Here is a 72089-nt window from a genome sequence, read left to right as displayed (position 1 = left end):
TCCTTGTGATTTCTGAAATTCCTCACATTCTTGAGATTTTTTTGAGTCAACTCATGGTGCTAGATGATGAAAATAGCATTTTCCAAATATGACCACATCTATCTATATTTAATCCCACAGATTCTTCTTCCATTATGATGCTGACACACCTCTACTAAAAGAGGATTCCACTTCCTACTCAAAACTGGACAGAGCAGAACACCTTACTCAGTAGAATATGACAGATGTAATCCTGTATGACTTTTGAAGCCAAAATGTTGTAAAAGGTAAAATCACTTCTGCCCATCTCTCTTCCTCTCTACATACACTTGATTCAGACCCAGCCATCATGTTGAAGGAAGCATAAATCACACGGAGGGTCCATGTTTATATACTCTAATAGATCTGGCTAGTCACTCAACAAACACTTGCCTTAGCTACCAAAAATCTAAGTGGTAAACTTTCAGATAAATCTAGTACCTAGCTTTCCAATCTCCTAAATGAGATATTAGGCATTTTGGATCAGAGAAAAAGCAATGTTCACTGTGTCTACCTAAAATCCCCATCTAGAAATTGTTAGATGATTGCTGTTAAATTATTGGTTAGGGTTAATGTGTTATACAGTGATAAGTAATTAACATACATTACTTATTGCTACACAACTAAGAGAGTAGTTATTCCACACAAAAGAAACAAACAAACAAAACAAAACAAAAATAACTGAAATTTGGGCTGGTGACTTTGAGACCAAGTGGTAGTTGAAAGTTAAAATGACCGCCCTGGCCGGTTTGGCTCAGCGGTTAGAGCGTCGGCCTGCGGTCCAGAGAGACCCGGGTTCAGTTCCCGCTAAGGGCACGTACCTCGGTTGCAGTTTGTCCCTGGCCCTGGTCGGTTGTGCGGGTGGCAGCCACTCGATGTGTTCACATCGATGTTTCTCTCTCTCTCTGTTCCTCTCTCTCCCTCCCACTCTACCTGAACAAAAAATGGAAAAATGTTCTCGGGTAAGGAAAGAAGAAAGAAAGAAAAAGAAAGAAAGAAAGAGAGAGAGAGAGAGAGAGAGAGAGAGAGAGAGAGAGAGAGAGAGAAAGAAAGAAAGAGAGTAGTAGAAAAAGTTAGCAGAAGGGTGATGGCCCTTGGATGATTCTAAAAGTGTTATTATATAGTGGTACAAGATCATTAAAAAAGACAAACAAGCACAACAAGAATAAATAACTCACCTTTTTAGGAAAAAAAAAAAGTATCTAATGAGATGGTAAATGTTAAAGTTAACAATATTTCTGTTGACTATACTAGTTTGCTTTTTCTAAATAATTTTAGTACAATGTGAATACAGAGAGATAAGCTTAAAAATGCAAGAATAAAGAAAGTATGGCTTTCACGCTTTAAAAATGAATTTTCTCATTTTTAGCCTCGTAGATGATCAATGATGCTAAAATTATTAAATGGTTTCTGAGCTACTCTTACATCACAGGCATTATTGATAAAGAATCTAAAGATAAAGCTGACATTTTGATTGTAAAAGTTTTGTTTAGATCTCAGAACATTTTAAGTCAGTGCCTTAAACAGAAAATGTGTTCCACCAAGAATCTAAATAGTATCATCCTATGGCAGCTTTATAGGTAATACAATGCAGAGAGGAGTATATTTCACTCATATTTTTATGTGTGGCTTTTTTAATGAAAAAAATCCTCATAAGTCCCACAGAAGACCCACAAATATTTTAAAAGAATTATATTGACAGATGTATAACCAGATTAGAATCGAAGGTAAAGGTAATACAAAATACAAACATGCCTGTGGAATCCAAACTCCAAACAGATGAGAAAAATATGCAGCTGCAATTATTGGTCACATCTTATGGAGATGGAATAATGGCTATACGGTAGCCAAGAACACAAAGTATATCAAACAGCCATGGAAAATTATTCCCAGGAAATAGGACCTAATCAAGTAATCAGCAAGCATCATGTGCTCAGCTAAATTTCAAATTTCTCTGGACCAGTGACATTTGTATGACTTCAGTTTTCTCTCTTACTGAACAGGGCTGTCTGTGCGAATTAGGTCATGTCTGCATCACAACTGCATATTGGATGTGAGGAGCACATTCATGTTTCTTTTTATTTCAAGGGTCTTTAGAAAGTAAGGGACTGTACTCAAAGAGTTGTATTCCAGGAAGTGCAAGAAAGGAGATTTTGAACATTAATTATATGTTAAGATCCTGGACTATGAACTGGTATCATAACAGGATAAAACATAGTGGTTTTGTGGGGGGTGGGGGTTTGAGTTGGAATTATTTATGTTTGTGTTGCTCAAAAAACAAGCCATGGTGAACTATCCCATCCTTGATAATCTTATATTATAATGTTGACAGTCCTCTGTGAAAAAGCAAGGGTCTTTGTTCCTTCAAACATATTCTGGACAAATCTGTGCAACTGTCTAAGGAATCAAATGTGGTGTAAGTGATGCTGCCTGACTTCTACACCTTGAACAGAAAAGGAAATGTTGTTTCTACCCTGCTCTCTCTCTCTCTCACCTGAGACACTTATCCTTGGAACTTCACTTGTCATGAGGCTCAGCCTACGTAGAGAGAGCATATCTCTTTATTCCTGACCAAATGTCCAGCTAAGCACCATCGTAGACCCTAAACTGATCACCAGATGTGTGAGTGAATAAACCTTCAGATGCAGCCACCACCATAGTTATTCTTCCTGAGGCTTCACACAGTGAGAACGCCTGTGCTCCTTTCTGCTTGAAATGTTGACCCACAAATAGCATGAGTGATTGCAAATTGATATTTTTGTTTAAGGCCAATAATTTTAGGGGTGATTTGTTCAACAGCAATATATAATTAATATAATGCAGCATATAGGATCACCAAGAACATGTATTAAGTAAATTACATAGAATTTCTAAGCATCAAATGATATTCTTTTATGCATTTGTAGATATTGCTAAATCCAAAATGTCTAGACAATATTTCAAGATAATAATTAAAATTATTTAACAAGGTATAGTTTTCTAATAAAATATACAGTTGAAATATATAAAGTTGTCTTTTTCACATAAAAGTTTTAAATTTTCTAAAAGAGTATTGCTTTAGGTGTTCATTAAGATAATTTTTACTTGAAGTTTGCAATTTTTTTAGAAGTATACATTAAAATTCAGTTTAGTAAAATAAATTGACTGAGAAAACATATAATGTTATATAGATTGAAGAGAAGGAACTTTGAAAAAATAAAATAGAGAGGGAGGAGAAAAAAAAGAAAGAAAATAAACTCAGAACTGTTCGGCCAAAATATTTCCAGTTGACATGATATATAGGTTATCAAAAATTTGCATTTTATAGTATGATACATGGTTATATCAATGCCCCATTACAGTAAAACCAACTAAAATAAAATGATTTACTCATTGTCTATCCAAAAGTATCGTCAACTATTTTCCAGTAAAACATTGGCATCTATAGAAATTTTTTTAAAAAAGAAAGAAAATACACTAATTTATCAAAAGTTGTTCCTTATTTTTTTAGATAACCAACATGTCATATTTTTTGTACATTACAACTGTTACTCCAAGAAACAACATTAATAATTAAAACAAAATATATTTCTTTTTAGCAGCTACTTATTGTGACTTTTGGAAGTTTTAATGGATAAAATTTGAAAACAGAAACTTGAAACTGTGGTAGTTACCAGAGGAAAGGGGTGGGGTGCTAGTGAAGGGGAAATGAGGCCAAATTCATGGTGACAGAAGATGATTTGACTGGGTGATGGGCACACAATGCAATATACTGATATGTATTGTAGAAATGTACACTTAATACCTATGTGATCTTATCAACCAATGTCACCCCAATAAATTTAATTAAAATAACTTAAAAATGGAAACTAAAGAATATTACATATTTTATATATAAATGTAAATTTATGCAATCCATTTATATATTTGATTATTTAGTTTGATTAATCTGAAAGCTGTGTTAAACCACAAATTAACAAATAATTATGCAGTAACTAAATAGGACAATAAAAAAACTGCATTAAACATTTGTGTGTATGTACACCAAAGTATGTATATATATGCAAGTATATATATGGATGGGTATACAAGAAGATACATACATATCAATCTGCCTCTTGAGTGTTTCACATCCCTCCTAAGTTTACTTTACTCCATAAATTTCATTAATATAATATATAATATTATATATTCTCATTAACATTTAATATTTTACTCTTTGTGGATGCTGTTTAAATTGTGATTGTAATGTTGAGATAATTTAAAAAGTCAGCATTTCTCCTACTAAGGCTAATCAATTTCTACAGTTTCTACCCTGGCACCACCAAACTTCAATATATTCGTCTCATTTATCACAATGCATACTTTTCTCATGGATTGGTTTAATTATAAAACAATGAGAAGTGTGGTTTTAGACTGGAGAGACAATGGACTTTCAAATATGAAAACCCCAGGTTTCAAACACCTGCTTTCTATTTATTATCAGTAAGACTTTAGAATAATTATGTAATATTTTAAGCTTCAGTTTCTTCATCTTCATAAGAACATAGTACCCGATTTGTAATCTTTTGAGAATTGAATGAATGCATGTAAAAAGCATGTCTCATTTATGGCTGTTACTTATCAACAGGAACTACTTGGGGAGAGTAATGCTGAGTGAGGGTAGAGAAGCCTTACATTCTGTAGTTGCTGACTTGTCAATATCAATTCTAAGATTTTTAAACTTCCAAGACCTAGGAAAGAGAAATTACATCAAACATCTTTAATTAAACAGGTAAGCAGTAGAGCCACTAACTAATTGGATAATCACTAACTTTTATTAGCTGAGAATGAAATTTATAATGATTAAGAGTTTTCTAAGAAAGAAGCTGCATCTTGCAGAAAAAATAAGATAAGTTCAATCCATTTAATTGATTAGGATAATAATTAGACCTGCCTCACTGGGTTACTTTTAGGCTATTCTTTATTTATCTACCCCTTCCCTCCCAGCAACTTCTTCTGCTAGGTTTATTTAAGAAACACTGTCACCAAATCCCAGAGGGCTTACAATGCATGTTCTTTTCGCTACTTTTATTCAAGCAAATCATTGCTTAAGTTATAGTTGAAAGAACACCCAGTCTTGTCCTCATGATTAAAGACAGTGCTGTCATGAGGATGATTTGTATTTTCAAATTCACAGTTCTGTTTTTGCAAGGCATTTCGGAGTTTCAGACTCATGCAGAAGAAAGGTAAAATCAGTACAATTCCTCACCAGGGATTGCTAAACAGATAACTGGATTGTTCTGACCTTGGGCAAGTAAAGGTACCATAAGCAATTGGGACATTTTACTTCTACTTATCATTTTGGGGTCACCAGCTGCTATTGTAAGGGTGATGTGCTCTGGGAATTCAAGCCACAAAATTTAAAGGGACTATTGGCAGTCTGGGGATGAGTGTGAGCTCTTGCCTCAGAGGAATCATTCTTGTGTGTAACTTTTGCCAGAGGCTGAGATCTGTAATAGGAGTTGAATAAGAGAGATAATTGGAATGGGAAAAGGGGAAGGAGGAATCCGGTAAAATAAATTACACAACGTATTCTACTCTGAAAGTCAAAGTTATAGCCTTTGTGTGGTCCCTTTCTTCCTACCTTGCAATGCTCACTTTCCTTATCACAAATGGTACCCGACCCAGTCTCTCAAACAGATCTATGCCCTAGGCCTCAGGGACATGCTGGATCCCACTGTTACTAGACTCAAAATCATAGAAATATGTCTAAAAGAAAAAGAGTTGTCATTTTACCATAGTCTGAACTTATGTAATATGAACATTTAGGAAAGACATTTGAAATGGTTTACTATAGTCAGAGTATGGTTACTGTGATTTTATTGTATTTTATATTTTTACATAACTATGATTACATAGTTTTATAAACAATGGAAAGATAGCAAGTTTAGTTTTAAAAATAAATTTTTGGTAAAGTTTTATATATATGTATGTATTTGTGTGTGTGTGTGTGTGTGTGTGTGTGTGTGTATATAGTATTTGACAATACGTTATTAGAATAAGCCTTAAAATATTCAAACTTTGAACATTGTAGCACTTTTTTATTTTACCTGAATTATTGATTCACATGTGTAGTTGTCCATAAAATATTATCATTTTAATTTTAATATGGTATAATCTTAAGATTCTATAGGCACATGGTAGTCACTAAAAAATGATTGTTAAATAAATAACATAAACTAGCAGTTATTTTACCCATTCCTAAAAGGAAATTCACACTTACAAATGTTTTAAAATGTAACAGAGGATAATTGTTAATACCTAAATTGCAATTTCCTAAATTTCTATTTCTCACACACACCACACCCACTCACATGCAAACACCCGACAACATTCTTCGTGTGAATTTTAACCTCACACATTGTAAATATAACATTTATAATGCTATTTTATTAAAACAAAGCTACCCTAGGTACTAAAATAAAAGTTAACTTTATTTTAATTTCCTAATTTCTATATTTATTAGAATTTCTTATATTTCTTATAATTCTAATTAAATATTATAATTTTTACTATGTGATTCTACATAAGTATATTCTAGTTACCTTTCAATAATGTTGTAGGGTGTGAATGCATTTTTTTTTTTTTTTTTTTACTTAGTATATTGAGTCTATTTGGTACTCTCTCTCTCTCTTTGTTTTTTTTTTTGTTTTCTTTCCCTTTTCTCACTCTTTTACAAAATACTGTGAAGGTCACTGGTTCATTCAAAGTTGACATTGATATTATCTCAAACATCCACTAGTAATACGATACGAAGATGATTTCACAGCCATTGCTAGTGTCAGCTTTTGTAGCTGGATGCACTTTTTTTTAGTTTTGTTTTTTGTCTATTTCTGTTCAATAATAAGCAAAAAACAAACAAACACAGGATTTGAATTTTTAATGGAAAATATCAGTCTAAATTTATGACCAACAATATAGATGCCATTTAGAAATATAATATTCATAATTTTAGCAATGCTAATTTTATGAAGTAATTTACCCTGCTTTTATTAACTATACAGCTATTCTAAATAAGACATATTTAGACTATATTATATATCTCAGTACAACTAAATGATTCTACTAAGGTAATTAAAAATTCATGGGAATAATTTTTTCTTGTTATATTTATTATCAATAGTTACTACTAATAATAATACCAAAAGTTGATTGCTTCCCAGGTAACAATTTGATCTAAGAATTTTATATTTTTTATTATTTAAATTTTCACAATGAACATTACTACATTAGAGGTAAAGAAACTTAGAGAGAGCAAATAATCTGACACAATGGGATTAAGTAACTAAATCAGGATTCAAATGTAGGTTTAAATTGAGTGTGAAAATTTAAAATTTGTTACTTAAAAAAAAGAGAGAAAGAAAAAAACAAAATAGAAGAGCCATTAGTCAGTCCAATTAGGAAGAATTACAGAAAACCAAAAGAATATTAAAAATGACAAGAGTAAATACATTTTAAAATTATTTCTAGAGATTTTTGCACAACTCAATTTAAATACATTGAAAACCTTAAATGAATAAACTCTGTAATAAAAGACAACTTTTGGACAATGATTAGTCTATGGATCTAAAATGATCAATAAACAGGAGATATAAAACAATATAAAACAATAACTGAGGAGATCGTTCACAAACCCTAAGTCAAGGTATTTTCAAAGGGTCTTTTTTGACAGCTTTAGCAATTACGTAATTATATGCTGCTCTCACTTCTTTGGAACATAGATACAAAATTTCAAGTTCTGAAATTCTTTTAAATAAGTAATTATGGCATTAATCCTGAAACATAAAAATATTGCACTAAAAATAGGGCCTATTTCATTAAAATTTTTAAAATAAAATCCTAAATAAAATATTAACAAAAATAATCCAATGACCTATTTAAAAGTAATGCTTAGTGACTATGTAAGAAGGATTGTCTAGTATTAAGAAACGCAGTAATATATTTTATTAAATTAACATATCTAAGGAAAAAAACCTCATGTAATTATACCTATAGAGACAGAAAAGGCAGTTGAACAAATCTAATACTGTTATATTTATACACTCAATAACCACAAAAATGTATAGCTATTTTCTTATCATGGATTGGCACCCACACACACATACAGTAAATATACATGACATATATGATACATATATCATGGGTATATATGTATATTTTTATGCATATGTATATATATTTTTGTGTGTATATATATACATGTATATATGTATATATATTCATGTAAACATACACACATAACAATGTTGGCTCTTGGGGCATGATGTATACTTAACATTGTAACCGTATCTCTATTTTACATATCAGCATAAATTATTTTTTTAAATAACTTTATAAAATTTAAAATCCAAGTGAGAGAAATTACCTTAACTCTATATCCAATGGATAGACAAACTAATAGAAAAAGTATTTCAAATGACTTCACTCTTAGTTACCCAAAAGATAACATAATAAACAAACAAATAGAAGCAAAAAGAAAATATCTGATATAAAGTTGGAAGTAGTGTTGTTATTGTTGTTTGAAGACTGTTGTAAGTTTGAAGGTATAATATAGTTCTAGCCTTGGCCAGTTTGGCTCAGGGGATAGAGTGTTGGCCTGTGGGCAGAAGGGTCCTGGGTTTGATTCCCAGTCAAGGGCACGTACTTGAGTTGCAGGTTTGATCCCTGGCCCTGGTCAGGAGGCAACCAATTGATGTGTCTTTCTCACATCAATGTTTCTTTCTCTCTCTACCTCCCTCCCTTCCATTCTGTCTAAAAATTGATGGAAACTATCCTCAGGTTTGAATTAACAAATAAAAATTAAAATATAACGTAGTTCTATTTATATTGTATGATAAAGCAAATAAGTAAGTATGTAAGTGGTGTGGAGGGCCATGTTTTCAGGATTGGATCAATGAGAAAATTTTTGTTATTCTGAATATGAATTGGAAGTTTCAGTATGAATTCATGATGACTTTACCTTACAAGAAATACTAATTTATTTATTTTCTCTTTCTAGTGAAAAGAAGTAGAGACCAAGGCCAGTCTTGCAGTATGAACATCACTAGTGCACAGATTGTCATCTCTGAGAAGCATTTCCCAAAGAAGGGCAGCAGAGATGCTTGAATAAAGTGCTGGTTGAGATCCTAGGCAGGGACATATACAAGATTTGTCATGCTAGAAACTAAGAAAGTTTCAAAAAATAACAATGGCTGTTCCAAAAGGATTCAGGAGCCAACTTGAAGAGGCTGCCACTGACCAAAGAAAAAACTATTTGAGCCTCCTAAGAATAAATATGTAAAGTATTAAAACATATTAAATAGTTAACATCATAGGTTCATGATGATAATAAAACAATAATGACAATAATACATTGGGTAAAGTTGAAGAACATTAGATAAATAACATGAATTTGAAAGCTGGAAAATAAAAGGACAGCTCAAGGATTTATGTTGCCTTTCCAAATGAATTCCAATTTGATGAGGAAAATATAGTAGAGTGGAGAATATCTCACACCCAAATATGCAACTTTGGTATAAGGATTATTTTGAGCTAAAGACACCTAAAAAATAGCCGGTGTGGGAAGGGTACTCTGACCTAGCTTTTTTTTTTTTTTCCATAATAGCAGGAGATAAAATTCCAGTGTGAATGACGTCATCCCTTTACCAAGATGAAGGAAACATTCTTTTTTTTTTTTTTTTTTTATCCTCACCCGAGGACATTTTTCCGTTTTTTGTTCAGGTAGAGTGGGAGGGAGAGAGAGGAACAGATAGAGAGAGAGAAACATCGATGTGAAAGGAACACATCGAATGGCTGCCACCCACACGACCCAACCAGGGCCGGGGACAAACTGCAACCGAGGTACGTGCCCTTAGCGGGAACCGAACCCAGGTCTCTCAGGACCACAGGCTGACGCTCTAACCGCTGAGCCAAACCGGTCAGGGCAGGAAACATTCTTATCAACAGAGACCAAGATTTGAGGATGATAGAAAGCTATAAAAACTGACTTTGTTAAAATAACTCTCCTCTTGCCTGGCTGGTGTGGCTCAGTGGTTGAGCATTAGCCCATGCACTCAGAGGTCACCGGTTAGACTCCGCTCCCCGTTAGACACATGCCCAGGTTGTGGGACAAATCCCCAATAGGGGGCATGCAGGAGGTGGCCAATCGATGTTCTCTCTCATCGATGTTTCTATCTCTCTTCCCTCTCCCTTCCTCTCTCTCTAAAATCAATAGAGAAAAAACCTCTCATCTCCCTATAGTCTCCCCACATATTTTAGTTATCTTTTCATAATTATCTGTCCAGCACTCAGGCCCAGCCACTTCTTTGAGTCTCCATTTGGCTCTGGGGTCTCCTACCAGCATGGAAAAATTCTTGTGCTTTTCCACTGTTAATCTATTTTATGTCAATTTAATTCTCAAACCTAGTACAGACCCTGAGAGGTCAGAGGTAAAGTTTTGCCTTCCATATAGACTATTACATTTTTTTACATATGTATAAATTCCAGGCAAAGAATGAAGGAATGACAATGTCATCATTTGTAACTTCTAATGAAATAATGGATGTAAAGAGTGAAACTAAATAGTTATTAACATCACAAAAGGGAGACTTTGTCTTGGCAGAAAATCAAATCCATACATGAATCTGATTTATATCATTTATGAAATCTGAATCTGATTTGAAACTTCTTTATCAAAATACAGGAAATGCAGGATATGGTAACATATATTAAATGACAAGTAGGAATAAATTTATAAAGCCTGTCAGTCACTCCTTGGAACAAATTTTCTGGTTTCTTAAACAAATAAGGGACGGGGAGAGAAACCCTACAGATTAAATATGTTTAAGAAACAGCAACCAATCCAAATTCCAAATTAAATAATATTAAATATGTTTTAATACTTTATGGGTAAATTAAAATAATTTGAACACTGACTTGACTTTTAACTAAGTAATTATTTTTTATCTTTGGGTAGAATAATGGTATCATGGCATATTTTATAGACCTATGTTAATATAATTTTGGACAAAATTATATGATCTATGAAATTTGCTTTAAAATAGTAAAGTAAAAGAAAAAAAAAACAAAACAGAAGGTATAGAGAGGTAAAATGAAAGTGTCCATAAACTGATAATTATTTAAACTGAGCAAACTATACTTTGGGGATCACTGATATATTTTTCTCTACTTTAGACTATGTCATAATAAAAAAGTTAAAATATCCAATATGAACAAGTTTTAATCTCCATACTTTTTGAGGTATGTGTTGTCATCACAAATATATAATTATCCTAATTAGAAGTTACTTAGAAGTCTATAATTCAATCTCTCTTGTTAATAGAAAAAACAGTTTCAGAATTTAAATAACTTGATAGACCCTATGTGTGTCTTTTTTTTTTTTTTTTTAATCCTCACCCGAGGACATTTTTTGTTCAGACAGAGCGGGAGGGAGAGAGAGAGAGAGAGAAACATCAATGTGAAGGGACACATCGAGTGGCTGCCACCCGCACGACCAACCAGGGCCGGGACAAACTGCAACCGAGGTACGTGCCCTTAGCGGGAACCGAACCCAGGTCTCTCTGTTCCGCAGGCCGACACTCCAACCGCTAAGCCAAACCGGCCAGGACCCTATGTGTGTCTTTAGATAAGGTTAAAACCAAAATGCAGTTATTTTGGCTTCTAAGATATAATTTTTATACTAGGATATTTAGCATTTAATTGTGTTGACTAAAAAAACAAGTATCTCTATTTAAAAAAAAAAAAACTTTATAAAAGCATGCTGCTAATATAGCCAGTTTGTTATTTTTTAGTATTCTTTTACTTAGAATTCAATTTTATATAGGATGATCTATATATAGATTCTTTAATTTTCTAAAGCCAAATAAATGAATAGGAGTATATATATATATATATATCACCCCCCCACACATATATATTAATTTTTGTTACTCAAGACAGCATGCATTAGGAGTAGCAGATGTCATCTTTAGACAAAAGACTTATTAGGACTCATACAGCTATTATTTGCACATAAACTGTTCATCACCATAGAATTTAATGTCTCTTAATATACAATTTAGTCATCTTTTCATAATTACCTGTCTTCCTTCAACTTAGTATATAAGCACTCAGGCCCAGCCACTTCTTTGAGTCTCCATTTCTATATTAAGAGACATTAAATTCTAAGTGTATATAAATTTCAGTGTTCGTTAAAAGTTTCTCTATAAATCATTTAAGCCTCACAATAATACTTTTACTTGAAAATCATGATTCTGTTCTAAGGAAGTTTAGAACATGAAGACTCATTTTTGTTCAAGAACTTACCAAGGTCAAATAGTAAATCTGTTACAGCCAGAGTTGAAACTTAACTATTTTATTACAAAGATATGTATGTTCAGCAAATATATGCTCCACTTCAGACGTTGTGCATGATGATCTCCATGACGTGTTGTCTGAATTTGGCAGCACTGCAACAGCATATACAGTTAATTCTATGTATTCAGCCTTTTACAAGAAAATTATTAAGACAACAGACAATAGACTTTGGAGTTTGATTAACTACTAATCTATTGGCATTATAACTTTATGTTCACAAGTATAACAAGAAAGTATTCATTATTACAACAATTTTGGAAAATGTTTACTCTTTATCCTAACACTTCTGTGTTTTCTTTAGTCAGATCATTGAATATACATTTTAAGGGATACAATGCAGTCTAGATGCACAGACACTCAGCTTACTTGCACATATCAGAACTATGCCAGTGGGAGTAAATAAAAATCTGTCCTCACTTTACGGCAGTCAAAGCTGTGGAAACAAAGACCTGGCTTCTATTCACAGACAGAGCATCTACTGACTTGCAGAAGTAGTAGACTTAAAAACAGTCGTAGTAGCAGTAGATATTAAAACAGTTATTATCACTGTGACATGGGAGACATAAAAAAGATCCCAGTCAAACATATAGAGATAAAAATGATTATATGTGCAATACAAAACACTTTGAATGGTACTAGTGGCATATTGTGTATTGCACAAGAAGAGATACGTAAATTTGAAAACATAGCATTTAGGAACAATCAAAAATTTGAGAGAGAAGACAATTACAATGAAAATAGATTCAGTGAACTGAGGGAAAATTAGAAGAAGTAAAGTATATGTGTAGATTAAAGGACAGAGAAGGAGAAACAAGAAAGCATACAAAGAAATAATGTCTAAAGATGTTTCAAACTTGAGAAAAACTAAACATGTACAGATCCGAGAAGCCCAATGAACCTTAAGGAGAGGAGCCATAAGGAAAACTGAATCAGGCTACCTCATGTTCAAACTTCTTAAAGGAAGTGATAAAGGGACAAACTTAGAGCTAAAGAAATAAGGCATGTTGTATAGAGAGGAAAAAAAGTTGTAAGCAGACTTTATGATAGTAAAATGCCCTGTTCGGGTAACTCAGTCAGTTAGAGCATCGTCCAGACACACCAAGGTGCGGGTTTGATCACCGGTCAGGGCACATACAAGAATAATCCAATGCTTGCTATATCTAGCAAAAATATTCCTCATAAACAATAGCAAAGAGAGACATATACAATTTTAGCAAACTCATCCTTTGATCAATTGTTTTATTATTTAAATGTCCTTAAAGATAATTATTTAACAAAAACCAAAGCAAATGCACTCTGTGTTTGAGAGGCCAGGTGTGATTTACCTGCCAAGAATGTCCAAACTCCTGGGCTGGGAATCTGTCCCTGGGCAGTGTTTAGCCTTGGCCGGAGGGAGGCAGGTGGGACCGATTTTTCGCACTGCTTTGGCATCTTCTGAGGACAGTGGAAGTTCAGGCATGGAGGGCCAGCTTAGGATGGTGTCTGACCTTTCATGGGCTGCCCTCCTGAGGATCCAGAAGATGATTGTCTCACATCTGCTTGTTCTGGGCGGAGGATCCTTCAGATTCTGTGTTTAATTGAAAAGCACAGTCTGCTCATTGGGTGTAGGGAGACTATCCACATGAGTGACACAAAGCTTATAGGAGCACAACTGATTTTTTATCCAAATTTCTCATCCCCACAGAAGGGTGCTGTTTTACATATCAGTCCAAGGCTTGCCAGTGGCCCAAAGCAATGTCAAGGAGTCAGCCGTGTTTACAGTCCCCCACATGCCTGTCTATAATGTCTCTGACTACAGTAATTTATGTCAGGGGCTCTAGGCAAAGGCTAGCAGAGGTTTATATAGGCAATACATCAATACCAATATGCTTTTAGTGGTGGGGCAGTGACAATGTAAGCTTGTAGGATACTGAAGAAAACCACCCACAGATGGACTTGGGCAAAGTTCAAAGTGACAGTGGTCTCAAGCCCCAAACCAGAGAGTATCACCTTTTTTCTACTCATTTTTGTTCCAGGGGTTTTAAGGTCCACAGTAACCTGTGCATCAATATCTAAAAGGTCCCCAAAGTACAATTAAACTGTTTTTTTCTTGAATTTTAATCTTGGCATAGGGCCTCTGGTCCCTCCTGAGGACCTATGGACATCAGCTTATTCCCTAGATTTGTTTATTTCTGAAAGCCCAGAAGTCTGCGTGAAAGTCAGTGGGACATTTAACTCATCCACAGACCGGCAGAGGAATAGAGCCTTTATCCGTTATAGGGCCCACCTGTCAGGACCCTGGTCACAAGCAGGGGAGGGATGGAAAATCAGGTAGAGGAGCCAGACCAGGTGCTTCCCATTTGCCAGGATGCCCTGGGTGGGCTGGTTGGAGAGGGACCCCAGCTTTCCTGGAGGGGATGGCACCAGGACGCCAGTTTTACTGCTGCTGCTTCCACAGGATGCCTTCTGTTACCTGCTGCCAGGACACTCCGAGGAGAGGGTGAGTAGGAGCGCCCAGACTGTGCCATTATCCATCATGCTTTACCACGACTACCTGAAGAGGAATCTAATTAAGTCTCATAACTCTCCTAGTGGCACCTGAAGCACTCCACATTTTATTCTTTTGTTTTTCCCTGAAGTTTCAACAATGTGTTGTACTGCACGGAGTTTGTCAGGCTTCAAAAACCTCCTTAGAGTACTGAGCGCATGGAGTCCCTTGACCATCCCTGGTCCCATTGTTGGACAGCCACGGGCAGTGCCTGGGAAACTGTCTCCCTACCTGTTCCCCCAGATTTGTTAGATCTCCAATATGACCTACTAGGTGAGCGCAGGCTTAGGGTCTAAAGAGAAAGACCAAAGGTCCTCTTGAAAATTGACACATTTATATAAATTCAACAGCATCCTCCAAAATTGGCCTAATTCCCCTAAACATTCCCCAGACCTACTGGTTGGACTCCATAGGAACTGCCCAAGACCCTTTGGTGAAGTGCTGCGGGACCTCTGACTCTTGCAAACAGTCTGCTAGCCTTCTTCTAGAATGCTCCATGAACCCCACTAGGCCCCTCCCCAAAGTATCTGCAAAATCTCCGGCTTGCGCTCTTGCAGAATGCCATTGTGCGTCGTCGGCCAACTGTTCACTGTGCAAGTTTGTCAGGAGCGCTGCTGAACTGGGGAGAGCGAGCTGTGGTGCGTGAGCAGTGGATTAAAGCGACAGGACAAAAACTAGGAATGTTCACGTATTTACTTACTGCAATGCCCTAAGCAAGAGGCTAAAAGAAAAAGAAAAAGAACCACACACCAACTCCTGTTCCGTTCTCCCCCGTGGAACTGCGCACTAGAGGGCATCAGGTGGATTTGCACAGACACAGGGGTCCTGTCCCCACTGCTGAAGAGACAAAAGGCTCCAGCAGTTGTAGGGACCCGATGTTCAGAAGGGCAAAGAAAAGGGCTAGGCGAGAAAAAGCCCTTGGCAGTGAGTCATAGTGGGGAAAATGTCTAAGTTTTTCGCTTCCTCTTCACTGTCCCATAAGGAGGCCTGGATAGAGGAGCCTGAGGAAGAACTTTGCCCAGGCCTTAGATAAAGCCCCCCAGGAATGAAGGCATTGGGGGTAGCCATGCAAACATGCCAAGAGCCTGAAGACCCGGTCACCGGCGGCGACTCCCTCGGACTGCAATGAGAGGCTGTGCCCGTCTGCAGGGGAGGACAGCTTTCCCCAGGAGGTCTGTCAGACCGTCTTTGTACCTGCTCATGCTGGGACTGAAAAGTCACACAGATTTTTAACCAGGAGCTGAAAGCCTGCAAGAAAAAAAAAAAAAACAAAAAGGAAAAAATCTTAGACCACCTTCTTATACCATATAAAAGAATAAGCTCAAAATAGATAAAAGACCTAAATGCAAGATCGAAACAGTAAAACTCCTAGAAGAAAACATAGGCAGTAAACTCTCTGACATTGCTCTTAGTAATATATATATATTTTCCTGATATATCTCCTCAGGCAAGGGCAACAGGAGAAAATATAAACAAACAGAACTATATCAAGCTAAAAAGTTTTTACACAGAGATGCATTCCTCAAAATACATACATACTCCCAAACCTAAGAAAATAAAAAACATATATATATACACATTGAAAAATGCATCCTAATTAATATTGTAATTTAACTTGAACTTACCACATAGGTTAAGTGAATGTTACCTATGCTTCCATTTGAAAAAAAAAGCATGCCAAGAGCCTTCCATTATTTAGTTAATTTAGTTATGGATAGATTACATGTATTCTGAAGTGGTCATGTATTAAACTTGACAAAGACTAACACTCTGGCCTGTCCACTACAGAGAGAGAGCTGAGGTGTGAGAATTTTGGATTAAAGCCACAAAACAAACATTGGTCTGTCTACTAAAGAGAGACCTTTACTATCAACTTAATCTCCAGGATCAAATTGAGAATTATAAAATCCCTCTTTCAAGAAAGGTATTTGAAATAACAGAATGTCTTAAGAAACAAGATCTTTGGAACAGTTAGGTACTATTTTGTTTTTCTTCGTTTTAAGGACTTACTAAAAAAGTGAAAATAGGACTGTTCAATAGGGAAAATACAATCTTAATGAAAATACAACCTCAATAATAAGTTAATAGATACATTTATAGTATATAATTAATTTTTCTATGATTTGAGGATTTTATTTAAAAAGCATATATTCAAATAGACTATTTCATTATTTAAAGGTGCCATTGAGAACAGTGACCAAAATGTGACTTCAAACTATGATAAAAACACTATTAAATTTTCAGAAGTATTTATCAGGATGAATATATATATATATATTTTTTCCAAGCAGAGATTACTTGGTATGATTTTCAACTTAAGTTAGTTAGATATTTTCTTCAGATGTACCAAAGAATTTTCTGAAATCGTGGTTTTCTTTAAGACACCACTCTCTTTAAAAAAAAAAAAAAAAAAAAATTGAAAGATTACATAATTTAGTTTAACTTTTAAAAAATTATTGGTCATTAGGAATTAACTTTATAAACTCTTTATGTATCTAACTAAAAATCTCCTCAGAGCTCTATGCAATATTCTAATTTCTCTTCGAAGAGAACTTGGAGACAATTAGCTATCCCATTATGAAAAGCAGGCTGGTTTCAAATAAATAAATCCGAGTGTAAGTTTAACTCTACCATTCATAATGGTGAGGATCATTTCAATGTATCTCTTTGAAGTGTATTTTTATCTTTATATAGTTATTGAGAATTAAACATAATAAATATGTATCTTTTCCCCAAATATGAGTGACTTGCTACAGTCACCTCTTAACCTTAAATGAAACTTGCCAGGAGACCAAGATCATTACCAGATCCAAATGCAAGTTTGAGAATAAACATAGTTAGGGTCTCAGAGTTCCTAAATAAACACCATAATGTTTCCAGTACAACATTCTAATAAAGGCAGAGGGAACAAAAGGGGGACACATCATAGTGATTTGGAATTGGAGAAATAGAAGTGTTTTGTACTTTGGCTTCTCTGGTCTTCTTGCTCTAAGAATATGCTCAGAAATTAAATCGCAATAACTTCCTGTATTAAGATGCCCAAGATCCTTCAGTTTCAAGCCCTTTCTTCACTGGGGAGAATGAGATAGTGTTTGATATGGTGGTCAACTCTTTATGGGTAGGTAATGAACAGAGGTAACTCCAAAACTAAAGTTCTTCTAAGTAATACCTTCTAGAGACTATTGTGTGCTTTGGATATAAGTCAATATGATTGCTACTTCCTTTCCCTTGGAAATCCCTTAATATTTTCTCATGTTTACACTGTTTAGCCTCCCTATTGGGAGATGCTAAACTCCAAGTTTATTAAAAAGTTGTATTCTTACATTCCTGTTGGCTAATGTTTCCTAATAATTTTTTTTTTTTTTTTAAATAATGTATACTTTGCTGTTTCTCTGGCCAGGAGGCCATCTCTATCCAGAAAGGGCTAGCCAGATTGATCCCATTGCTTGGATGTGATTACTGGATCCAGGTTCTTTCAGCCAGGACTCCATATCACTAAGCAGGGCATTTAAGACCTGAGGACCGAGGATAAGCCTGAATGACCCTGGATCATAAAAGCATGTAGGTTCTAACGCTTGTCCCACTAAGTGTGTCTCTTAATGGCTGATGATGGTCGAATAATAGCAAACAAACATGTGGAGCATACTGCACAATTTAACTCCCTTGAAAAAGAAAATCTTGATATTGGCTGTTTCCATGTTTACAATGAAATAGAAAATGCCAGAATAGAGCTGGGGTTTTGTGGTTTAATGTTTCCTTCTTCCTTTAAATTTTGCCTTCTGTAACATGAAATATGGTCTTTATGCAACCGTTTGCATTGCAGTGCTCACTAGGACACATGCTGAATAAAAAGAAACACTTGCCTTTTAAGAAAATATTAATTCAACCCGGCTGGTGTGGCTCAATGGTTGAGCATCAACCCATGCACTATGAGGTCGCTGGTTCAAATCCTGGTCAGGGCACATGGCCAGGTTGTGGGCCCGATCCCCAGCGGGAGAATGCAGGAGGCAGCCAGTCGATGTTCTCTCTCAATGATGTTTCTATCTCTCTCTTCCTCTCCATTTGTCTCTCTCCAAAATCAATAAAGAAAAAAAATTTTTTTTCAATATTAATTCATAACAATCCTTATACATTAAAATACATGATTAAAAAGAGGCAAGGAGATTCCAAAATGGTGGCAGAATAAATGGAAGCTACACAGACCATCTTCCAGGACCAAACTAGAATTACATCGAAAATAAAAACAAATTGTCAGGAAAAAGCAACAGAAAATCAGCTTGAAAGAACCATATAGCCAGGGACATTGACTAGATCCAGGTAGGACTGCAAAGGCATGAGACAGGGAATGGGAGCCCAGAGTCCTCAGCCGCCTTAGCTCTGAGCACAGCCTTAGTTGGGACCAGCACCCTCGGGTTAAACTCCAAGCTGCTCCACAGCTCCGAGCCTGGACAGAGGCTAAAATAGCAGCAGCCACTTACCTTGGGCTCCAGCAGAGGGAGGGCAGACTAAACTGGAACTGTGAGGGGACATTATGAATTTGAAGGGTACTCAAAGCTTTTGCTGAGTTGCAGCCACTCAGGACTATGGTCATCTTACTCCTTCCCAGGGTTCTGGGGAGAGGCAGCAGCCCCTCCCTCGGAGACTCAACCCCACCTGGTGGCTATTGAAATAAAAATTGAGGCACATAAACAACCAGCATCTGCCCCACCCTCAAGAAATCCCCTTACTTTGAGCACCTGAGGGAGTTTTTCATTCAACTGAGAAGCCAAGGCTCTCCAGAAAACCACTAATGATAGCCTCCAGGCAAAAAGCTAGAAAATAACTGTACCATTCCCTGGGCTTACAACTCTAACCAGGAAAGTAAGACTTGACAGTGGTGTTTAACGTGGGTCCTCCCTGGCTCATCCAAACCCAGGAGAGGGAGCCACAAACAGCAGAACACCAATACCCATTGGGTAAATTTGGCAGGCTCCAAAGCACACTGTGATACCCAAAATGGTGAAACACAGGAACAAAAGTCAAATGAAAATACAAGAGACCTCTACTGAAGATGAGATAAATGAGGTGCAGTTAAGCAAGTTAACAGAACTAGAATTCAGAGCCATGATCTTGAGGAAGCGCAATAGCATGTGTAAGGACTTGAACACCATGAGTCAAGACATAGAAATGTTGAAAATCAACAAGTTGGAAATCGAAAACCACCAAGAAGAAATGAAGAATGACATATAAGAACTACAAAAAAAATTGGAAGGACTAAACTGAAGAGTAGAGGAACCTGTGGACCAGATCAGTAAATTAGAAAACAGGGAAGGAAAAAATCAACCAATCAGAAAACCAAAAGGAAAAAACAATTAAAAAACAGGAAGACAGCTTAAGAGAACTGTGGAACAACTAGAAACGTAATAACATTTGCATCATAGGAATCTCCGAAGAAGAAGAAAATGAGCAAGAGTTAGAGAATATATATGAACAAATATGACAGAAAACTTCCCTAATTTGGTGAAGGAAGAAGGCATTCAAGTTTAAGAAGCACAGAGAGCCCCAAGTAAAAAGAACCCAAACAGGCCCACACCAAGACACAAGGTAATCAAAGTGCCAAAAATTAAAGACAAAGAGAGAATCCTAAAGATAGCAAGAGATAAGCAACAGGTTACCATCAAAGGAAATCCCATAAGGCTATAAGCTAACTTCTCAACAGAAACACTACAGGCCAGAAAGGAATGGCATGAGGTAATCAAGGTAATCAAAAACAAGGATCTGAATCCAAGACTACTCTACCCAGCAAGGCTGTCATTCAAATAAGAAGGTCCAAAACAGAGTTTGCCCGACAAAAAAAAAAAAAAAAAAAAAAGGCTAAGAGAATATATTAGCACCAAACCAGCACTGCAAGAAATGTTAAAAGGACTGCTGTAATTAGCAGGAGAAATAGAAAGAAAAATATAACCACACTAATCAAAAATGGCAATAAATAAATACATATCATTAATTACCTTTAATGTAAATGGATTGAATGCTCTGATAAAAAGACACAGAGAAGCTGATTGAATAAGAAAGCATGACTCATCTATATGTTGTTTACAATGCTCTGATAAAAAGACACAGAGAAGCTGATTGAATAAGAAAGCATGACTCATCTATATGTTGTTTACAAGAGACCCACCTCACAACAATAGACTCACATAGGTTGAAAGTGAAGGGATGGAAAAAAAAAATCTTCCAAGCAAATGCAAAGGGAAAAAAAAGCTGAGGTAACAAAACTAATATCTGATAAAATAGATTTCAAAATGAAGACCATACTAGAGACAAAGAAGGGCACTACATAATATTAAAAGGATTTATCCAACAGGAAGATATAACCTTGATAAACATATATGCACCCAATAGAGGAGCACAAAAATATATTAAAAATCTTCTGGAAGACTTCAAAGGAGAAATCGATAGCAATACAATCATAGCAGGGGATTTCAACACCCCACTGACATCACTGGATAGATCCCCTACACAAAAAATTAGCAAGGAAACAGAGACTCTGAATGAAGCACTAGATCAAAAGGATTTAATAGATATCTATGGAGAATTACACCCCAAAACTACAGAATTCACATTCTTCTCAAGTGCACATGGGACATTCTCAAAGATAGACCACATGTTAGGACACAAACTAAGTCTCTACAAGTTCAAGAAGATAGAAATCACATCAAGCATCTTCTCAGATCATAATGACATGAAACTAAAAATCAATTGCAACAAGAACATGCAAAGACATTTGAAAATATGGAGGCTTAATAGCATGTTATTAAACAACAAATGCGTCACCGAGGAGATCAAGGAAGAAATTAAAAACTTTCTGGAATCCACCCTGGACAGTTTTGCTCAGAGGTTAGAGCATCAGCCTGTGGTCCAGAGAGACCCTGGTTCAGTTCCCTCTAAGGGTGCCAACCTTGGTTGCAGTTTGTCCCCGGCCCTGGTTGGCCATTCAGGTGACAGCCACTCAATATGTCCCTTTCATGTCTATGTTGCTCGCTTGCTCTCTCTCTCTCTATCTCTCCCTCCCCACTTTATCTGAACAAAAAAAAGGAAAATTGTCCTCAGGTGAGGATTAAAAAAAAAAACAAATTCCGGGAATCCAATGAAAATGAACACACAACACAAAACCTATGGGATACAGCTAAAGCAGTCCTGAGAGGGAAGTTCATAGTGCTACATGCCTACCTGAAGAAGCAAGAAAAATCTCTAACAGACTACCTAACCTCACAACTTAAAGAACTAGAAAACAAACAAAAGGAAAACCCCAGAGCGAGTAGAAGGAAGTTAATAGTAAAGATCAGAGCAGAAATAAATGACATAGAGACCAAAAAAACAATTCAAAGAATCAACAAAAAAAAGAGCTGGTTTTTCAAAAAGATAAACAAGATGGGCCCTTAGTAAGACTCACCAAGAAACAAAGAGAGAGAACCCAAATACAGAAAATCAGAAATGAAAGAGAAGTAACAACTGCAACTACAGAAATATAGAAGATTGTTAACAACTACTATGAACAATTATATGGCAACAAATTTGACAATCTAAGTGAAATGGACAAATTTCTAGAAACACACAGTCTCCCAAAACTGGACCGGGAAAAGAGAGAAAACTTGAACAGACCAATAACAGCAGAAGAAATTTAAGATGTAATCAAGACGCTCCTAACAAACAAAAGCGCAGGTTCGGATGGCTTCACGGGGGAGTTTTACCGAACATTCAAAGAAGAACTAACACCCATTCTCCTCAAACTATTTCAAAAATGCAAGAAGAAAGAAGACTTCCAAACTCCTATTATGAGGCCAGCATTATTCTAATTCCAAAACCAGAAAAAGACACCTCACAGAAAGAAAAACTACAGGCTAATATACCTGATGATCATAGATGCCAAAATCCTGAACAAAATACTAGCAAATCGGATCCAGTAATACATCAAAAAAATTATTCACCATGACCAAGTGGGATTTATCCCAGGGAGGCAAGGCTGTTATACTATTCACAAATCAATAAATGTGATACATCACATAAACAAAATGAAGAATAAAAACCACATGATCGCCCTGGCCGGTTTGGCTCAGCGGTTAGAGCGTCCACCTGCGGTCCGGGGAGACCCAGGTTCGGTTCCCACTAAAGGCACGTACCTCAGTTGCAGTTTGTCCCCGGCCCTGGTTGGTCGTGCGGGTGGCAGCCACTCGATGTGTCCCTTCACATCGATGTTTCCCTCTCTCTCTCTTCCTCTCTCTCCCTCCACTCTGTTTGTACAAAAAATGGAAAAATGTCCTCGGATGAGGATTAAAAAAACAAAACAAAAAAAAACCACATGATCATATCAATACATGCCGAAAAAGCCTTTGACAAAATCCAGCATCCATTTCTGATAAAAACACTCAGCAATGTGGGAATAGAGGGATCGTATGTTGACATAATAAAGGCCATATATGAAAGACCTACAGTCAACATCATATCAACAGGCAAAAACTAAAAGCATTTTCCTTAAGAACAGGAACAAGACACTTTTACAACTCTTATTTAACATAGTATTGGAAGTCTTAGCTACAGCAATCAGACAGGAAGAATAAATAAAAGGGATCCAAATTGGAAAGGAGAAAGTGAAACTGTCATTATTCGCAGATGACATGATACTATACGTAGAAAATCCTAAAAACTCCATCAAAAATTTACTAGACTTAATTAATGAATTTGGCAAAGTAGAAGGATACAAAATTAATGTCAAGAAATTGATGCATTCTTATACACAAATGATGAACTCACAGAAAGAGAAACTAAGAAAACAATCCCATTTGCCATTGTGGAAAAAAAATTAAGATACCTGGGAATAAACTTAACCAAAGAAGTAAAGGACCTATTCACAGAAAACTACAGGTCATTGAAAAAAAGAAATAGAGGAAGATACAAAAAAAATGGAAGCACATACCTTGTTCATGGATTGAAAGAATTAACATCATTAAAATGTCCATATTACCCATAGCAATCTATAGATTCAGTGCAATCCCCATCAAAATACCGATGACATACTTCACAGAACTAGAATAAATACTTCAAAAGTTCAAATGGAACCAAAAAAGACCTCGAGTAGCCACGGCAATCTTGAAAAACAAAAACCAAGTAGAAGGGATCACATTACCAGATTTCATGTTATACTACAAAGCCACTGTAATCAAAACAGCTTGGTACTGGCACAAGAACAGGCATATAGACCAGTGGAACAGAAATAGAGAACCCAGAAATGTATCCAAGGCAATATGTTCAATTAATATTTGGCAAAGGTGGCAAGAGCATACAGTGGAGTAAAGACAGCCACTTTAATAATTGGTGTTGGGAAAATTGGATAGCTACATGCAAAAAAAAAAAAAAATTAATCTAGACCATCAACTTACACCATACACAGAAATGAACTCAAAATGGATAAAAGACTTAAATGTAACTCATGAATCCATAAAAATCCTAAAAGAAACTGTTGGCAACAAAATTGTAGACATGATACGCAGCAGAATTTTCATTGATACCTTACCGAAGGCAACAGAAACAAAGGAGAAAATGAACACATGGGACTACATCAAACCCAAAAGCTTCTGCATAGCAAAAGATACAATCATCAAAATGAAAAGGCAACCCACTGTATGAGAGAGCATATTGCCAATGATACATCAGATAAGGGGTTAATTTCCAATATATAGAGAGTGCTTATACAACTCAACAAAAGGAAGACAAAGAACCCAATTAAAAAATGGGGAGAAGAACTAAATAGACACCTATACAAACAGGACATACAAATAGCTAAGAGACATATGAAAAAATGCTCAACGACACTTATCATCAGAGAGATGCAAATTAAAACAACAATGAGGTATCACCTCACACCTGTCAGAATAATGGCCGCCATCAACAAATCGTCAAACAACAAGTGTTGGCGAGGGTGTGGAGAAAAGGGGACTCTAGTACACTGCTAGTGGGAATGCAGACTGGTGCATCCACTATGGAAAACACTATGGTGTTACCTCAAAAAATTAAAAATTGAACTTTTATTTGACCCAGTGATCCCACTTCTAGGAATATACCCTAGGAAGCCTGAAATACCAATCAGAAAGAATATATGTACCCCCATGTTTGTAGTAGCACTATTTACAATAGCTAAGATCTGGAAACAGCCCAAATATCCATCAGTTGACAAATGGATAAAAAAGCAGTGGTACATATACACAATGGAGTACTATGCAGCTGTAAGAAAGAAAGATCTCTTATCCTTTGAGACGACATGGATGGACCTGGAAAGTATTATCCTAAGCGAAACAAGCCAAACAGAGAAAGAAAAGTATCATATAATCTAACTTATCTGTGGAATATAACAAACATAACAGTCTGAGGAATGGGGTTGTCCCAGAGATGTGAAAGTGGGGTACAGACTGACATTCCCCAAAAGAGGGAGTCATGGGGGAGAGATAAACCACAGAACTTATATGCATGTATGCATGAACAATGTATATGGACAACAAAGCTGGCGACAGGGCAGGGAGGGAGTGGGGAATCAGTGGGGGGAAAAGGAGAAACATCTCTAACAAAAACAAATTAATTAATTAAATAAAAAAAACAAACAAATAGAAAACAAAACCAAAAAAAAAGAGAGGCAATTTAACAAAACAGTTTAAACCAATAAGGTAATTTATAAATGAATATAATATAGAAGTCTTCAATTATTTATTAAATAATCTTTTAAAAATATTTTTATTTCAAAATATTTGATTAAATTTGTATCTAGCTTATATAAGTATCAATTTGAGAATATTCAAATAAATTTGACTTCTAATGGGAAGATAGTGAACATAATCTTAGGAAAGAATGGAAATAATTGATTCTATTTTTCCTGCGTTTTTATCATGAGTAATATAGAAAGTGTTTATATTCTTACAAAACTAAACCGTGTCTTTGGACAGGACACCAAGCTCTTCAGATGTAGGGTGCCATGTGCTCAGTGACTTCCCCAGAGTACTAAACAGAGGAAAGATAATTTGTGAAAACCATTGTCTTCCTTTTAGTTTTAATTAATCCCAATATAAGCACTTAAAAACATTCAGTAGAAGACACTACACATATTTTAAATTGTTAAAAATATGTATCGGATATAAAATTATTTTAAGTAAAGTTTCTGTAAACAAAATTTTTATTGGTGAAACAAATATGTATACATTTTCTCTTTGTTCACTTGGATCCTGGATGCTAATGACCATTAACCTTACTCCCATTGGCAGTTAATGATCCATAAAACAATGAAAAGTAATAGTGATGCTTCTATTTAGATATACTCAGTGGTAAATCATTTTGTAAGATGTGAAGATAAGAACATCTTTTAAATTCTGTAGAAGTAATCACTTTAAATTAATTTGCAATTTCAAATTTTCAGGTATATTAAGCTATATTCACATAGGTACAAATATAGATACATCTTTTAGGAGGACACACCTGTATGTTAAGTAAAGGCATCATGATGACAAGAATATTTCTGTGTGTGTGTGTGTGTGTGTGTGTGTGTGTTGCTTTCATAGTCACTAAGTCAAATTCTGCCATATGGTGATCAAATCAATTTACTGAAATTACATGGATATAACTAAACATTAGCCATCATGATTATAATCAGATGAAATAATCTCTGTAATTGCATTTAGTGTGTCCCTGCACCTGTTTTCTATTTCAGTGATTTTCCCCACACATGAGTCAATTGTTATCAGAATTTCCCTACCATGCAAAACATTTATTAAATGTCTGCTTGTTTCAAGTTTCTTTTTAAGGTGTGATGGTAGATAGAAAGAAACTGAATGATGTTACCTTTATATAAAGTAAACAGTAATGCTTAACTATTATAAATGTAATCTGCAGAGTACTCTTGAGGCAACCACTACAATTGAACCAATAAAATTGGTGCTGAGGCATAAAAATCATGAAAAAATTACACCAGGATTAAATATTAATAATGGAGGGGGGAGCTTGTTCCATTCTCTGCAATATATGGCTATTGTATATGAAAGAAAGTTCAGCCCTGGCCGGTTCGGCTCAGCGGTTAGAGCGTCGGTCTGTGGTCCACAGAGACCCGGGTCTGGTTCCTGCTAAGGGCGCGTACCTCGGTTGTGGTTTGTCCCTGGCCCTGGTTGGTCATGCGGGTGGCAGCCACTCGATGTGTCCCTTTCACCTCAATGTTTCTCTCTCTGTCTCAAAAAAAGAAAAAAAGAAAGTTCAGGTAGAGTAAAAGAAATCTACCTTGGATATTTGAAAATCCATATATAATTTTTGACTCTCCAAAAACTTAACTACTAATTGTCTATTGTTGACCTTAATAATAACATAGTCAGTTAACACACACTTTTAATGCTATAGGTGCTATATATTGTATTTGGGTTTTTGCCTGTTTTGGGAATATATGGTAAAAGCTTATTCATATTTCATAACCTCACTCTAATGTCACTTTTTTCTCAAATATATTGCTGATATACACTACTATATATACAGACTATCATTCTTCTAAGTTAGTATTGTTCCTTTTGTACATGATTCTCTTATACCACTGATTACATTGTGCATTGTGTCTCCTTCAACATAGTGATCGTCTATTATTTATCTTTCTTGCCAGGGCAACAAACAGAGTTCTAAATATGTAATGTTTTATAAATATTTGTGGAATGGATGAATGAATGAACAAATCATTAAAGTTAATATGAGGGTAAAATATAGTAAGTATTTGAAAATTAAATATAAATCATATCTTCATGGGAGAATACATTTATAAAAACATAGTGGTACCATTTCAGCCAATATTGTGATTTATCTTTATATTTTTCCTTATAGATTGGACCTAGAAACATAATTATTGGGAAAGCAAATTGTCTAGGGTGCTTTCTGGATGAATGAGGGCATGAAAACAAAAAGGGAATTTCTTAGAGAAACATTACTTAAAATAAAACATCTGGAATAAGAATCCTGAGAGATTTCTACTTGGCAAGAAAGATAACTGTTAGGACATTATTCAAAGTGGCATTTTATAAATAAATCTGATCTACAAAATATGTAACATATATATGTATATATATAAAGGTGATATTATTGCAATGCAGAGAAGAAAGGAACCGAGACCCGAGACCAGTCTGCAATAACCATGAAGTTATTAAGTTGAGTATTTCTTACAACCCAAAAAGACATTGAAAGATAAAATATTATCATTTGTGAAAAGAAATAACCATATATGTATTTTTGACCTTTGCTAACACCACCCTTAGCCTCCAAACTCAGAATGAAGGATTATAAGATTCATTTTTTGCTTTCTTAATGCGTTATGGCAATGCTGTCCTTACCACATATGCCAACACTAACAGACCATGGAGGAAATTAATGCCAACTCACAAGCCTATACCTTTAAGATCTCATTTCAAATTCACAGCAATAGTCTGTAAAGTACCCATGCAGAGTACCTTTTAAAAGACTGTTAAGTTTAATTTCATCATGCCTCACATCACTATTGCCTGCTGCTTCTTATTTTCCAGTCCACATGTAAGTCGTTCCTTTCATGTTTGATGTACTAAATTCTCAACCCTTGTTCTTTTCTATTTCCATCCTGTTACTGTGGTTCATGACCACTTTTTTCTCCAACTTTCAACTAAACTCTTGACTGCCTTTTCTATAATCTATCAATACCATATCCATAATTCATTCTTTGACTACTTCCTTCACCTTATTTCTTTAAATGAAATCTGACCTTTCCCAGAGAACCTTTTTCTCCTGCAATCACCAAGTAAAAATATTTATTATTTAGTCAAAGACTTCCTAGATCTAAGCAAGAGTGAAAATCTTGTATTTGACACTCACCACTGCGTTCATATCATGTGTTCTTACCCAGAATATAAGCAAAAATAAAACTATTTTAGTACCTATTTACCAATATTAGATTAGTCTATTTCCATTGTTTAATTCATTGAGAACATGGCTATGGATGACAATCAAGTCCTGACAACATTGCTGTTGCATTATATATTCGTTGATGATCCTTGAATACCCTAGACTCTGGGTTTTGGCACCTAGGATTTTTGACCTATTTTAAGTGACTTTGTTCTCACTAGTTGCAGCAATCATAATTTACATTTTTCTTCAGAAAAAGTGTCAGCAAACACATCAATCATTTAAACACTGGGCCCCGCAGCCAGCCGCCTTCTGTCTCCTGTCCTTACTCTTACTCAGGTACTCCACATCCAATTTCATGACCCTTGCAGCTGTTGATCTTCACGGGTCTAAATCTTTCTTTAATGTTTCATCCCACCCCATTTAGCGAATATTGCATGATTTAATTTTTAAATTGCTCCTATGGATGATTTAATTTTATCATAACTTTTATGTCATATCACATACACCTGCCAAAATTCTGACCCTGTAAGAAAGAGTGAAAGGTCAAGGAGTCTAGTTTTTAACAAACTCAGACCACGTGCATTCCTATCTTAGATTAATCCTTATTTGGAGAATGATACAAATATTTGTAAGCCTCAGTTTGCTCAACCATCATATGATAATAATTGTAGATATTTCATAGAATAACTATTAAAATGATAAAACAATCTGGCAAATGTGTTTATCATAGTGTCTATGAAATTAGTATTAATAGCTTCAGGATTCATTATTGTTGTTATTGTTTTAATTATTGTTCAATTTCTCTGTCCTTGTATATGATAAAATGAAGTTAAAGTTTAAATTTATAATCATTTTAAAGTATGGTCACCAACTTTAACTGGATTTTCAGCAATTATTCAGTTACTTTATTTTTATTTTTCATCCTGTCCTGTCATGGAAACTAATGAATTTTCCAATTCTCTATGTTCATCCTCCAGGCTTTATCCACCAGTAACTCTACCTCTCTCCATCCTAATAACCATATCCTTATTTAAAAGGTGAAGAAAAGCCAATATGTAAGAACATCTTTTCCTCTCACCCTGAGACCTCTAAACCTATAGGAATAAACATACATATGATATTAATAGACATGTGCAAAGATCTCTCCTACTGGGCCATTAGTTGCAAGATATCATTGAACTTTCTGTCTTACCCTCTACTTTCCCTGAGAGGCAAGTGTCTACCAAAGAGTAGAATTATATTTTTAACAAATTAACATACATTTTATTTACATTATTGCTATTTTATTTATTATCACACTCGTGGAAAACCGAAAAATCATATGTAGTTCTTATAGACTGAAATGTATTCCTCCAAAATTCATATGTTGAAACTTGAATAACCAATGGCATTTAGAGAGAGGGCTTTTAAGGAGGTATTTAAGGATGGATGAGGTCATAAGGGTAGGTGCTAATCTAACAGCACTGGTGTCCTGTAAGAAGAAGAAGACTCAGCGGAGAGCTCTCTGTCTCTTTCCCCAGGCAGGTACAGAGAAAAGGCCACGTGAGGACATAGCGATCGGGAGGCCATCAGCAAAAAGACACCTCATCAGACACCAACACTGCTGGCGCCTTGATCCTGAACTTTCAACTTCCAGAACTGAGAAAATACAGTTCTGTTTTTCAAGCTTCCCAGCCTATGGTACTTTTGTTTTGGCAGAGCAAGAAGACCACATAATAGCTTGTTTTGGTTTTGTTGTGTTTTATTTTATCAAAAAGCTATTGTAAGTTTTTCTTGAAATTTAAAGCTCTTTTGAACTTTAGAGTTTCCCCTTACTTTATTTGATTTCTGAGGGCACCTAAAGAAATTATTGAAGAATTGTTGGGAATTTGTGTCGTATTCTATTTTTTATAAACTATTTTGCTGGTAAAGAAATTTTATGAAAAATTTATGGATTATATATTATCCAAATGATACTCTTTTAAAAACACTGATTTCTAATTTGTTTGGGAAAGAAAAAACACAGATATAGAAAAATAACTCTTCCTGACATTGCATCAAAAAATCTGAGGGAATGTTGAGTTGAGGAGATGAGATTTGCTTTCCAATTAATTGTTCTAGTACATATGTGACTAAATAAATGCTGATAACTAAAACAAAAAACAAACAAACAAACACACCAAGCCCTCCAAACCTAAAGAAACCTATTTGGAGGCCAGGCTGCTCTAGTGACAACTGTACATTGACCAACTGGCATTGCTAATATACTATTTATAAGTAATGGAAGAAGAGGAACATGTTCAGCTGAATTATAGTCTAACAGCAAATGCTCATTAACAATTTTCTAATCTTTTTATACTTGTGGGGCCTTATGCATTCTCATATAAATATATTCTGCCATCCTCTCCTCTCCTCTCTGTGCAAAGCTCATTTCTTCTGACTTTCCCCTCTATGTTACCTATTCATGTGCATTCCAAAAAAAAAAAATAGTGCTCGCCAAATTTTAAAATTGTCTATACTTAAGCTACATTCAGATCATCCATTTCATGCTTACTCTTTAGTCTCTCAATATTAACTGAAAGTACTTAAAAAAAAAATAATACAGAAAGCATACTACCAGACAGCATAATAATTTTTTCCATGTTGGTGTAGGATTCTCAACAGTAGATCTCTCCATTTTTGGCAGGATTCTCCTTCCTTGAGCGTAATGCTCCTGTTCACCGTGAGATGCTTAGTAGCCTCTCCGAACTTGACCAACTGGTTTCCAGTAGAGGACTTCCTCACATTTTGTTGAAAACTAAAAATGTTTCTAGACATTGCCAGTGTAAACTCATTCTTGGTTGAGCACAACTCCTACTTTGCTTTTAATATAAATGACTAATTATTAAAATTTCACAAACACATGGGATCTATTCAAATTCAGGGACTATACATTTTATTAGCACAATATAAATAGGTAAAATGACATTTTATTCTTTATGTGCATATAGCAAAAATAATACATGATAATGACGGATTGGTAAAATCTAAGCACATAAACTTTAATTTTCTCCTAAGGTCAGCTATTTTTGACAAATGTTAGTCTTAATTTTAAATATTGTGTCTTAAAGTTGCTAGTTAATATTAAGTCATATACCACCTGTAGTGGCTATATCTAAATGTCAAGATAAAATTTTTCAATTTATTGCACATTGTTTGTTAACATTATTAAATTTATCAGGGTAACATTGGTTCATAGGATTATATAGGTTTCATGTGTACTATTCTATAATGCTTAGTAGCATTACCTGTATATTGCATTATGTATTTCACCATCTAAACTCAAAATATTTCTGACCATAGCAATATCCAACACACACACACACACACACACACACACACACACACACACACTGGTTTATTGTCAAACCTATCTGATCAATTGGGCAGCAGAAATAACTGGGCCAGGACATGATTGATATATTATTTTTCAGTTGCATTAGACCTTGTAGGGAATCAGTTGATTGAGTGGGAGCCATTGCTGTTGTAAAGAACGCTGTGTGAACCACAGAACGATTTATTCCATTTTAGAATAAAGAAACCTTAAAATTAAAAATAATCTTAGTAATTATTTAGTCCAAATTTTTCTATTGTTAAATTTTCTTCTTGATATTTACTTAAGATTAACCTGAGCATACCAAGACATGACTTTAACAGTGTCAAGTTTTAGTGAAACTAATGTCACAATATTAAAAATATTTTCTAAGTTCTTAATAGGTTGCAAATTCAGGGATCTCCTTAATCATCTTTAACACTAAAACATTCTCACTCATTCTAAAGAATTTTGCTGATATGAAAACATAAAGATAACTATGTTGAAGGTGACCCTTACATTTTTCCATCATAAAAATACACAGGGTACTTTCAATGAAATATTTAAAGAGGTGTTTATATAAAATATGAATCTGTCTTACCTTGAACTTTCTCTGCAAAACAAACCTATATAAAATAAATATATTCTCTTGAATCACTTCTAAGTCTGTATCATTGTCAAGTTAAAAAAAAAAAGTCTATAAACATATTCTGAGAATGTTCAAGCATTTTTATGTCTGGTAGCAGAAGTATACGTTTGCAGTTAAAACCCTGTTACTGAGAGCCTCTACTAATTAACTCTGATGATGTTTACGGTTTTGTCAAAACACTTAATAACAAAAGAATTGTTCAAGTAGTTCAGTAAAGGTTTTACTGAACTTTTAAAGATGTTTAACAAATGAAATGAGTTTAAAACTGCTAATATCTGTGAATATCATGATGAAATCACAATTATGAATTTGGTCCCCAAACAAAGAATAACTTGAGAGAAGTGTACATGAATGTCTATGCAGAATCTCAAATACTAAACAAATATTTTTAGAAAAACTGAAGACACATTTTAAAATAATACATTGATTTTTTTACTTGTAGAACAAGGTCCCCCCCCCCCCCCCGACGATATGTTTTATTGATTTTTAGGGAGAGAGGAAAATTAACAGAGAGAGAGAGAGAGAGAGAGAGAGAGAAATCAACTGATTGCCTTCCAAACATGCTCTGACAAGGGGTCTAGCCCACAACCTGTTGGTGTACTGGGCAATGCTCCAACCAGCTGAGTACCTGGCCAGGGCCTATAGGACAAGTTTCTTTAAAATCATATGCTAGTCCGGCCAGTGTGGCTCAGTGGTTGAACGTCGACTCATGCACCAAGAGGTTGTCAGTTTGATTCCCAGTCAGGGCACAAGCCCAGGTATTGGGCCCAACCCCAGTGCGGGGCATGCAGGAGGCGGCCAAAGGATGTTCTCTCTCAATGATGTTTCTATCTCTCCTTCTCACTTCTTCTCTCTCTAAAATCGATACAGGAAAATAAATAAAGATATAAATAAAATTATATGCTATTCTTGTTATATATTATTGAATTTGTTAATATGTTGTTAGAGGTTTTGTATCCATGTTTATAAGAGATATTGAGATATTTTCTTTCTGGGTTTTCTAAAGTGCTTGTCAACTTTTGGTATGAAGGTAATGTTGGCTACATAAAATTAGTTCTTAGCTAAAATTTTAAAAAATTATAACATCGGAGCTATTTTTTTTCTTTATAAAATGGAATAAATGTGTGGAAAGCCATTTGGACATGAGATTTTCTCTTTAATTTAGAAAAAAATAGTGAATTTACATACATACACACATATATATGTATATATATGTATAAAACAATTCAGATTTTCTATTTTTTTAGTGGGTTTTAGGATTTTTGAGACTTTTTTTAATATTGTCAAAATAAATACTTGTATTATTTTTATGCCTAGGATCTTTGGAGATGATCATTTTAGTTCTTTCTCTTTTTTCATCAGGTTTTATATGGTTTTTATCAATTTGATTAATCTGTTAGCATTATCATTGCTCTAATTTGTTTTTTATTTTCTATTTCATGTATTTCTTCTTTTACCTTTATTAAAAGACTTTTTTTTTCCTTTATTGATTTTAGAGAGAGAAGAAGGGAGAGGGAGAGAGAGATAGAAACATCGATGAGAGAGAACATCAATTGGCCACCTCCTGCATGCATTCCCACCGGGGTTGGGCCCAAAACCTGGGCATGTGTCCTGACCAGAAATGAAACCAACGACTTCTTGGTGCATGGGTCGATGATCAACCACTGAGCCATACTGGCTGGGTTTCATTTTTTTAATTTATGTTCTTTAATTAGTTTGATGTTCTTCTTAAAGCTTTTAAAGATGGAAGCTTAAAGAGTATACACATATTCAAAACCACAATAATTAAAAATGCTAGTGAGATGATTAGTCCAATTTTCCAGTTCATTAAGGGATGAGTAAATCGTAAAAAAGTACATATGATACTTGGCAAAACTACTACAAATTATAATTATCACAGCCACTACAAAAAGCCCATTATAAAATTAGTAAAGTTCTTCATTTCTCATATAAGCAAACATGAAATAAAAGCACTTTTTCATTTAATATGAGACATTATAAAAAAGATCACTGCAGATATTATTTATCTAAGTGTCCATGAGTGCTATACTGATGATTCAAAGTATTAAACAAATGTAATGCTAAAGAACCTGTATGAGCCCTGGCCGATTTGGCTCAGCAGTTAGAGCGGCAGCTTGCAGTCCAGAGAGACCAGGGTTAGTTCCTGCTAGAGGAATGTACCTTGGTTGCAGTCTGTCCTCAGCCCTGGTTGGGTAGTGTGGGAGGCAGCCACTTGATGTGTTCCTTTCATGTCGATGTTTCTCTCTCTCTCTCCCTGCCACTCTATCTGAACAAAAAAATGGAAAAATGTCCTCCGGTAAGGATAAAAAAACAACAAACAAACCTGTATGAAAAAATATCACACACCTGGATTTGTGTTTGGTAAATCAAGGCCTACATTACAAAAGTGAGTCATGGCTCAGTTTAGAAAGAGAAAGGAACTATAGCTCTGTACATAATTCTTTATTGACTGGTTGATGAGGTAGCATGAAAATGGCATGAAAGCTCTGGGTGAAAATAATTAAGTCTCTTTAAATAGAAAGAAACCATCATGCAAGTAGATACTTCCTTTTTGCTGAAATTTAAACACTTTTTCTTAAAGAAAAATTAAGGGAAGAAAGATGCTGAACAGTACAGCTCTCTTACAGAAGCAAGTGCATCTCTTTATTCTTATCTTTAATACTTTTAAGGTAAGACTAAAAAAATTTTTCAAAAGCACAATTTAAATTATTATGAAAAGTGATATAAGTACATTTATATTGGGCAAAATAAAATTGAGAACCTAAAGATCAAAAGACAGTTACAACCCTTTATAGGAGTTTCATTATATAAGAGATGCATGTTAAATGTGTTTTCAACTCATTAAATATGTTTTAATCCTGTATTTATAAATTTAAGGAATAGATTTCTTTCTCATGTTTGGTGCTTGGGGAAATAACAAAGTAATAAGATAGTGTTCAAAGGAAAGTTAATTTAAGAAATTAAATTATCCAATACAATAAAGTTCACACTAAGTGACATTTAAGCAGTACAACATAGTACTTATGGTGTTGTGTATTTACTGTAAATTAATTTCTACTCAAGTTATTTTGCTAATTTATCATGTTATCAAAATAACAACAACATATCAGAAAACTGTTAAAACCCTTGTCATTGATTAATTGATTGATATTTTAGGTAAGCTACAGTTTTTACATCAATGCATACCTTTTATAGTATTGCTATTAAATTTTGTATGCTTTTGGGTGCTTCATCACATTTTGATAAATAAACAGTAAGTTCAAATCTCAATAGAGATTTATCATTTTGTTCAATATTCATTCATTTCATTTCTATATGTTCTTTTTATTTATCCCAGACAAGCTATTGAAGGAGACACTATGGCTTTAAAAAGTTTCTTGTTCCATAAATATGATTCTGTGTATCAGCATTCACTAATATCTTAAATCTGCATATTTTCTAAAACAATATAAAGTTAGAAAACAAAGTGACATTAAATTTTAAAGATTCCAACAAGTTGATAGTTATTATGAATAAATGAGCCTCCTTCCTTCCTTCTCATTTTCATTTTTTTGTTCATTTTTTCCCATGTCTATTACCTCTAAAATGTTAATTCTGTGAGCTATTTCTATTTACTTAGCATATCATGCAAAATATATTATTTCCAGACACACTACTTTTTTGCTTGAGTGTAACTTCCAAGTATATTTTGTCTTAATATATCTTCCGTTTTATCATTAGATAGAATTTATTCTTAATCTGTTTAATGTAGTGGTGTATTACTACTATATCCACACAGAGATGGTAAACCAGTATCAGACATCATGAATTATGACAGAGTGCTGATAATTTCTCAAAACAATAGAGGGAACCATTTCTGACTAGTTTGACTTGATTACTGACATCTGAGAAAGTACAGACTTGCAAGAACAAAATGACAACAGTGAAACATTTTCTACTTAATAATCAAGGCCTAGTATTTTTATCATAATTAGCTAGTTTTTTAATATTAATAATAATAAGAGAGCAGAGAAGAAACTAGATAATATAAGTATGGTCATCTGGGCAGCTACACCAGGAAACTACAGCTTCTTGCTCCCCAGGAAATCACCTGGCCATTCTCTGTAGATCACTGGGGGAAGGGATCAAACAAAGGGGAGATGGGTGCATGCACAGTGAAGTTGGGGTGACATAAGGAAGGTGCTTGCCTATCAGTCTAGCATGGGAAACTATGATTGGCTAGGAGGGTGGAGCCACTGCAAGTTAAATCTTGGCAGGGTACAATCACCCAAAGAGTTCCCTCTCTCATGCTTCCTGTTCACTCTTGTTCTCTCTTGCTCTGTGACCCACACTTGCATTGCACTATGGCCATGGAGACCCCACACATGATGAACTATAGCTGGGAACACAAACTAAGCTAGCCAGATGCTGGACTGAACTTCAATATGAAGCAGAACCCAGTTGGTGCGGCTCAGTGGATTGAGCGTAGTCCCATGGACTGAGAGGTCCTGGTTTGATTTCCTGTCAGGGCACATGCCTGGGTTGTGGTCTCAATCACCTAGGGAGCCTATCAATAATTTTTTCTCACATCAATGTTTCTATCTCTCTCTCTAAAAAATAAAAAAATAAATAAAAACATATTTAAAAAATATATGGAGCAGAAATTCTGGGCAGTGGCCTTAATTCTTGCTCTGCTAAAGACAAGATTGGGCTTCTTTCATACCAAGGCAGACAGAGATGGGATCTTGGAGGAAAACCCCCTTAATTTTATATTATCAATAAAGCTTTCCATGAAAACTTCATCCTCTCATGGAGCCCTCAGGAAATATTTTACCCACGACACCCCACGAATTCTACTTCCATTGATAGCAGCATCTTTTGCCAATCAGTCTAGAAGTAAAAAGTCAATAGTATTTTACAATAAAAACTAAGCTTGGAAACTAAACAGTACAACACACTTGACATTGATAATGACCTATATTGTCTTCAAACTTCTTCACTTCCAAGGACAGTGAACCTTGTGACAAACAGGAAGACCTTAAGCACAAAATTATCTTAATCTTTTAAATTATATATATATTTTTTTCACTAATATTACCATTGATTTGACATGCTTTTGGTGACAATACATAATTTACTTTGAAATTCAAATGACATTAATGGAGAACATAAGCGTTTGATATTTAACAAAATGAATCATAGGTTAAAATAAAGTTGAGACAAGCTCATTTGAGCATACATTGGAACTTTAATTGTAGAATTATTATCAAATATTGAATGAAGTAACATTTTTCTCAGTGAGCTGGCTTCTTGAGAAAAATGCATATGTTCAATGCAATTGAGTCACTTATGATGTTAAATGCATATAGATATAGAAAAGGGGGAGGGAGTACTGTTGTGCTGTCTAAAATTCTTAACATATCATTTTGTGTTCTTATATCCATCTTTTCCAAAAACAAAAAGTTGATTTTTTTTTCCCCATTTACAAACAACAGTACAATTAGTTTTGTCATTTATCTTTCCAAATTCCAGAAATTTGTTTGATGTCCAGAATTTCCAGTTTGGTGTTTGATTGATTGGCTATGGTCTTCATTATATTTATGGAATTTTAAATTACAAACTAAAATAATACAATGACTTATATTTTCCAATGTAGGATATTTTGCAGGTATATGTATCTGATTCTGAGGCATTATGCCTCAAGGCTAAATCAAAGAACTAAGTTCATGTTGTGGAAGAGCAGACAATAAAAAAATACAACACAACTCAGTTTTAAAGCTATAAATTATTTATTTCTCTCAGCAAGCAAAGTGGGAACTGTGAACAATCAAGAGAGGAAGGAGTGTAGAAGTATTTTGCTCCCCACCTGGGCCACCATTCACCAGCTGGTATATCTAGTGGTAATACATTTCTTCAGCTCAACAAAGTCTCCCTATCTACACAGAGTTGGAACTGCCCTACACTTAGCATATGACAGTTCTCAAATGAGTTTGGTACATTAGGAGGGATTCAAAGGTAAAATCGTATGTACTGTTAAAAGGCCTGAGAGCTTTCAGTGAACTTCAGTTATCTTGATTTGCTGTTGCCTCAACTCAATTTTAATTAGTTCTACCCCAAATTACATAAAAGACTACATTGTTAGTTTTATAAGTTAACTATTTTTACTATATTTCATCAATACATCTCTGGTCTTTGGGTACTTTCTCAAATATTTACAGTAGAGTACAGAAGTTGCTTATCTTTTGGGACAGTCGCTGATATTTGTACCAAAGGATCTCATAAGTGGCTCTCCCCATCTATCTAGGCAGCTATTGATCTTTTGGGGAGTACCATCTTCACACCAAAGTCTCCTCCAGCTTTATTGAGGTAGGAAGCAGGAGGCCACAGAAAGGTCTTGTACATAGATGTAACTGACGTGGCCCTGAACTGACTCACATCACTTCTACCAATGCCTTTTGGCCAAATCAGGTGTAGACAGACTGCTGTAACGTAACAGGGCTAAAACATGGAGTCTTCTCAGACTGAAAGGGAAGGATGAGTGGATACTTGTGAGTGCTACTAATGTCTGTTACATGAGAATGATATTTGCATTAAAGATTTTCTGATATAAATTTCAAAAATTTAAAACACAAGAATATTTGCATTAGAAAGTTCTATGATTTGAAGAAAAAGCCTTTTAAAAATAAATTTGGCATGGTAGCCTAAACAAAAAATGCAATGCTATTATTTATGCACAGAACTTATTTAAGTTGGAAGTTTTTAATCACCTAACATCAATATATATTTAACCACATTAATGGGTATAAAATAATTTAAGCATATTTTATCAAATATACTTAATTTAGTGTATTCAATTATTTTTAAAATGTGTGATTATTTGAGTCCACATTAAAAAAATCACAATAGCCCACAGGTGTAACTCAGTGGTTGAGCATCGCCTATAGACTGAGAGGTCCTGGTTCAACTCCTGGTCAGGGCACATGCCTGGGTTGCAAGCTTGATCCTCAGTAGGAGGCATGCAGGAGGCAGCCAATGGATGTTGATGCTTCTCTTGTTGACATTTCTATCTCTCTCCCTCTACCTTCTTCTTCCTAAAAAATCAATAAAAATATTTAAAATAAAATAAAAAAGTCACAATAACATAGGTCTTTTAGTTATAATCTGAAGTCATGTAGAACCTATATGTATGATTAATGGTGACTATTAATTACTAGCTTTTGTTGGTTTTCATGAATACTTGGAATAGCACCAATAAATAAAAAGTTTTATAGTATAGATGACATAAATGTTTTAAAGTGTGTTCATATTAAGGCTGTTTCTAAAAAAAAAAGCTTTAATATCTGATTTACTTATTTCAAATGATTTCAGTTGTGCCGACACTTCCCTGTTCAACCCCAGGCTTTAATCCTTATCCTTGTTAACTGGTTATACTGATGGAACTTAAATTCTCAGAAAAGTAATGTCAATTCTTTCATATCTTTTTTTTTTTTTAGTGATATATATATATATATATATATATATATATATACTTTATCAATAAAATAAATGTGCTTTATAAGTGTTTTTAAGTGACTACTAAAATTAATTTCAGCCTAAGCTTCACAAATTTTACAAGGAATATTGACATACTAATGATTAAAAATGATTCTTATTTCAGTATTGAAATTTATGAAATACCTGTGACTGGAATGATTTAATTTGTTCTGCTTTATCCATTGTTCATTACCCAGATGACCTTTGTGAAAGGTTAAAATTTTACTGCTTGGATTTTTTTTTCTATAAATAGCTAATAATGTGACAATGTGTAGGAAGTATATGTTATGTATAACAAAGTAGATAACTTGTTTCTATTTTTATCCTGACACTATCAGTCATTTTTATGTGATTCTAGTGTTTTCAATTATGTGACCTTTAATATGTACTAAAATCAAGCATAGATAGAGATTACAAGATATGAATAAGTGACTTTTACTATTGATGTTAACTTCATTAACAAAAATATTCTGTCACAAGTTATGATGATTTCTTGTGTTCATTGAATTATCAGTAAAACTAATGCTTGCTTTCTTCATTCACCAAGTTAGCGATGTGTAACAAATCTCTGAAAATTCATATATTTAATAGACAATTAAGGAGGAATAAACTATTTGGCAGTTTTTAAAATGTTTTTGATATGTTCAACTGAGGATACAAAATTAAGCTACATATTTAATATATTTGTGATTTACTTATTACCAGTATGTAAAAAAGATGTTTTAATCTACTGATTTAGTTTAAAGTGGTATTTCATACATTTGATTTGAAAAAACAAAAATCTTCTCTGGAGAAGTAACTTCATGGCAATAAGCAGACCATATATGAATATAATCTAACTCACAAGGAAACACTTTAGCTATCATAGAATGACCTCTAACACTGTGGATTTTGAAATTAAAAAATACAATTTATTTTTAGAAGTTCTTGAGAAAATGAAGAATTATTGTTGCAATATATTTTAAAACTTGGATGATTTTTACACAAAAATCTACAACAAATATAATGCATGTAATAAAACCTAAAAGTATCACTTTGATACCAGGAACTAGGCAAGGACGTTGATGACTATCACTTCTTTTCAACCTTAATTTCATTAATGATTTTTCCAGCCAGTGAGGATAGGAAATATAAAACCTATAAATTATAAAGATTTAAAAACAAATTATATTCATAAATAATATAAGTTTATACCAAAATAATTCCAAAATTTAGCTAGAAAATTTACCAGAATTTAAAAGAGATTTTGTCAAGTAGGATACAAATAAATTGTAAAATACATTCTTATATATTTTTTATCTATAAGCAAGAAAAATTAGCAAGTGGAATTTTTAAAATGCTATTGATAAAAGCAACCTAAAATATAAAGTATCGAAATAAGATACATCATGTTTACAGATTAAAATAGTCAGTTGTATGAGGGTGCCACTTCTCCAAATAATTTCATAAGTTCAAACAAATTTTAAAATAATTATAATGTTTTAAAAAATGGAACATAGAAAGCTCACTCTAAATGTAACTGAAATGAACAAGACGAGGAGTAGATAATATAGTCCTGAAAAAAAATGAATGTATTTGAAGTATTTTCTCTACCAGATATCAAGGCCTTGTATAAATCTGTTATGGTATTTAAGACTATTAGTATTGGTAAAAGACTAGATAAGGAGAATGATGTAAAAAAAATAATAATAATAATGCAAATTCAGAGCCATGCATTTCTAGAAACTTGATATTTGAACAAAGCAGTCTGCAGATTAGAGAGGGAAAAACATACTTGTTAGTAAACACTGCTAAGATATTTGGTTAGTAAATAATTTTTTTAAGTTGGAATCCTACTTCAAACCATATGTGAAACTGAATTCTAATGAGAATAAATAACTATATGTACAGTAAATCTATCAATATTTTATAAGGTAAGATAGAATACTATCTCTGTGATTTCCAGATAAAAATTATATTAAAACAGCATATAGAAATACTAACCACTAAGAAAATATTTTATAATTTGATTGCCTTAGAATTTAGAAGTTTTGTTTATTAAAATTAACATTAAACAAGAAAATATCTTGCACACTTAGAATCAATAGAGGACAAGTATCAAGAGTGTATAAAGATACTCTGTAAATTAATAAGAAAGAAAACAAACAACTAAGAAAAATATCATCAAAATAATTTGTCAGTTCAAAAGAGAAAATATAAATGGACCCAAGGTCAAAGGTACTCAATATTATTAAACATAGAACAAAAATTACAACCATAGATTCTCTTAGATCACTTTAGAATGACAGAGAAATGAATATTGATAACACTAAGTGTTGGAGATTATGTGGAACAAAGGTGAATTTCTTATACTTTTAGGAATGTAAATGCTACAACTGATGTGGAAATAAGTTGGAATTATCTAGGAAAAGTGAAATATCTCCCAGGACTTTGACTACTAAGCATATATTCTAGAGAATCTTATGTACACAGACACCAAACTCCATAAACAACAATATTTATTAATATTTAAACAAACCTTGCATATAAAAGCCCCAAATTAGAAACAAACCAGATGTTCACCAACTATCAATGATGAAATGAGAATAATAAACCGAGATTCATTATGTAATGGGTTACTACAGAGCAATGCAAAAGAGTGAAATAGACTTACACATGCAACACACTAGGGAAAGAAAAAAACTAAGGAGAATATGTCCACTACCACTCATGTCATAGAAAACTCAAAGACAGGCAGATAACACTGTATTGTTTTAGTCTACAAAAAAAGTAAAACAAAAAATGACTAAACAAAAATCAAAGTAGTGCTTACCTCCAGAGGTCAGGTGGACATGTTTGACCAGTGAGGGGCATTTGAGAGTCTTTCAGAATATGGGTAAGGCTCTATATTTAGATTTGACAGTAAACTCCTTATAATCATTTTATAAAATGTGCATAGTTTACATACTTTTGTAGCCTATGTGTTATTTCACAATAGAGAGCAAACAAAATCACATACTTTATGAGGTTATGATAATGAGAATTAGATGTGTTGATACAATGATATAATGTTAAGACCAAAAAAAAAAAAATATATTGAATTATATTTTGTATAAATACATTTCTTAAAAGTCAAGATTTTCTTCTCTCATTATTCTTAGTAATCATACATTCATGCATATGAAAAAAATCTAAAAAAAAAAAACACACCAAAATGTTCATAATGATAGCTATGATTGTTGCCATCGAATGGGGTTTCAAAATGCTTAAATTCATTACTTGTTCAAATTATTATATATAATGAGATTATTTCTAGTAATGAAGGGTAGTGAAGATATGTTAAAGGTGCCCTGGCTGGTTTGGCTCAGCAGTTAGAGTGTCGGCCTGTCGGCCTGCGGACCAAAGAGTTGTGGGTTTGATTCCAGTCAAGGGCATGTACCTTGGTTGCAGTCGTGCAGGAGGGAACCAGTCAATGGGTCTCTCTCAGGTTGATGTTTTTCTCTCTCCCTTCCTCCCTCCCAGTCAATCTGAAGATAAGAGGAAACATATCCTTGAGTGAGAATTTTTTTAAAAAAAGAGAGATTTTGAAGGTTCATGTTTTAATGGATTTTTAAAGAAAAAAATAAAGAATAGAATTGAATTTCTTACAAGGGCTTTAACAATCTTAAAGCAATTTAAGAACAAATAAAACATTATCATTGGGATGTACACATTTTCTTATGTTGTTTCATTACCTTTTTATCTTTGTTCAAATTAAACATGATCTTTCAAATGAAGTAATAGAGGGACTTATAATAAATTTATTCTGTACAAATTTCTCACACAATGTACATTTAGCTTTAGTATCAAATAAAGTTACTTTAGTATCAAAGTGCATTTAACTATAGCACTTGATATAAGATAAAATGCATCATAGGGAATAGTGTAATGGGTTTTAGTATATCTTTGGAGCAACTTATATCTAAGAGAAGTTTTACTTTTCAACAACAGATTATTCACAATCCTGAACTATTTTTAATTTCAAAATATTTTTCTTGGGTCATTCTCTATGACACTCTTGTGTCAAAAATAGCACCACTTGAGATCATAAATATCAACATAGCCTTGATTTGTTTTTATTAAACATCTTTTGCACCTAAGACAAATTTAATCATACTTCAAGTGACTGTTCATTTAAGGATGGAATTAAAAAAGAAGCCCACTAGGTAGTCTTGTTTTTATAAGTATAATAATATTGTAAAATATATTTGTTTGTTTTGCTACAATGAAAATCATTATTCTATCCACAGAAAGCTTGATATAACAAATGGAAAGTGTTGTAGAATAAGTTTTTCTCTAATGAATGTATTTTACACATAAGATTTGAACGGTGCTGGCCGGTGTGGCTCCGTTGGCTGATCGTGGTGGTCCTGTGCACCAAAGAATCACCAGTTCAATTCCCTGTCAGGACACACACCCTGTTGTGGGCTTGATCTCTAAATGGAGTACATCATTGTCTCTCTCTCTCTCTCTCTCTCTCTCTCTCTCTCTCTCTCTCTCTCTCTCTCTCCTTCTCCCTTCCTCTCTCTATAGTCAATAAAAATTGTTTTTAAAAGACTTTAACACTTTCTTTTTGATTTCCTTCTTTCTTACCTCCCTCTTTGTCCTTCCCTCTTTCCTTCTTCATCTATTTATCCCTCTTTCCTTCCTTCTTTTTTTTTCAAATCTGAAATAGAACTATTGTTATATAAATAAAACAGATATGAACAGTGTAATACTTTTAGTACCCACATATCAATGTCTAAGCTATTCTCGTGAAAATAAATTATAGATTAGGATTTATTATGGGAATTCAAATGTACTGATGCAAGTACTCTTAATTTTTTAATCTCTTTAAAAATCCTCATCCAAGGATATGTTTTCATTGATTTTTTAGAAAAAGAAAGGGGGGTGGAGAGAGAAAGATTGATGTGAGAGAGGAACATCTACTGGTTGCCTCCCATACGTGCCCTGACAGGGAATCATCCCATACCTTTTAGTGTATGGGACGATGCTCCAACCACTCGAGATACAGGGCCAGGGCAGTACTTCTTCCTATTCTACTTTTTAACCACATCTTAATACATGTATAGTTCTAATAATGTTCTTCATCCATAGTCATTATGTTTTTTATTGTAGATAGAAGGTGATAGCTTTCTTCACAGTGTCATATCGATGCTTTTGAAAACTAGTAAACAAAGCTAGCTTCCTGTTTGTGCCCTTCAGTGTTGTTCAACTAGAAAGACCACTGACTTACTGACAGGGGCGAGAGGGATGTCCTTCCCTACTTCTGATAGTTGGTATTGACACTGTGTGCAACCAAATTTTATCTTGTCTTTTCTATATACGAATGTTTCTGGCATAAACTGTTTCTTATTTGAAAGCTTAAAGTATGTAGTGAATAAAATGTTAACAGCCCTTCTTCAAACAAAATTATTGCTCAAAGGTTTTGCTGCCTTCACTAGACTCCTTGCCTGATGATCAAGGAAGTCCTACCATTTCCCCCAACTCTAGCAGACTTCAGACAGGGCTGTTTTCTCTGTATCGATGCTCTGACCTCCTTCTCCTTAGGGCACTTACTTTAGATGACCTGTCATTGTAAATTTGGTGTCTACCACGTTGAGATATATGTAAATCTCACTAAAAGCCTCTTTCCTGTTTTACAACTCAGGAATGCTTTCTCAGGGACCTGGGGGTATTCCTTTGAAACACAATCATCAAAGAAGACAGTGCTCTATCTCTCAGTGTTTGTAGGAGGGTAGGGGCCTGGCTTAGAGGGTGCCTTGCTCCCAGTTGTAAAACTACTTCCTGTTATGAATGTAAGAGAAAGTTTACTTTTTTATGAGTAAAGCCAATTAGCAAACACAGATGGTACTCTGCTCCCACCCTAGCTTTAAAATCTCTCCCACCCTTTGTTTCAACATACTTGCCTTTAGACTCAGTACTGGTTCCCTTTCCTTTATTTAAAAACAAAAACAAAAACAACTTTATTTTATAGATGTTCCCTACCCCCCTTTCCCCATTGTTCCCTCCACCCAGTTCCTGCTCTGTCCCAGACCTTCACCAACATATTGTCTGTGTCCATAGGTAATGCATATATGCATATAAGATCTTTGTTTAATCTCTTCCCAATGCCCCCTTCCCTCTGAGATTTGCCAGTCTGTTCCTTGTTTCCATGCCTCTGGTTCTATTTTATTCATCAGTTTATTTTGTTCATTAAATTTCACATAAAAGTGAGATCATGTGATATTTATCTTTCTCTGCCTGGCTTATTTTGCTTAGTATAATACTCTCCAGGTCCCTCCATGCTGCCTTAAAGGGTAGGAGATCCTTCTTTTTTATAGCTGCATAGTATTCTATTGTGTATATGTACCACAGCCTTTTTATTCATTCAACTACTAATGGACACTTGAGCTATTTCCAAATCTTAGCTATTGTGAATAATGCCACTATGAACATAGGAGTACATATATTCTTTGTGATTGGAATTTCTGTATTCTTAGGATACATTCTTAGAAGTCGGATCACAGGGTCAAATAAAAGGCAGTTCCATTTTTTATTTTATTTTGTTAATTCTCACCAAAGATAGTGTTTTCCATTGATTTTTAGAGAGAGAGAGAAACATTGATGTGAGAGTGACACATCAATTGATTTCCTCCTGCACGCTTCCCCATTGAGGCCTGGAATCAAACCTACAACCCAGGTACATGCCCTGGACCAGGAATCAAACCCACAATGCTTTGATGTGTGGGCCAACACTCCAACCACTGAGCTACACCAGTCAAGGCTCAATTTTAATTTTTTGAGGAATTTCACTGTTTTTCATAGTGGCTTCAGCAGTCTGCATTCCCACCAGCAGTGTACTAGAGTCCCCTTTTCTCCACATCCTTGCTATCACTTGCTGTTTGCGGAATTATTGATGGCAGCCATTCTGGCAGGTGTGAGGTGATATGTCATTGTTGTTTTAATTTTCATCTCTCTGATGATTAGTGACATTGAGCATCATTTTATATCTATTGGCCATCTGTATGTTCTTTTTAGAGAAGTGTTTGTTTATTCAGGTCCTCTGTTTTCAATTGAATTGTTTGTTTTCTTTTTATTGAGTTATATGAGTACTTCATATATTTTGGAAATTAACCCCTTATCAGATGTATCTTTGGTGAATATGTTCTCTCATCGAGTGGGACCCCTTTTTATTTGTATGCCATTTTCTATAAACTCAAAATTGATAAAAGACTTGAATGTAAGTCATGAAACCACAAATATCCTAGAAGAAAATATAGGCAGCAAAATTTAAGACATCTCACATTGCAGAATATTCACTGATATATTGCCTTGGTCAAGAGAAACAAAGGAAAAAATAAACAATGGGACTGCATCAAACTAAAAAGCTTCTGCATAGCAAAATAAACCTCTTTCCTATATTGCAGTAGGCTTGAATAGTCTTTGTTGACTGCTCACTCTTTCTGGTGCAATTTTGACTTTGATATTAACTTTCCAAAATACATATTGTATATTTCAAACAAGGTAATGACAGAAACGCAAATTATATGATGATAATATATAGTATTGCTAAATGAAATTGCAAAAAATGGTTTTATTTTGAGTTGACTCCAGAGGGTACATGCAGAGTAGGGAGGGGACAGTTACCATCTTTTGATGATGAGGCATGTTAACATTTTAATTTTAAGAAAAGGACCATGAAGCATTTTTTAGATTTATTTACAGAGATATTTTAGTTATCTCATGTTGCTTTAATTCATACTTCAAATATATGCATTTTTCTACTCTGTCACTCTGATTTAAACTAGTGTTTAGAGTATTAAATTGTAATGTGACTCTTGTTATGATTAGATTTATCTCTGCCATTTTAATACTAATTATTTTTATCTTGGCTATTTTTCCTTGAATTTCTCTTCTTTTTTTTTTTTTTACCTTTCTTTTTGTAATGTGTCTACCTTTTATTATTCAATCTTATTTTAACTGTTTGGCTTTTGACTATATTGCTTATATTAAATTTTTAACGATTATTCTAAAATTTACAGTATGCATATTTAACATTTCATAGACTACTTAGAGTTAATTATATGCAATTTCAAGCAGCATGGAGAAATCTTTTAATGGTGTATATATTAAATAGGCAATACCATGCATATAAAAGATATCCATATGAGTGAGAAAATAAAACACACTAGAAAATATGATAAAATATATAAAATGGATTTTTGAAGATCAGGGAAACTGAGTGGCAAATAAAGACATGAAAAGTTGCCAAAAATGTATCAATGATTAGAGAATTACAAATTAAAACCTTAAGGATATTCTATAGTATATCCAGTAGAGCATCCAAAATGCATTCTGACATCAAGTTTGTCTAGGATGAGAATCTTATACACTAGTAATAGAAATTAGAATTAGAAAAAAATTCTTAGAAAATAGACAAGTCTAATAAAATTGTGGGTGAGCATCCTCTTTGGTTCAGAAAGCTTACTTCTGGGTTTGTTCTCTAAAGACAATAAAGATGACAGAGGCAAAAATGTCATTTATGTTAACATTATTTTGTAAATAAATAAATAAATAAATAATCTTCAACTGAGCAATGAACTACATGTTTTCATTAAAGACGGATTTTTTTTGTATGGTGCTAGGTACTTGAAATATCTGGGAGAATACATTGTTAAGTCTATGGCTGACTAACCACAATGTTGTACATCTAATAATAATATGTAATAATAATACATAATACATACATAATAACATTGGATGTAAATGGCAATTGGAAAAAAAAGATGGACATTTTTAGTGAAAATGAGAATTCTGTTTCATTTATGGAAAATTTTCAAATACTATCACACAAAGTTAATTTCTAAAACACAGTGATTATGCATAGAATATGAAGCTCAAAGGATAATTTCAAGCCAGATAAATAAATCTGCTATTCACATTTTTATGAATGATAATTAAGGATAAATATGTACATACAGATTCCAAAATGGCAGCAGAGTGAATGGAAGCTACACAGCCCACGTCCCAGTACCAAACTGGAATTACAACTAAAACACAGACAAATCATTGGGAAAAAGCAACAGAAAAGCAGTTTGCGATGACCATATAACCAGGGACACTGAATCGATACTGGTAGGATTGCAGAGGCATAAGAGGGGGGCTGGGAGCCCACAGACAGCAGCAGCGGTCTTAGCTGTGAGCAGCACCCTAGGGGTAAATTCCCAAGCCTGCTCCACAGTGCAGAGAGCTGGGACAGAGTGCTAAAATAGCCACAGCCACTCACCTTGGGCTCTGGCAGAGGGAGGGCAGACTGGACGGGAGACACTTGGGTTTGGGAGGGTGCTCAGAGCTTTTGCTGAGTTGCCATCTTACTGTGGCCATATTACTCCTTCCCCGGGCTTTGGGTAGAGGTGGTGGCCCCTCTCACAGAGATGCAACTCCACCATCACGGGCTATTGAAATGCACATTGAGGCTCATTAGCAACCAGCATCAACCCCACCCTTGGAAAATCCCCTTACACTGAAAACCTGAGGTTTTTTTTTTAATTCAACTGAGAACCCAAGACTCTTCAAGTAACCATGACTAATACCTCCAGGCAAAGAGCTAGAGGATAACTAAACCATTCCTGGGCTTGCAACTCTACCCAGGAAAGTAAGACTTGATAGTGGTGTTTAACATGGGTACTCTCACACTCATCTAAACCCAGTAAAGGGAGCCACAAACAGCAAAACACCAATACCCACAGGGAAAATTTGGAAGGCTCCAAAAACAATTGAGATACCCAAAATCGTGAAAGGAAGAAACAAAAGCCAAATGAAGGAACAAGAGACTTCTACTGAAGATGAGACAAATGAAATGCAGTTAAGCAAGTTAACAGAACTAGAATTCAGAACCATGATCTTGAGAAAGCTCAGCAGCATGAGTAAGGATATCTACACTATGAGTAAAGACCAAAGAAACATTGAAAATCAACCAATTGGAAATGAAAAACCACCAAGAAGCAATGAAGAATGACAGCTGAAATAAAGAACACACTGGAAGGAATAAACATCAGAGTAGAGGAAGCTGAGAACCGGAATTAGAAGAAAGGGTAGAAAAATCAACCAATCAGAAAACCAAAAAAAAAAAAAAAACATTAAAAAACAGAAAGACAGCTTAAGAGAACTGTGGGACAATTGGAAACATAATAATATTCTTATCATAGAAGTCCCCAAAGAAGAAGAAAACGAGCAAGGGTTAGAGAACATATTAAGAAATAGTGACAGAAAACTTTCCTAACTTGGTGAAGGAAGCAGACATTCAAGTTCAAGAAGCACAGAGCTCCAAGTAAGAAGAATCCAAACAGGCCCACACCAAGACACATAGTAATCAAAATGCCAAAAATTAAAGACAGAGAGAATCCTAAAGGAAGCAAGAGATAAGCAACAAGTTATGTACAAAGAAACCCCCATAAGGTTATGAGCTGACTTCTCAAAACAAACACTACAGGTCAGAAGGGAATGGCATGAAATAATCAAGGTCATGAAAAACAAGGATCTGAATCCAAGACTACTCTATCCAGCAAGGCTATCATTCAAAATAAAAGGTCAAATAAAGAGCTTTTCAGACCAAAAAAAAGCTAAGGGAATACATTAGCACCAAACCAGTACTGTAAGAAATGTTAAAAGGACTGCTGTAATTAATAGAAGAAATAGGAAGAAAAATATAACCACACTAAACAAAAAATGGCAATAAATAAGTACATATCACCTTAAATGTAAATGGATTGACTGTTCCAATAAAAACAAACAGAGTAGCTGATTGGATAAGAATGCATGACTCACCCAGGCCAGTTTGGCTCAGTGGTTATAGTGTCAGCCTGCGGTCCAGAGAAACGAGGGTTTGGTTCCCACTAAGGGCACATACGTCAGTTGCAGTTTGTCCCCCGCCCTAGTTGTTCGTGCGGGTGGCAGCCACTCGATGTGTCCCTTTCACATTGATGTTTCTCTTCCTCTCTCTCCCTCCCACTCTACCTAAACATAAAATGGAAAAATGTCCTCAGGTGAGGACACACACACATAAAAAAAAACAAAGAAAGCATGACTAATATATATGTTGTTTACAGGAGACCCATCTCACAACAAAAGACTCACATAGGTTGAAAGTTAAGGGATGGAAAAAAATCTTCCAAGCAAACTGAAAGAAAAAAAAAGCTGGCGTAGCAATACTCACATCTGATAAAGCAGAGTTCAAAATGAAGCCCATAACTAGAGACAAAGAAGGCCACTACATAATATTGAAAATGTCTATCCAACAGGAAAATATATACACCCAATATCGGAGCACCAAAATATATTAACAATCTTCTGGAGGACTTCAAGGGAGAAATCAACAGCAATACAATCATAGGAGGGGACTTTAACACCCCACTGACTATACTAGATAGATGCTCTAGACAGAAAGATAGCAAGGAAACAGAGACTCTAAATGAAGCACTAGACCAAATGGATTTAATAGAAATCTACAGAGAATTACACCCCAGAACTACAGAATTCACATTCTTCTCAAGTGCACATGGGGCATTCTCAAAGATTGACCACATGTTAGGACACAAACTAAGTCTCTGCAAGTTCAAGAATATTGAAGTCATATAAGCATCTTCTCAGATCACAATGGCTGGAAACTAGAAAATAATTGCAACAAGAACATGCAAAGACATTTGAACACAAGGAGGCTAAATAACACATTATTGAACAATGAATGGGTTACCAAGGAGATCAAGGAATAAATTAAAAACTTCCTGGAAACCAATGAAAATGAATACACAACAACACAAAATCTACGGGATGCAGTTAAAGCAGTTCTGAGAGGGAAGTCCATAGTACTACAGGCCTACCTCAAATAATACGAAAAATTTCTAATACACTATCTAACCTCACAACTTAAAGAACTAGAAAGCGAACAAAAATAAAACCCCAGAGAAAGTAGAAGAAAGGAAATAGTAAAAATCACAGCAGAAATTAATGACATAGACACCAAAAAAAAACAATTCAAAGGATCAATAAACAAAGAGCTGGTTTTTTGAAAAGATAAACTAGATTGATGGACCCTTAGCTAGACTCACCAAGAAACAAAGAGTGAGAACCCAAATACACAAAATCAGAAATGAAAAAAGAAGTAGCAACTGACACCACAGAAATACAAAGGATTGTTAACAAATATTGTGAACAATTATATGGCAACAAATTCGACAATCTAAGCAAAATAAACCAATTTCTAGAAACACTTAGTCTCCCAAAACATTACCAGGAAGAGATAGAAAACTTGAACAGACCAATAACAACTAAGGAAATTGAAGAGGTAATCAAGACTCTCCCAGCAAACAAAAGCCCAGGCCCAGATGGCTTCACAGGGGAGTTATATTGAACATTCAAAGAAGAATGAACACTCATTCTCCTCAAACTATTTCAAAAAACTGAAGAAGAAGAATGACTTCCAAACTCGTTTTATGAGGCCAGCATAATTCTAATTCCAAAACCAGAAAAAGACACTACAAAGAAGGAAAACTACAGGCCAATATCCCTGATGAACATAGATGCCACACTCCTAAACAAAATACTAGCAAATCAGATCCAGTAATATATCAAAAAATTAATCACCATGACCAAGTGGGATTCATCCCAGGAATGCAAGGCTGTTATAATATTCACAAATCAATAAATGTGATACACCACATAAACAAAATGAAGAATAAAAACCACATGATCACATCAATAGATGCTGAAAAAGCATTCAACAAAATCCAGCACCCTTTTCTGATAAAAACGCTCAGCAATCTGGAAATAGAAGGATCATATCTCGACACAATAAAGGCCATATACGAAAGATATACAGCCAACATCATACTCAATGGGCAGAAATTAAAAGCATTTCCTTTGAGAACAGGAACAAGACAAGGATGCCCACTATTCTCACTCTTATTTAACATAGTACTCGAAGTCTTAGCCACAGCAATCAGACAGGAAGAAAAAATAAAAGGGATCCAAATTGGAAAGGAGAAAATTAAACTGTCATTATTTGCAGATGACATGATATTGTACATAGAAAACCCTAAAAACTCCATCAAAAATCTACTATACTTAATAAATAAATTTGGCAAAGTATTAGGGTACAAAATTAATGTCAAGAAAGCGATGGCATTCTTATACACCAATGATGAACTTACAGAAAGTGAAACTAAAAAAAAAAACAAGCACACTTACCATCACTGCAAAAAAGTTAAGATATGTATGAATAAACTTAACCAAAGAACTAAAGGACCTATATGAAGAAAACTACAGGACATTGAAACAAGAAATAGAGGAAGATATAAAAATGTGGAAGGACATACCTGGTTCATGGATTGAAAGAATTAACATCATTAAAATGTCCATACTACCCAAAGCAATCTATAGATTCAATGCAATCCCCATCAAAATACCAATGACAAACTTCACAGAACTGGAACAAATACTGCAAAAGTTCATATGGAACCAAAAAAGACCTCAAATAGCCACAGCAATCTTGAAAAAGAATAACAAAGTTGGAGGGATCACATTACCAGATTTCAGGTTAGACTAAAAAGTCACTGTAATCAAAACAGCCTGGTACTGGCACAAGAACAGGCATATAGACTAGTGGATCAGAACAGAGAACCCAGAAATGGAGCCAAGACAATATGCTCAATTAATATTTGACAAAGGAGGTGAGAGCATACAATGGAATAAAGACAGCCTCTTTAGTAAATGGTGTTGGAAAAATTGGACAGCTACATGCAAAAAAATGAAACTACACCACCATATTACACCATACACAAGAATAAACTCACAATGGATAAAATACTTAAATGTGACTCATGAATCCATAAAAATCCTAGAAGAAAATGAAATGTAGGCAACAAAATTTCAGACATCATATGCAGCAGATTTTTTACTGATACATCACCTAAGGCAACAGAAACAAAGAAAAGATTAAAACCATGGGACTACATCAAACTCAAAAGCTTCTGCACAGCAAAAGAACCAACCATCAAAATGGAAAGGCTACCCACTGTATGGGAGAGCATAATTGCCAATGATACATCAGATAAGGGGTTAATTTCTAAAATATATAGAGTACTCATACAATTCAACAAAAGGAAGACAAAGAACCCAATTAAAAAATGGGCAGAGGAGCTGAATAGGCACCTCTCCAAACAGGACATACAAATGGCCAAGAGACATATGAAGAAATGCTCAATGACACTAATCATCAGAGAGATACAAATTAAAACAACAATGAGGTATCACTTCACACCTGTCAGAACAGCCGCCATCAACAAATCATCAAACAACAAGTGTTGGCGAGGGTGTGGAGAAAAGGGGACTCTAGTACACTGCTGGTAGGAATGCAGTCTGTTGCAGCCACTATAGAAAACACTATGGTGTTACCTCAAAAAATTAAAAATTGAACTTCCATTTGACCCAGTGATCCCTCTTCTAGGAATATATCCTAAGAAGCCTAAAACACCAATCAGAAAGAATGTATGTATCCCCATGTTTGTAGTAGCACTATTTACAATAGCTAAGATCTGGAAACAGTCCAAATGTTCATTAGTTGACGAATGGATAAAAAAGCAGTGGTACATATACACAATGGAGTACTATGCAGCTGTAAGAAAGAAAGATCTCTTATCCTATGAGATGACATGGAGGGACCTCGAAAGTGTCATCTTAAACAAAACAAGCCAAATAGAGAAAGACAACTATCATATGATCTCACTTATTTGTGGAATATAATGAACATAACAGTCTGAGGAATAGGGTAGACCCAGAGATGTCGAAGTAGGTAAAGACTGACAACCCTCAGAAGAGGGGATGGTAGAGGGAGGGAAGAAATAAACCACAGAACTTTTATATATGTAGGCATAACCAATGGACACGGACAACAAAGCTGGGGATGGGGTTGGGGAATGCGGAGGAGGGTGTCAATGGGGAAAAAAAGGAGAAACATCTGTAACAAAAATAAATTACTAAAAAAATATGTATATATAATTATGTAAATACAAAGTTGAAAAGAAAAGGATGTAAGAGGTGAAGATCTGATGTTCAGAAGAGTGTTTTCTGTTTGTTTTGTTTTGTGTTTCAGAATCCAGGGGTGAGGGTTGGAGTGGGAGGGAAAACTGAGGAAATATGTATGTCAAATGGTGCTTAAACACTGAGTAAAAATATGGTGTTTTTTTATTTGTTTGTTTGTTTTTTAATTTGAGCAGGTTCTGTGAAATGAACGGTGGAAATAATCACTGAAAAGAGAAAGCCAGTACGTGCACATTCAATTTAACAAGTTGAAGTATGAAAAGAAAGAGAGAAAACAGTAGGGAGGGTCTAAAGAATAGAAGCCTCTCCTGGTTATACCCTAAATCCCTCACCTGGGTCTGAGGCCTTAGTACCCTCTTTGCTGCACTAAAATTGTCTCCTTGCTCTGAGCCTGCCCGGGAAATGAAAGTCTAAATAAACACATGCAACTATGCTGACTTGCCTAACTTTGAATTGTTCATCACTGGTCCCCAGTGGACCCTTTATGTCAAATGGAATTCATGGCACAGTCTCCTGGTCCCTTCACTCACCTATGATTCCTGCGGAAGTAACGAAATCTTAAGTTCCTTACAAGGGAGCTTTTTATTGCTGCTCAGAGTAACAGTGTGCCCAAATACTAAAAAGAAGAATGGTCAAGCTAGTGTAAATTGTTACATTTGCCATCAGGGTTGGTGTAAGGACATTCATCTTGTTGTCTGCTCTGTAAACTCTGGCTGCCTTAGTCTCCCCTGGATAACAGCTCTGGGGCTCCAGTGGGGCGTCGGCACTGGCTTGCTCTGTGCGGTCCTTTCTCTGTGCTGCAGCCTGCAGGCTCCCCGCAGTGACCACGGGTGTGAGGACAGCTTATCTGCTTTGTTCCCTGTATTCCAAGGGTCACTGTCTTTCATTCCCCCAAGCACAGTGAGTATCTTTCAAACCGCTGTTTCATGTATTTTCTGTTTTGTGACAGCTTCAAGTGGGAAAGAAAATCTAGTCTGTATTACTCCGTCTCATCTGGAAGCGAGAATGAAGAAAACGTGGGTTTCTTGGCACATCGTTTTGCTCCCTTTGAGAACAATACTGGTGAAATCACTAATGCATTATTTAGAAGCCGAGGGTAACACACAGTAGCATGTGATAGACTATAATTCCTAATATGTGATTATAAAAGATTAATTTCTTGGATTTTCCTCTAAAGCTCTGGAATTCCTGGGAAGTTCCAGCTAATAGATAAGGACCAGGGGACAGGGTCATTGCCAGTGCCCTCAAGCACCATGGCAACTGGTTTTGTCTTGTGCAGAATTTGCTCTTTATTTTATTATGTTTATTATTTATTTTTGTAAATACGTTTGTATTGACTTTTTAGAGAGAAAGGAAGAGAGAGACAGAAACATCGATGTGTGAGAGAAACATCTATCTGCTGCCTCCTGTTCGCCCCCTTCTGGGGATCAAGCCCACAACCCAGGCATGTGCCCTGACTGGGAAGCCCACCTGGACCCCTCAGCCCATGGGACTATGAGCAATCCAATGAGCCACACCTGTCCAACTGCTCTTTATTTTAAAACAAGAGTTTCTTAAGTCATGATGATTATACATTTTTTCCCCCTCTTGAATGGCCATGATGTTATGCAATTCATCAATTTGTTGTTGTTTTTAATATTTTCATTTACTAAAATGGATTATGAGATTGTGCATGGCTTGAATTCTGCCTAACGTCTCTTCTTATTTCTAAAGTTTGGGAAATATTACACATGTTATTTTTACTGAATTATATATGCTTTGTAATTGAACTTCAGCTTAGAGTAACATTGTTTGAAGATTAAAAGACAATGCAACATATGTAGAATACCATTTTCTTTGACAATTCTGAAAGTATCCAATATAATTTTTTTTTGTTGACATTTCAAAAATACTGTGTTTTTGCTGGTAATAATATAGTATAATATTAAATAACATGCACTAAAGGCAAGGGGAAAACATGGGGGCAAAATATCCAGAATTCTTACATAACCAAAGGAGAAATTTAAGTAGCTAGGTGTGTATGTTTGAGTGAATATACACGAACACATAAAACAAATCCTAAGAAAATCAGCTGTAGATGAATTGTAAATTAAATTCAGGTTCTTAACTACTGTAAATATATATTGATACCATATATATTTTACATTAAATGTACTTTACAAAGTTTATTCTTTTTGTATTATGTGGAATGATGGGTTTGATATTTTATAATATTCACAACACTTAGAAATGTTGAAATTACCTTCACTGTAAATTAATAAATGTAAACAAAGTGAATATTTAAAAAAATAATAGTTAATGCACAGAAGTGTATTTTGAATAGCTTTATTTTTTTTCTTATGTATAAGGGGATTAAAAAAACTAGGCCAACATTTATTAATATATGGCTATAAAATAACATGTAAAACCTGATTCTACCTGAAATTATAAAAGTTTGAAATCTATTTAGAATTATAAGACTACATAAAACTGAATTCATGATGTAGGGTCTGTGTTTAGTCACAAACATTGGAAGAACAAGTTAGCATTTTTGTAATTTTTCTTTCTTCCATCCTTCCTTCCTCCCCTTCTTTCTTCCTTCTCTTCTTCTGGAAATATTTTTTAACTTGGTGATATTGTATTTAACATAGCTAGCACAGTATTTTATTTCTGGTAGGTGCATTAAAATAAACAGTTTTCTTTTGCTATCTGTTGTTTCTGGACCATCATTAATTTATAATAAAATTTTATATTATTTATTTTGAATTAAGGACATAATTTATTTCCAAACTGAGGAAAAATAAATAAATATTCAGGACTTTAAGATTTTTGTTTAATGAAATTTTGCTTCTGATTTAGACTTTTTTTCTTTTTTTCTGATCAGCAGCTTTCCATGTATAAATGATTCTATATTCATGCATCATAATTTCCAGCTATTTTCAGTACTGAATTTATTTTTTAATGATATTTAACTTTGCTTAGCATGTTGAATTAATTACCATACTTCGAACGATTTTCAGCACTTCTATGTGCAAAATTTTTTTCCTTAAAAGCTTCTTCTGAGGATTTTTTAAAAAATGTTCTGGTAAGTTAAATAATACTTTGCAATCAGCTTAGCATAAAATGCATTTTCTGCTAAAAATGATGTATATCAACATTATACATGAAATATTATGAATTCCCCAAAGCAATAGTCTGCATTTCAGAGATTAAAAAACAAAACAAATACAGTCTTCTTTTAAAGCAATATTGCTAATTTATATATCTCTATATATAAATATTAAATATTAATATATAGATATTAAATATAGAAAATATTAAAATATTTTCACATTGTATTTTTCAAAAATGTATATTCATTAATATGCCCAGTGAAATATTTAATCTAGATGCATTCTGTTATAGTCAGTGTCTTAAAAAATATCATTACACTTATCTGAGTCCTTAACAGTGTGATTAAAATACATTTTAATTTAGATGTTTTATGGTTGATTAATATTTTTGCAAAGAATTGCATATTTCTCAGGATTTTTTTAAAATATGTTTTTATTAAATTTTGAGAGAGAGAAGAGGGAGAGAGATAGAAACATTCATGTGAATGAGAAACATCGGTTGGCTGCCTTCTGCATGCCCCTACTGGGGATTGAGCCGGCAACGCAGGCATGTGCCTTGACCGAGAATTGAACAGGGACCGCTCAGTCCATGGGACAATGCTCAACCCACTAAGCCACACCAGTTGGGCAAAATATTTTAAATACATATGAGTATGTATATGAGCTAATATGTTTGAATCATACTGTTGATACCACCTGAAAAAATGGGTAAACTTTATCAGTCTTCTATTATTATATATCATATTATTTAGAGCTTATTATGTACCAAGTAATATTATAAAAGATATGCATATAATTATGTAATCTTTACAGCAATCTAATGAGATAGCACTGTTTTTAATTTTCTTAAAATAAAATAATTAAGGCACGGAAATTTTGACCAATAGCATTGTGTTTTCAACTGCTACACTACTGTAAAGAATATTCTTAACTGCAAGGCTATGCTGCATCATGTATTAAAGAGAGGAAAATCATTCTAAATTTGAAGAAACAAATATTCTCAGACCATCACCACTGTAAAATAGTTCTTTATTTAGAGGGTGGTCTCCAGAGTAAGACTTGTTCATTTTGCCTCAAACTTCAAAATATATATGTTTGTTTATTTATTTGTTTGTTTGTTTGGTTTTAGATAACCTTGAACAAGTTATCCAAATTCTTGTATCTCCATTAACTCATCTCATTTTTAAGGGTATAATAATGCATCATTTTCAAAGATGTTTTCATGATAAATGATTTTTCCCCAGCTTTGCGATAAAATTGACATATGACATATGTAGGTTTAAGGTGTGCAATGTAATGATATATTGTTAAATGATTACCACAATCAGGTTAATTAACATACCATTACTTCACTAAATTATAATATGTGTGTGTGTGTGTGTGTGTGTGGTAACATTTAAGACCTACTCTATTAACTACTTTCAAGTATATAACACATTATTGTTAACTATAGTCACCAGGCTGTACATTAGATCCTCAGAACATATTTATTCTAGAACCAGAAGTTTATTCCCTTTGACCAACATCTTTCTTGCTCCCTAGAAGAATGACAACCACCATTCTACTTATTCTGATTTTGACTTTTTTTTAGATTCAACATATAATTGAAATGATGCAATATTTGTTCTTATCTGACTTATTTCACTTATCATAATACCTTCAAGATCCATTCGTCCTGTTGCAGATGACAGAATTTCTTTCTTTCTCATGGCTGAATAATATTCTACATCCATACATACATATCACATTTTCTTTATCTATTCACCTGTCAATGGACCCTTACTATTTCCATGTCTTGAGCACTGAAAATGTTGCAATGAACATGTGGAAGCTCTATACTGTTTTCTATAGTGACTATTCCAATTTATATTTCCACCAATAGTGCACAAGGGTTCCATTTTCTTTACATCCTCACTAACACTTGTATTTTGCCTTTTTAATAATAGCCATCCTTCAGGTAGCTCAGTTTGGTTTTAATTTGTGTTTCTTCCATGGTTAGTGAAGTTGGCCATCTCTTCTTATATCTAATGGCAATTTGTATGTAGTTTTTGGACCCTCCTCTGCACATTTCTAGCTTTACTTATATATTATATTTTGTTTTTTAAATATAATTTTATTCAAATGTTACTTATATTTTATTAAATTCTCACTCAAGGGCATGATCAGAGAAAGGAAGGGGGAGGGAAAGAGAGAAACATTGAGACATCAATTGGTTGCCTTCTGTTATGCACCCTGCTGGGAGTCAAAACCACAACCCTGTATGTGCCCTGACTGAGAATCAAACAGGAAACATTTCAGTGCACAAGACGATGCTCAATCAACTGAGTCACTCCGGCCAGGCCCTCTTCTCATTTTAATTGGATTATTTGATTTTTTGCTCTTGAGTTGTATAAGTTCCTTATAGACTTTAGGTATTTACTCCTTAATAGATATATGTTTTGCAAATATTTTCTTCCATTCTATAAGTTGCCTTTTTATTTTGTTGATGGTTTCTTTTGCTTTGCAGAAACTTTTTAGCTTGATGCAGTCTTGTTATTGGGGTATCCCTTTACCTACTGAGTGCTTGGGGTGGGGTGCTTATGATATCTTGAGAAAAAGAATTTTCTGAGACTTGCACAGGAGGATGAGTAATTTTTATTTCCATGGAATTACATCTCTGCATTTGCAAAGTCCCATTTCCCTCAATCCAGTTCTGGAAGAAGTGTCCAGAGTTTCTGTTCCATGTTGGAATTGGGTCTGGTTTAGAAATAGGCTAGTTGCAATTCATTAGTCCTTTATGTGGGGTTCACATGACTATGGGTCATGTGGGTAAATGCAAGAGAGCATGAGACTGCATCTCCTGCAACAAGACTCCCAAGAGAACCAAGAGAGTAAACTTCTTTGTTTCGGAGATTAAATATCCCAAATTATTTGGTACTAGCAGTGGTCATGCCTACTCTGGCCAATAACCTTTTCTCAGGTGTGACAGACAGATAAGCACCTTCTCTATTTCACCCAGACTTTACTGGGCATGCCTCTATTCTCCCCTTGTCCAGTCCCTTCCCCCCAGGATCTGTAGGGAATAGACCAGGGGAGGGTTAACTTGCAGCTACCTGGTGAAGCCACCCAAGTGACATGCTTGTCATATTTGGCCTTCCCCTTTGCTTCTTCCCTGTTATTAATAACTAGGTTAATTACAATGGTACCATTCTTACTTATTTTTGGTGTGTTTTTTTTTGCCTATACTTTTAGTGTTATACCCAAAAAAATCATTGTCAGTGCAATGTCAAGAAATTTTTCCCGTGGGAATTTTGTTTGTTTCAGATATTACATTTAAGTCTAACGGTAAATAAATTCTTAAAATATTTGACAGAATGAATACCTAAGAAATGTTTAATATCATCATGGTCATCATCATTTTTTATTTGTTAGTTGTTGCTTTTTTTTTTTTCATGTTTCTTAATTTTTCCTCATAGAATTAGTAGGAAATATTCATTTTATATGTAGAATATACATATGGAATATGTATTGAATATACATATGGAATATAGAATATCCATATTGTCTTTGACAAGACAGAAGCTGTCTCTTTGTTTTTTTCCCTAAATTTATATATATAATGGGTTTATTCTATAAATGAAAATATTACTAAATGTGATTTGTTTCTTAAAAATTAATTGTTATTTAAAAACTAATTATTATTAAGCTTTTTATTAAATCTAGCTATAATCATAATTCAAGAATAACCTGGAGGTTATTATCTCTATAATTTTGTTACAATTAAGTTTAATTTTGCTTACATACTTTACATATATTTACTTCAATTACTATTTGTTTTTATATAACTAAATTTTACTGGTCATTAGGAATCTTAAACTGCTTAGTTTAAGAACACATTGCTTAATCTTAATTTTGTCTTTAGATGAGAAACCAGTCTACAATAGACTGGAAACATTGTGAATTTTTTTTTCCAGTGCAAACATTTTTAAATATATTAACTGAAACAGTACCTAAAAGTCAGTTTCAAAAAGTACCTGTGTGGATTCAGCACAAGTTTCTTTAGGCAACTCAATGATTGTATGCAAATAATTCAAAATTAGTGTTTTTCTGCATTGCTTTAATCACTTGCTGGAAGGAGTATACTTATATTTTCACTACCATGATAATAGGTATGAAAATCATTTGTTTCACAAAAAGAAAACGTTACAAAGAAATCCAACCGTAGAGAATCAGCTGGGAACAAAATGAAGGTAACAGAGTAAAGAGAGGAACTGGTCCAAGCTGGGGACCCGCAGCTTAGAAGCCATCTTTGTTCCCATGCAACAGCAGCCAGAGAACATTTTAAGCAGGGATTCGACTTCCTGGTCAGCAGCCCTTCTCTCTTGATCCTTGTAATGTAACCGCACTTCAGTTCAGGGAACAATCTGCAGAGACCCATGAGATGAATCTTGATTTATAGAACTAATTGTGACAGTGACATTTCCCTTTGCACATTATTCAGTTACTCACCTAAGGGGGAGCATGTGAGTCTTATTCAGTGCTCTGAGAAGCCAGTGGTAAGAGGGTCTGCAAACATTCTTCTTTCCTCAAACAGGAGAGACATACAATTAGCATAAAGACAGAAAACAGGCCTTTCTTTTTCTTATGACTTTTTCCACAATTTATGAAACTCACCTGGTCATTAAAGGCAGAGATTGCTGATGTCAGTAACTTCAAGCTGCCTTTCTATTCAAACAGTAAAATAGGTAAGGACTGGGCTTTCTCACTCCACCTCCCAGCTGTTTTAGCAACTCCAACATCATTCACACCCAAAAGCCTCAAATGAATAGAAATCCCTCCTCCTCCTCCTCCCCCTTTAAACAAATCTCCCTTTTCCAAACTCTCTGTTACCCCTTCAGATCAAACTCCTCTGTTTATACTTTCAGTAACTCTCTTTGAATCAAAGCATATTTTACAGGCTAGAGAAGATATTGATAAGACACCTCCTTCATGCATCTGCCGGACTGTCTCCTAGAAAATAAACTGCAGCTTCTCAAGGCAACCTGGCACTTGTTCAACTTCAAAATTATCCCCTCCCTGACCCAAATTGCCCTTTACTCCCTAAAGCCCCAATAAAACAGCATCTCTCTCTTTCTTCCCTTCCCTTGTTGCCAGTCAACACACGGGGGTCTTTTCCATGACTATGGGAAAAGTAATAAACCCTCCTTTTCTCTCTTCTCTCTGCTGTGATTTTTTTTGACAAGCCCCGCATGACCAGCCGAACACTAAGAATTATTACTCTCTCTTTGAGGATGAACCACTAACTTCTGTCTCATGTGACTTCTTTTTCGAAGGATGTGACACTTGGTGGAATCTGTGACCTTGAGCAGAGAATAAGCTTTAATCCAGTGAAGACATCATTCTGGAAGAGCTGTTGAAGCATGGGTCTTTGGAGAGTATTATTATCTTGATAAACAAACTCTGGGGCTCTTGCCTTTGGATGTATCATTAAATAGCTATAGATTTACTTCTGGTTTAATTGTCATCTTTTGAGGGTACTTGTATCCCTAAGATTTGGGGGAAGAGCTGTTGGAAGACAATCCAACTAGGACTCTGGCACAAATATTTTTAGGCACATGCTGGTTATCTAAAAATCAATTTCCAAATGTACTTTAAAAAGAACAAAACTGGTAAGTCTAACTATCCACTTCAGTTGGCATAATTCTAGCTCTATATTTCATTTTACAACTGTTCCTTTACCACTGCAAAATAGAACAACCTTCAAAACGCATGCAAAAAAAAATTTAATAAAGAATATCATGCTATTTTAGTTTTTGGCAATGGCTGATGAAATTATTTTATACCAATTGAATAATCTCGTGTGTGTGTGTGCTGGAACTTAAAAAGTGTACATGACAATACTAATTACAAACTAAATAACCTAAGAAATGGCTGTTTTTAGAACCCTCTGTAGAATTGAGGTCTCAAAGAAATACGTGCACTAACATCTAGAGACGTGACGAAAGGAAGCGACACCGATCCTCTGGGGCAGCAGGACAGAAGCTGAATGACTGCAGGCAAGAGTGGAGCCGCGGATCTTCTGATAAACGTCTCGAGTCCGAGCGCGTGCCAGTGTGATGGCTTGGACTCACCAGCAGTCCCAGATGCAAGGAGAGTCTCTAGTCTCTCGCCAGTTTTTCTGTGTGGGCATTTGGAAGAAAGATGAGGTACAGAGTAAGAGCAAAGAGATACGCTCACTCGGGCCTGACGCAGTCCGAGGATCGGTCAGGAGAGCATCCGGGCACTCCTGGTCTTGTTCAGCCACCACGAAGGGGGGGGGGGGGGTGCACAGGATATTTCTGAGAGGGATGCCCCAAAGCACAGGAGCAAGCCCGGGACCAAGAAGCTGAGTAGCCCATCCAGGCACTGGGAGATTTACACCGAGCACAGGCAGCAGCTGCCTGCTGAGGAGTGAGATGGTGAGATTCCGGGAGACCCACTGGCCACCCTGCAGAGATGCCAGGCCGCTGAGGCTGAGGGCCACTGGCCACCCTGCAGAGATGCCAGGCCGCTGAGGCTGAGGGCCACTGGCCACCCTGCAGAGATGCCAGGCCGCTGAGGCTGAGGGCCACTGGCCACCCTGCAGAGATGCCAGGCCGCTGAGGCTGAGGGCCACTGCCCACCCTGCAGAGATGCCAGGCCGCTGAGGCTGAGGGCCACTGCCCACCCTGCAGAGATGCCAGGCCGCAGAGGCTGAGGGCAGGGCCGGCGAACAGAGATAAACCTTCTTTCTAGTTTCTCAGGTCGAATATCAGTTGTTAACCTCAAATTCCATATCAAGTAAAATCATCATCTCCCAATAAATGTGACTTAAAGACATTTCCCGACCGATGAAATGCTGACAGATTCTTGAGATAACCAACATGTGCCTAAGAAATTTTCAAAGATTATTTGGACAGAAGGGACATGATAACAGAGGAAAAATTGTAGGGACGAGGATCACAATACAGTGTAATATATCAGTAAATAGAAAAGGCTTTTTAATATTGACATGTTAGACCTCTAGAAGACAATTCATTTTGAAGAATAATAATAACCATGCAGCGTGTTTTCACAACGTATGTGAAAGTGAAACCGTTGACAAGAAGAGTAGAACTTATATCAGGAAAAATTGGACCCACACTTTTGTAAAATTCTTATATTTTGCGTGAAATAATAATAGGTTTTTATAAGATAACTGTGGTAAGTTCAGGATGTATATTGTTATATTAAGAAAGCACTAAAAGCAGCACAATTAGGCATAACTAAATCAACACAGGAGAAAGTGGAAAAGAAACATGTATGCATCGGGGGAAATAAGGAATTGGGAAAATATAAACAAAGCAAATGGAAAAAATACATGAAACAAACAAAGGAGATAGATTTAAACTCAAAGTCTTTGATAAATATGTTAAATGAAATTATATTAAACATCGTAATCAAAGGGCAAATATTGTTAAACCAAACTACAGTATTTAAAAGAAACAATCTTGAGAATATCATGCTAAGGGAAATATGTCAGACAGAAAAAGTTAAGAATCATAGGATTTCACTCAGATATGGGATATAAAACTGAAACCAACAAATGAACAAACAAGACAAACAAATAAACAAAAACTCAGGCACAGACAACAGCATGGTGGTTACCAGAGTGAAGGGGGGTGGAGGTAGAAAAGGGTAAAGGGGGTGAAACATGGTGTCAGAAGAAGATTTGACTGTGGTGTACACACAATGCAATATACAGATCATGTATTATAGAAATGCGTACATTTGAAAATTATATAATCTTATTAATCAATGACACACAATACATTTATTAAAAAAGTGAAATAAACTTTAAACCTAAAGACATAAACATGTTGAAAATAAAAAGATGAACACATATATATGTTATGCCAACATGAATAGTTTAAAAAGTGCTATGACGCCTTGGCCTGTGTTGCTCAGTGGTTAGAGCGTTGGCCCACAGACCAAAGGGTCTCGGGCTCTATCCCTGGTCTTGATGGGTGTGCATGTGAGAGGCAACCAATCAATGTGTCTCTCTCACTTCAGTGTTTCTCTCTCTCTCTCTCTCTCTCTCTCTGCCCACCTCCCTCCCTCCCTTTCACTCTCTCTAAAAATCAATGAAAAAAATATCCTCTGGTGAGGATTAACAAAAACAATAACTGGTATGAATGTGTTACTATTACACACACTCTACTTTGAGGCAGGCAATTTTAAGAAATTAAGAACATATAATATTAAAATGGTAAATTTCAATGAAGTACACATGCCATCTTCACGCTGATTAATAATGTTTTTGCAATTTTGCCAAAAACACACAAATTTTGAGCTATACTTGGCTCTCTATTTGATCCAAATGTACATTTGTTTAAAAAAGACACAAACACATTCTCAAAGGTTAATGATATCTTTGTCTTTAAGACTCAGAAACTGCAATTTATTTATACTAAAATCACCTTCCCTTTTTACTTCCTTTTCATTTATTTTTATAAATATTAAGTTGTTATCACAAGTAAAATATGCTGTTACAGTATTTTTTATTTGTTTATTTACCTGTACATTATTGTAACCCTTACGTTAGTATTTGTCACAGTTTGTGTATTATAAGCTGAGAATAGATTTAATAATAAATTGTCGAAGACCCACCTCCTATAATTCAATTTGATCAAGTTGTGATGGAATTTAAAATTTATATTTTAAAAATGTACTCTTGGTGATTTTAATGCAAGTCAGCAAGAAACTCTAATTTGAAAAACACTCGTCTAGTTTCCTATGTTGTTTGCCAGACTGAGTGTCCTCCAGAATTCGAGCTCTTCGTTTCTCCTTATAATTCCACTAGACAGTGGCTCTGGTTATCTATAGAATGACTAATTCTTCTTGAATGGTGGGAGGGGTCATTCTAAATCCCTATAGGAACCACTTGGTAGTTATCAGAAGACCACCCTATAAAATTCTAATAAGAAGAGATGTATGTGGTGATCATATAAATATATATTGATATAGGTCATGCAAAATTATAACTGTTATAGTTGGGCATGCCTGAGAATCTTGGAATCTCATGTTGAAATAGCTTGCTGTGTCAAATTATGTGTAAGAAATTATAAGGGACATATACAAGGAAGACAAAGAGAAGGAACTACATATATAATACCTTTGTACAGAAGTCCTCTAGAGAAACACTAGGCTTGTAGATAACAATGTTGATGTGTTTTTTTAAGTAATTTTGTGATTGCTGTTCTTTGCTAAAAAAAATAGGTGTCTTGCTGTGCAGATCAATCATCTGATTCATGTGGGCATGACGGTCAAACCTGACTAGAACAGTATGAACAACAATTTCACAAACTCATCCAACAGGTTTCTGAAACACTTAGACGATGTATATGCACTGCCCTACTTCGGGCTGGTTTCAGAGAGCGAAATCTGTGTACCTTTGCTAAAACAAAAGACCAAATGTTCACTTTCTTTATAGATTTTCGAACAAAGTTAAGTTGATTTTAATCCCTTTTAAACATATAATTTCCTTACATACATAACTGTAGCTTCAATAATGCTTTTTTTTCCCCTTGATCATACAAAGAAAACTATATAAATAATGATTTGCTTAGGCCAAAAAAGCAGGGTGATATTGTTTGTAATTCTCCAAGAAACTGACTTAGGGCCACATTTCTTCCTAGCCTTGACATGTTAAGAAATATTTTTACTGATGGTAGAGACATAAACTGCACACCAGGAAATCCTCCTGGCTTGAAGAGATGAAGTCTTTCTAATCCAAGGAGGACTCACTCTCTACCTAACATACTGTCCAAGAAAACTGCATTTCTTTTGATCAGCTAATTTCCAAATTCCATTGTTCCTCACGCTTGTTTATCATTACACTATGTGGTTGTTTGTTTGTTTGTTTTTTCACTATTCTTATTTCTATTAACCTACTGGAATATAATCTAACACTCATCCTTAGTTTGAGATCCCCATGAGTTTTTGAAGTGGTTCCATGAGGTCATACTAGCTGCAACAAATGGCGTTCATTGAGTCTTTGTTCTCTGTTTTCCCAGGCCAGGGTGATTTAAGCTCTGTATTCTTGGGGTAAAGAGGAGAGGTATAAACCATTTGCTCGCAAGTGTCCTCAGTTGGGGAAGATAAGATCTTGTGACTCACAAGCTGGCTGTGAGCTGCCCTACTGTTTGGACTTGTTTATTTCCTTGTCTCAGTTTCCCCATTCCACTTGCCCAGAAATTTTCAGCACACACTGATTATTTTTTTAGTTCAATATTTTGTTGTTTGAGAAGACTATATTTACCTAGTATGTGTTATCTACAGGAAAATACTAATAAATGGAAGCCTGAATTACTTTCACGCACCTCAACTTTTAAATATAAAAGTTAGAAATGATAAAACTATGTGGTGGACTTATTAAAAACACCGTGTTAAGGCATTATACATAGTGGGTGCTGAGCACCATTTAGTTTTATATTTCTGTTGCTGCAACTTTCATACAAATTGTAGCCCCCAAATGGAATATCTGATATACAGTCTACAAATCATATTCATTCTCATGTAAATTAAGTTAGTGTGCATCACTCGTTACATGGGTTAAAACCAAAATGGGACTTCCTGTGCAAGGAAAATAGCTAAGTTTAAATGAATTTTACAATAACAGCTAATAATATACTGCTAGAGATGTTTTTATATTGATAATGGCTTTTGTTGGGTAATATCCCGTATAAAAATGATTAAATATCTCTTGAGTGCTTCATAAATTTATACGTTTCTGTGAAAATTGTTCATAGGTCAAAAAAAGTTGGAAAAGTTGAGGTAAACATGACAACTATATCAAGAAAACATACATGGGTATTATCAATGTAAAGTATAATGCTTTCATTTACATTGTTGGAGATTATTAATAATTTATGCAATAAGTTTTGTGCTGTTATAAAGCAGGGAATTTCAACAAGTAGTAAAATTGCCACTTTTTAAAGTGTTAACTGATGAGATGTAAATAGACTTTTTCTTGTTGTTATGGATTTACAAGAGAACAATGAGATTATAGTATGGTGGTTAGAAAACATTTAATTATTTTTTATTTTAATTATTCTCTCTAGCCCATTGGAATATATTTTATTTCAGTCTTCTGCCTCTTTAACATTCTCCCATTATACAAATACAACTTTGAATAATATTCTTGCTTTTTCATATTTTATATTAAAACAAGTAGCATTGTTTTGTTTTGACCCTTCCATGTTTTCTCAGAGATAACTGAGAAGATTGAGAGCCAGTTAGAGTCTGAATAAAAAGTGCTTAATGAATTTTGAAGAAGGATAATTTGCATGGAAATGACATTTTTTGAAGCCTGAGAAATGTAACAAAAAGATAAAAGGAAACAACCTATCTTCATCCTGATGACAATGTTTATGAGTCTGAAAAACTAGTAAAAATTTAACCAGCCTCTGCTATAATATAATCTGCTTTTGATTTCTTTTTTCTCTCGCTTTTTTTTTTTTTTATTGCCTTTGACTTCTATGGGAGTTTTTCAAGTAAATACGGCTGTAAAAAAAGGAATTCTACTTGAAACCCTTTAGTCAAACTAGGGATTTATAGAAAATAGTTGATTTATATTTAGTTAGTTATGTATATGATTATTATCAATGAGGCAAATCCGTTGCTACCTTCATATTTCATTATCAAATTGAGTCATTAATTTAATATTATTTCAGATTAGAGTCTCTCTCACATACTCTCTATATGTACACATAAATTTATATGTATTTTTGTACTGATAGATGTACAGGTAAATAGATACAGTGTGATACTTGAAACAATGGTGTTAAGAGACTGGAGAAGCTAATTTATACAAACTAACTGCCTGGCCCTGGCCAGTGTGCTTCAGGTGGTTGAGTGTTCTCCCAAGCACCAAAAGGTCACTGGTTGGATTTCTGGGCAAGGCACATGCCAGGGTTGTGGCTCCATACCCAGTAAGTGATAAGCAGAATGTAGCCAATCAATGTTTCTCTCTCCCATCCACGTTTCTCTCTCTCTTTCCCTTCCTCTGTCTCTAAAAAATCAATTAAAATATATTCAATAAAATAAAGTAATCAATAAAAAATATTTTAAAAAATGAACTGCTGCCCTGGCCAGTTTGGCTCAGCGGTTGGAGCGTCAGTCCACGGACCGGAGAGGCCCGGGTTCAGTTCTTGCTAAGGGCATGTACCTCGGTTGCAGTTTGTCCCTGGCCTTGGTTGGGGTCGTGTGGGTGGCGACCACTTGGTGCATCTCTCTCACGTCGATGTTTCTCTCTCTCACTTCCTCCTTCTCTCCTTCCCACTCTATCTGAAGATAAATGCAAAAAAGGAAAGTGTCCTTGGGTAAGGATAAAAAAAAATGAACTGCTTATAATGAACATATAGACTATTTCAAGCATTTTCAAAAGTTAAAATCATTCATTAGTATGCATTCCAGAATATTACTAATAAGTATTAGTGGGGATTAAGAAACCCCCTTGTGATGGGCTGAATTTTTGAAAAAGTGGTTTTGCTCAAGATGAGATTTTTCTGACTTTCCTAACAAACCTGACAAACCTATGTTTTTTTGCCTCGTTGTTGATTTATTTTTCAGCTATTGTGTAATATAATGGGTAAACTGAAGTTTTTAATTTGTGTGTAAATTAAAAAATCTTTGTTGATATAACTGGATTATTTGAATCCTCTTTAGCTATTATTTATTTATCTATCATTTATCAATAGATAGATACATATTATGTGTGAGATATATATATATATATAATGTATTTGGGAATATGTTTTTACATCTCTTCAAAGAAGAAAAAGATACTTGATCTTAAACAAAAATTAACCCATAGAAAAGAAAGAAAAAATCTATATTTCAGTGTTTCAGGCACTCACCTATTGTGCTAAACATCTGTTATAAACGTTTACTTATTCAAAGGCTTCATAAGATTTGAAAAGCTAAAGAGAAAAGCTAAATCGAGGCAATATTTTGTCCTGCATTAAGCAGGCATTAGTCCATCAGTATGCTAATGATACCCAGCCCAGCATTGCTTTTCATCTGACCCAGATGGCATTGTGCCAGCTGTTTTTATTGTGTTGGTGTTAGGGACCTGGTTTAAAACTCACTGATCAAGTTGCAGTCCAAACACAAAAGAACCCTGATAGGCAGGAGGAGCCATCTGGAGCATGTGTACAGAACTGTTCTTTTTTTATTATTTTTCTGTCATTACTACTGAAGCCTGAAGTCTAAGACATCCTTGATCCGCAGTACTTATCAGTTAACACCAGTGGTTGAAATCCCGTTGTATATGATTTATAATTTCCATGCTTATTTGAATGAAAACCCAGAGGAAAAACTCTGTGGATGCTGTACTCTTTTAAAAAAAAAGACTATAAGAAAATGAATAGCCTAAACATTGCATATGCAGGGGAAGCATGGGGATATTCTGCTGTCTTTTGCTATGGGAATTATTAAAAATAATAAAATGATGAGCCTTATTGATGAAAGAAATGTCCAAACCTGTGAGAATTATTTATGAGTTTA

This window comes from Molossus molossus, unplaced genomic scaffold, assembly GCF_014108415.1.
Source record: "Molossus molossus isolate mMolMol1 unplaced genomic scaffold, mMolMol1.p scaffold_m16_p_9, whole genome shotgun sequence".
Taxonomy (NCBI): Eukaryota; Metazoa; Chordata; class Mammalia; order Chiroptera; family Molossidae; genus Molossus; species Molossus molossus.
Note: the sequence above shows the minus strand (reverse complement) of the source record.